Source organism: Microtus pennsylvanicus, chromosome 2, assembly GCF_037038515.1.
Source record: "Microtus pennsylvanicus isolate mMicPen1 chromosome 2, mMicPen1.hap1, whole genome shotgun sequence".
Classification (NCBI taxonomy): domain Eukaryota; kingdom Metazoa; phylum Chordata; class Mammalia; order Rodentia; family Cricetidae; genus Microtus; species Microtus pennsylvanicus.
In genome coordinates, this window is record NC_134580.1 from 93,224,610 (window position 1) to 93,296,698 (window position 72,089).

A 72,089-nucleotide genomic window follows, 5' to 3' on the forward strand; every position below is an offset into this window, starting at 1 on the left:
AGGAATTAATTCCTTTCTTTGTTTGGTGGCTTTTGCTTCTCATCTCGATGATGATTTTCAGTCTGTCTGAAGCCAAATTATAGTGATACGCATGTGCAGTTCCCATTAGTGTCAATAGGAATTACGCACAGTGACGGAAGAATAGACCCCATATGTTTATGAGCAGTGAATGATTTGAAGCAGCTGTGAGACATTCTTAGCAGCATCTCTATCACTGCATGCAATCCCAGCAAGGTTTTCTTAAAAAAAAAATTAAAGAACAAAACACAGGAATCCCTTTTGTTATATAGATTTTAAGAGCTTATTATTTCAATCAAATTATCTTAAAATATTTACATTTGAGCAGCACGTTTATAGAATACCACTCTAGCGAGAAGCAATTTTTAATTATAGCCATTCCAAGAATAATGCTTTTTAAATTTTTGAGTGTTTCAGGCATGAATACTGTATTTACATCATTGCTACCCCTCCCCTTTTCTAACTCTGTCTCCCTACTTCTCAAATTGATGTCTTCTTTAATTATTCCCTCTCTCTCTCTCTCTCTCTCTCTCTCTCTCTCTCTCTCTCTCTCTCTCTCTCTCTCCTCTACTATTCATTGTTTCCTGAATGTAAATGTCTTTAAAGCTGATCATTGGGCTATCACAAGGTATTGGGGTTTGAACCTGGAGAACACATGTTCTCCCTTTCTCTGCAGCCACTGGCCACCTATAGCTCAGGCACAGCACAGGCCATGCATTTCTTCTAATGTGTGTCAACTTGAGACAAGAGCTGAATTTGTGTGCTTTCACAGAAGTGATTATTTTGACACTTATTGTTTGAAGACTTTGTATACTAATATAATGTGGAATAATACATAAAGATGCTTGCTGCCAAACCTGGCCATGTGAGTTTGATCCTGAAGGCCCACATGGTGGAAGGCGATAACCAACTCGTGTGAGTTTTTCTTTGAACTATATACATACATAATGGCAATGCAGCCACACCAAATGCATCCTTTCTTCATACATAAATAAATGTTCTATAAAATCTGAGTTTAAACGAAATTGGGCTAGTTTGTTCAATGCATAATGCTCACACATATTTTTAAATTATAGCTTTTATCACCTATAATTTTTTTAGCATCACCCCAGCAAAATATAAACGGTGACCTATTAACATTTTCTAGAACTATTCCAAAGTACCTAAAGGTGAGAAACACAACCGAGACCACATACATTGTCTAATTATCTAATGTCCCTTTCCCAAAGTACGTGAACTTTTTGTGAAGAAATAGCCCAGTCATTGCCATTGACATTGGGAAAGGCAGTTTAATCAAGCAGCAGCATTGAGAAAATGAGATGAATATCTTTAAAAGTTCATTCCTCACTACTTTTCAAGAAAATTCATTTCAGATGAATCAAATATTTAAATTAAAAAGCTGAAACCATTAGACAATAATAGAGATTTTAAAAAACCCTAGTGGAGAAGTTCTTTTTCAATATAACACATAAGTTAGAAACTTAAGTTAATATCTTTGCATTAAATGTACATACAAAAGGCACTACAAACACATTTAAAAGAAAAATAACACACTGAAAATAAGCAATTTGTAAACACAAATTATATTGTAGGACAAGGGATAATATTCTGAATATATAAGGAACCCATAAAATTAATGATAAAATTACCAGAAACCTAATAGAACAATGTAAGAGAAATATGAACAGACAGTTTATTGAAAAGAACCTTAAATGGTTCCTTAAAAGATTTTTATAAAGCTTAATCTCATTCATAATAATAGAAATACTATTAAACTTGTAATGGGAGACTATATATAATGTTTCATGCAGCCCAATATTGTTGAAAATACGGAGAAATAAATAGTAAAATACATCATTTTTACATGAGTCTAAATTTCTACAGTTTCTTGTGTAGGAATTTAGCAATGTTTTATGAGTTTTAAATGCACGTGTTTTGACCTTGTAGTCCTGCTTCTAAAAGTCTCTTCTACAAATATATTCATACAAGTAGGGATGCATGCTCAAGAATATTTGCTATATTATTTATCATAAATTATTGGAATCAACATGTATATCCATTATTTAGATAAACTGTTAAACAATAGTAAAGTCACAGAATGGAAAATCATGCAGCCTTAAAAGGCACATTATGATATGACATGATAATTTGGACCATGTTAGGGAATGAAATAATGATCCATAAAATAGTATGCAGTGTTATTTTGTGGAAACTTTCTTGTATTATATGTGTATTGCAAAAAATCTAAATCTACTTTAAAGAATATGTAAGAAACTGATGAAGTTAATTGTCTCCCCAAGTAACTGTGCAGCTGAGAAATACAGGTAGAAGTGCATATTCATTTTCCAGCAGATACTTGAAATAAAAATTCCCTCCTATTATTGGAGGTAGTAATTCAAGATGAAGATGCTTCCGTGTCCTACTTCTGATCTTTTTCCTTGTACTGGGCATGGTTGACTTCGTACTGTGTGCTCACGTGCTCTTGTCTCAGTGTTCAGGGCCCTGGTATCTCTTGTGTGTTCGGATTTCCCTTCTCTTTTGTTTTTAAAATCTCTATATAAGGATACAGTGAGATCAGATTATTTTCTGCCCTAAAAGCCCCATCTCAACTTAATCACCCTCTTTAGGGCTCTAATTCCACATAGAGTTGTACTCTAAGATGCTGGAGGCTTGGGTGCTTCAACATAGGAATTCAGGGAAGATGCAATTCAGTAAATAGCAAAGGCTGACTCACTTCTGGGTTCATTGTTACTGACCTTTGAACTTCATAATATATGCTATCTTTGCTTAAAAAAATCACAAAATCAATGAATAATACAAAAGTTAGGTGACTGTGTTTTGTCCCAGTAGACAAGGGAACAATATAATTTGATTGCTGGAATCTAGAATTTAAAATACAGTGTCAGTAGAAGAGGGTGCCTGTGTCTGTAATATATTCTTGGATATAGGGAATGTATTTGCTTTATTCAAATATCCACTGTGTGATTCTTTAAAATAGAAACCTTTCAAGTTGATTGACTTCAAAGGCAGGTTTAGTATTTTGCCGGTTAAAAAGAGTTACATCTGACCACTTTTATTAATTTAGCAGTTTAATACTGCCAAAGTAATAGAACAAGATTTTCATGTACAATAATTTCATTCCTTGACATTCTATTCTCCTTTGAGTTACATCAGTTATGGATGTGCTTAACAGAGAACTCACACTTACATTTGAATAGGATTTAAAATAGAATGAACAGAAATATTCTTAATGCAATAGCCATAAAAAGACAGTTGTATATATTAGTCATAGATAGATACTATGTAGTTACCATGATAATCTAACTGCTCTATGCTTCCTCTGAGGTTTCAAAAAAAAGTTGAATAGCTATCTTTCTGGGTTGCACATTTTCTTGTCCCTAGACTGGGGGAATGCCTGGTACTTCAAGATCCCATCCTGTCTTGTGTTTATGATAGTCATAACTTCTACAAAGGACTCAAAGCTCAGTAGTCTTTGAGGCATGCTATGTAAAATTAAATGTTTATAAACATGCACGCCAATTCAGTTATTCCAGTGATGTGCTTTTAAAGATAAATACAACACTATGATATTAATGAGAAAATGTCACATCAGAACATGATTAATTTCTGACTTCCCAGAATACTTTATTAAAGTCTAAAGTATACAATGACAGGGAAGCTACAACCATGATAGCTCACTGATATACCTGCTATCCAAGACCCAATCGTTGGCAATATCATTACACATGGTAATGCAGAAGTTAAGAAATCTTACAGCATTCAAACCCCCAACTCCAGACAAAGAACTGGAAACAACTAATAATCATTAGTCTTTTCCAGGAATGAGATACCTAATTGGTTATCCAGGAAAAATTGTTCAGTCATGAAACCACATAAGCAAAAGCCACCTTAAACAGACTTAACAGGTTTTATTTATGTATTTATGCACACATATGTGCTTGGATGTACATGCATGTGCACATGCACAGTACACAAAGTGGTGTGAGGAAAAAGAGAGTAATCTCCCCAGCCCATACCACATATTTCTTAACATAGAAATGCATATTGCATATTAAAATAATTATTATTTCTCCACTTCTGTTTCTTTCCAACAAAACTTCCCCCCAACTCCTTCCATGGTATCCACTAATTCCAACTCAAATTAGTAGCCTTTAGATTTTTACTACTCTCCAGAAGGAATTATGGGCCTAAGTGTCCCCCTATTGTAGTGGTATAAAAAGATATGCCCCCCCACAGCCTTATGGGGAGTATGTATAGTTATTAGGAGGTGTGGCCTCATTAGAGTAGGTGTGCTATATTTGGAGGAAGTGTGTCACTGGGGTTGTGTTTGGAGTTCTCAGATTCTATTGCCAGGCCCAGTGTGGCACTCTTTCACCGCTGTCTGCCCATCTGGATGTAGAATTCACGGTTGCCTCTCCAATACTCTGTTTGCCTGCATGCGGCCACACTTCCCACCATGATGACCATGGACTAAGCCTCTGAAACTGAAAGCCAGCCCCAATTAAATGCTTTCCTTTGTAAGACTTGCCATGTTCACGGTGTCTCTTCACAGCAATCGAGACCCTAAGACACCACAAGCGGAAAAGCTGCCGTCACAGGTACGAGTTTTTCTGGCCTTCATGACTGTTCAGAGATGTATGCTTTTCCCTCCACTCTGCAATAAGGAAACTGACGTTTATGGCATTTATGTGACATACCCAAAGGCATTGTTACTTTGTCACTTCTAGGGATTTCAACCCCATTTAGGAGTTCCATATGCACACTCACACACACATTAGAGCTGTTTCTGAGGGCAAAAGAAAAAAAAAGAGCACAAAATTGGCAGACAGTAAAACTGATTTTATGGCACTGGGAAGTACCTAGCATATAAGCAACTTACAAAAACTACAGAAAATTTACTTTTGGAGTAAGAGCTTCTTATGATGGACCTATGCAAAGGCTATTTGATTATATATTTAATCTACTATCTGAGAAGGTATGCATTATGTCTTTCTGCATCTTGAGAACACAGGTTATTCTACAAATCCAATTCTTTTTTTTTTTTTTTTTGGATTTTCGAGATACAAATCCAATTCTTGCATCAAATCCTTGGCAAGGAGGTGTACTCAACCGCTCACTACCACCCAAAGAGTAGCAATTACAATAAAGTCCCTGAACATCTCAGTTCTACTGTGTGAATCCCAGCCTGTTCATGCTGGGAAGCTAAACTGGCTCGCTTTTAAGACAGAGTGTGGAAATGAACTCACTGAGATGGGGTGGTCTGGGCTTATATCAATCTCAATGAAGTTGACTTCTTAGCCATGCAAATTCATCTTGAAGAAAAATATTTCATTTGGGCCAGGTTAATTTTATTCCAGAATTTTGTAAAGAATGATGATAAGGATTTGGAGAGTTGGCTCGGTGAACAAAAACACTTGCTGCTCTTACAGAGGACCCAGGCTTGATTCCCAGCATCCACATAGCATCTCACAACTAACGGTAATTCCAGTTGCAACTTTCATTAAACCTCTGCGAGTACCAGGCATGCACATGGTACACACACTTACACACAGATAAAAATTCATACATAGAAAATATTAACATAAATCAATTATAAAATAAATATTGTGAGCTTCGCCTTTTTTTTCTGTCACTTAAACCGTTGTCTATTTGAAGTAGATTCAAATGTCATTTGCAAGGAGATTTCAGAGAGCAGATCTCATCACCATGCTGGGGTCCTCGTTCGGCATTTTTAGAGCAGTCAGGGGTGAGGCCCTCCTGCTCCCATAGTCCCGTTAACAAGCAGAGATTCTGCAGCCACCAGCCCCAGCTCCCAGGACAGTCACCCATCCCAGCGCAGTAGTAAATCAGCCCCGTGTGTTTTCCTAATTGTAGGTTTGGTCTGACTTAACCCATCTAATAGGAAAAACATCTGGTCTACTTTTTCTTTTAATCTGTTCTTTGCATCAGGAACCTTGTTGCCCTGGGACTAGGTAGTAACAAGAAGTTGGTTCTTGTACCTGGCTGCCTAGGACCATGTGTTGTCTGATACTTAATCACAGCTTGCTTTCTATTTCTGCCTTCCCTTTCTTTCAAGCTCTGATTTACAATAAGGCTTTGACATCACAATCAGTTTGGGGCTGTAAATTCCCCGATTAGTAAAAATCCTGAGTTGTGGTACATTCTGGGTAAAGAGGAGGTTTAAAGTTATTTTTTAGTATTAAATTTAAGGGCCATTCTGCTCACCTGAGCTGTTGTTACCTTTGTATTATTGCACTAAAATACATATGTGTGTGTGTTATGTCTGTATATATGTATATAGATATAGATATATTTTGTTATATACATATATATAAAACAAATATATAAAGGTATATATATAACAAAATCTAGATGGAAACAGTTTGAAGAAACACTATCCTAGGAGTCAGTTTAGTTTCTGTTCATAAGGCAATCATTATAACACAGATTGAGTCATCTTGTTCGTTTATTTGTTTGTTGTTTCTGAGACAGAGTGTCTCCATGTAACTCTGGCTGTCCTGGAACTTGCTGTGTTGATCAGACAGTCCTGCCTCTGCCTCTTCAGTGCTGAGATTTAAAGTAGTTAAGCCACCATCACCTGTCCTGAATCATCATTTGAAAGGTCCAGAGCATGACTTTATATACATAATTGCAAGTTGTCTGAGCTACAGAAACCTTCAAAATGAAAAGGGACTAAGGTCATTTGCTTTTGAAAATAAGGTTTTTCCTTTTTAAAATTTTTGTTTTTTGACATTCATCCTTGACAATTTTTCCATTTCTAACTCTCCCCACCACAGTGCCTTTCCTTCTAGAACCTTCTCTCTCTGTCTTTTCTTTTCCTAGGGTATTTTTGGTATAGTGAAAAGACAGATTTTTCTGACTGAGGACAGATTTTTCTGACTGAGTTCAGATCACTTACTACAAAGATGTCTAGCTCTCCACTTGACTTTCTACTCCTCTAGTATGGTCAGAAAATCACAGACAACACAAGATAACAGGGGACCAGATAGGAATTAACTTCAAATAGCCCCAGGCCTAAAAGCTCTTCCCCAATCTACAGTATGTTAGGGGACTTTAGCTCCCCAAAGTAACATAGCTGTTTACACACTCCTGCTTCTGAGTTCCTTTTAACTGGGGCCTGAGGAGAAGTGCATGGGCAACAGCCCATCGGCAAGCAGAAATTAATTATTGAAATCAATTATTGTGTATTTCCAATGGCTGCAGACAGTCCTCAGTGGGTTGACATAAAAACATGTGTCTCAATGGCTGTCTCTGAGAAAAGAGATTGAAGTAAATAAGAAAGAGAAGGAACAAATTCTCTGGTCTTATTCCATCTTGTAGGATTTCATCAAACCTTTGCTTTTTGGAAGTTGATAAAAGGAAAAGATTTTAACTCTTTTAATTTATGGATTGTAAGTGGTGGCCTTTTTCATAGCCCAAAGGATCTCATTCATAATATATGGTTATTTTTTTATTTCTGACACAGAATACTAAAACAATTTTAAAGTAAGTCTTCTAGTCTTTCTAATGAAGACTGAACCAGTGTCTCCTGACCTCTTCTATTCTCAGTGTTTGGTCTGGAAACACTGGGGTTTTACTTGCAAGAATTCTCAGGTGACTTTAGAAAGTTGGATAAACAAATACAGCAGAAGCAAAGTTCTCACAGTAAAGAACTGATATGAGGGAGAGATCAAAAAGAATAGTTTAAAGATCTCTTTGGGTAAAGAGGGTCACCTCATGAACAGGAATCTCCAAATGAGAATGCATTTCATAAATTTCTATTTGGGCTACTTCTACTAGATGGTTAGTCAGTTTTTTATGAAGATTTTTAAGTCATACGATTTACCATTTATGAGAAATATTGATTTGTAAGAGGTATGCTAAGAGGTTTACTAATTGAGGGCATTATATGTCTTAGTCCATTTGGGTTTTCATTCTAAAAATGCCTTAAACTGGGTGGCTTTTCCTTATGATCTTAGTGGTTGAAATCACAAGAACAGGACAGAGTCAGGGTCCAGGAAGGGGCAGTACTTCACACTGCGTCCTCACATGGTACAAAACAGCAAGCATGTTCTGGAATCATTTTATGAGGATACTAAGTCTTCATGCTGGTTTTACTTCATGAACTAATCATTCAGCAAAAACCTCACTTCCTAATTCTTTCATTTACTTCATGGTTTAAGATTTTAACTTGAGTCTGGGTGGAACAAATGTCCATTCCATATGATTCTTAGAAAGAAAAAAAAAAGAAGTGAGAAAAAAAACAAGGAAAAGAATATATGCTGTCACCCTCAGGAATTGCATCAATGGATAAAAGCCGAGGTTCCCAATAAATATAAGGCCCCGTGGACTCCTGAATGTGGTATTTTCAAGGCAAACATTAAAGGAAAAGAATTAAAGAAGGAATTTCCTAACAACTAGTAAAGATATCCTAGGTTAAAAAAAAGAAGAGACATACAAAGTCATGATGAGTGTAAAAGGGATAATACACCCAAAAAAGAGTCTAACAGCTAGTTTAAAAAGAGGACACCACCTAACTATTCACCAAGGCTGACCTACAGATATGTCCAGGCAAGGCCCAGGGCTACAGGAAGCCTGTCGAACAGAATGGAGGTAACTCAGACCCACACTAACTAGAGACCTCACAACATATATAAATAGCAATATATAAACACTACGCCATTCGGAAAAGAAGCAAGAGAATTATTCTAAAACAAGACACATAGTCACTGATAAGTCAAATAGAGGATGTTTCGTGTACATAACTTTAGCATATGGAAAAGTCCAATTGTATAGATTTTTTTACTGTGAATTTTCTATCTACGGTTTTACCTTTTAAAATTCTGCTTTTTCATTCATATCCTCTCATTGTTCCCAATCTTTGCATTCTGGACAGATCTGCCTTGGAATTTTCTGCTATCTCCAGTAATACTTTCTTTTGGGGGTTCCCAACTGACAGAGGTTATGGCACCTGAAAATTATTGCTGTGTGATCTGGATTCTTAATAGAAAATCCAGGAGGCCCAATTCTGGCCAGCACATGTGAATTGAAAGGAAATAAATATTCTTTTTGAAGGGTAAAAAGAAGTCATGGGTAATTTCATGCTGACCTCCCCTCCCCTCTTTTATTCTTCCTAGATTTGATGACAGTGATTAGGGATGAGTCTGTCTCTTGCCTTATAGGTCATATGAGAATGGCCCAGTCTCCATTCTATTCTTTCAAGACTGTATTTACTGAACGGCCAATTCTTAGCTTGTCTCAGATGTCAATTTTTAAATCTATTTGATACAGTGTGCAAATTAATAAGTTTTTCTTTGTTTTCTTCACTACTGTTTGAAGCCTTTTCCCAGAAGTTATGGTATAATAATAGAAAAAAGCGAATAGAAAGGGAGAGGGGCTGAGCACAGAGGGAAGATGAGTGGTCTGTATTAAGTGAGTTTGTAAATAACCCTGAATAGGGCTCAAACATGGGCATGAGGGGATAGTAAAAGGCCGCATATCAAGGTAAGGAGCCAGAGCATGATGAAATTTTTAGCAAAGGAAATGTGAATGTATGAAATTATTAAATTGCTTGCTATATTTCATTTATTTGAAGCTACTTATTGAAACAAAACTATTATAAAAGAGTTGTATGGTCAAACTTTGGTGAGTAAAAAAGAGTATTGGCAATAACCTGTTAAGACTTCGGGGGTCTATGGTACTGGGGTTATTTGCTGATATCTGATATCTAGTTGCTATACTGTATGGTATATAATTAGAACTCTTCTGATATATGCATACATACATATTTTAGGAATCTTCTACAATATTAGCTTTACATGTAATCTTTTCAAAAAGCCTTTGATATTATTAACTCCTCCTCATATTCCTTCCTCTAGTCTGTCCTCCCATTTCCCATCTCAATTTAGCGCTTCCTCATCCATGATTCTCCCTTTAACCCATGTACCTCTGTGTTTTGTCCTTTCTCCCGCTAAAGCCCCTGTTCCCCATGGCCCCACACTAATTTCCTGAGCTCTGTGGGTATTTCAAATGCAGCACATAAATCTGAAGATTCAAAGCTACATCCACAAATGAGAGAAAATATAGGATGTATGCCTTTTTGTGTCAATGTTAACTCACTCAGCATGATTGTTTCCCTCTTCATGAGATGGAATCTATTCCTGACAGTTATTGAGGACTAGATTATCTACTAAATAGATCACTGGATTATCTACTAAATAGAGAACCTAATGCTACTGTATTAAGTTTTAAGATGACCCCTAATGATTTATTGCTATCCCCATAGATCTGTTCATCTTCCAGCCCTCATCAGAGAAGTTTCTTCTTTCAGTAGATGAGAACATAAAGACACATAGCAAGTCAACATGCAGAGACAGAGACTATGGAGTTCTCATCCTTAAATAAAATGTTCATATCACAACTTGCAAGGCTCAGGAAATTTCAGGGAAAAAAGGACAGAAAGATGGTAAAAGCTGGAGGCAGAGGATGACTTCAAGAAAGAAACAAACAAAAAACTCAGAGTCCAGTGATCAGAGAGATGAGAGTGGAGAGGGTAAATACAGAAGGAATACAATCAAAATGCATTCTATGAAGCTCTCAAAGAATTAATAAAATATTTAAAACTTTTGAAGCATGTTAGAAGTATTTGTTTACTTTGGGAATGTAACTTACTTTGAATTCTTGCTTACCTTGCACAGCTTGATTCCCAGAGTGGATATTGTGTGCACACCTATAATCCTAGCACCTGAGAATGGAAGATTTAAGAAGTTAAAAGTCATTCTTAATTCTTGACTTCATAATGAATTCAAGGGCATCCTAGCACTTATAAAATGAGAGAGAGAGAGAGTAGGAGGAGGAGGAGGAGGACAAGGAGGAGGAGGAGGACAAGGAGAAGCAGAAGGAGGAGGAGGAGGAGGAGGAGGAGGAGGAGGAGGAGGAGGAGGAGGAGGAGGAGGAGGAGGAGGAGAAGAATCAGAAGAAGAAGAAGAAGAAGAACAACAACAACAAGAACAAGAAGAACAAGAACAAGAAGAAGAAGAACAAGAAGAAGAAGCACTTACTTGATGTATTGCTCATGTTGTTTAAAGGCAGAGTGTGAATAAAGAGTTTGGAAGCATGTTGTTAAATGAAATGTAAGGAGGAGGCGGGATATGCTAGGGAAAGAATCTAAACAAGGATGTGGTTGAGAGTCTCATTCCACAAGGAATTATGCAGTACAAATGCCCTATGGTCTCTTACAATTCAGTCAAAAGATGACCTATTGTACCTCCATGCAAATCAGTTATTGGATATGGGTTTTCCATTCTATGTATAGTGTGTGTGTGTGTGTGTGTGTGTGCACAAGTGCATGAGTACTTGTCTTTCTGTGTGTGTGTGCCTGTGCATCTATGGATGATATTCTCCTGTGCATCTATGGATGATATTCTCCTGGTGAGTTAGCTGTCATGGTTAGTCTCTCACGTCGCACAGCAGGCTCACATGACCTAATAAAACAGTGTGCTGAAGGGACCATACTAACAGTAATTATTTTGAAATTTTCCATGCTGAATATCTTTAGTATATTTTTGAAAGAAGATTTGAAATGTTTAGCTTAGCACCAATCTTTTAACACCTTTACAATTTTACCATTAAATGACTGTCTTAATACCTTCAGTAATAGAAACACCATTTAACACTCATCTATGAGATACACATTTCATACACTACCATTTGGTTAGCTAAGCTTTTTTAAGTTTTCAACAGATTACTCTTTTTATGCTTCTGATATTTGAAGTATTTCTAAGCAGTAAGAATATGTATAATTTATAGTATTGAGTTAGCTTATCTTGTCACAAAAGATGTTATAAATAAAGAATATGTATATATTTGTAAATTTCTCTCATTGTCTGTTCACCCTGAACACCTTAATATATTATGTGTATTGAAGATATAGCCCTTGAATTTACCCAAACATTTCCAAAGAGTGAAGTATTAATTTTAATGATCTGGTGATAGGAGAGATAAGAAAGAAAAAGTAACTTGGCATTTAGAAAGTGACAGAGCAGTGGGTATACTGTAAACACACAATTTTTGGCTGCCTTTTGCATCTGGGCATTAATGCTAATGATATTATGAATTGTTTTAAAATTTCAGTGTCCTATGAAGGTGATCACTAAATGCTAAACAATAGGAATAAAGAGTGTGCATGGTACTGAACTTAGTGTGTGTTTTTTTCTTGTGTTTTTTTTTTCTTATAAGGACAAGTAAGAAAATTCAATTCAATATATCATTCAGTATTAAAAAGAAAGGACAGGTAATTTGGTTTATAAGAAATCATAAGTATAAATCAGTAAAAGACCCGACTTTCTTTTCTAATCTTCCATCTTAATGGACCACTTGTATTTATATAATAAGGCATAACCTTCTCTATGTAAAAATGTATCATTTTCCCCCTTCTCCAATGACAAGGTATACCAGCTGTCTTTGTCTATCAAAGGCTGTCTGTCAGTAAAGGTTTGAATCTTGTATATTGCAGAAGGATTTATCCCTCGTTGCGATGGGTAATGCATCTTTTCTGGCTCACTAGAAACCATTTGAAGAGCCTGAAACTTGTTATTTTCACATTGGTTCTGTACATATGTCTCCAGAGTGTGGGAGCTTCATAAACAACACATTTTGGTCTGAGCAGATGTCCTGCATCTCTAGAGGTTGGGAAGTTCATTATTACAGACAGCCCACCTAACATCCATTTGGTGAGACTCCTTTAGGTATATTAAAATACAATCTAAGATGTCTAAATGAAAAGTTTGTTTGGTGAGCTGTAGGATATTCATATTTCCTCTAGACTAGGAAAAGTTTCATTTCAATAGCAGCAACCACATTTAAGTGATATATATTTGTAATATTGACTACTACTACATGGGCTCAACTGTCAGTTTTTACTGTTTCCTAAATTAATGTCTGCAAGCAGCACACAATAGACATGATCTTAACCATATTTCTGTTCCAGGGAGGGACCGTTATTGTCCTATAGGATAGGAAGAAAAGATGAAAGCAGGCATGGGCGGAGTAGTAACATTCCTAAATGTGTTTGATTTGTGTTACACCTCACAGTCACTCTGCACTGGCCAAAATGATTCTTCTCTTCCAAAGGAAAAAACAACTACATTAGAATTAGCAGCTACACAGCAGACAGCATTCCTAAAGCAGGGATCTTAAAGAGGAAATTATGAAATATATTCATTTTTTTCTCAAATGAAATATGACTCCTAAGATGGCAATCAATTTTTAGGTGAGAGGTGGTGAATGGAGGTTAAATCATGAATTCACACTTTCCCTTTGATCATCAAATCAGCACTCTTAAATTATCTTCTTCAAAGGCTCAAAGTCACTTGTTGTTTTATGCTTCTCCCACGTCCCTGGTGCTAGCATATTAATGGTCTTTGCCATTTGTTGAGTAGCAAGCGGCCAGATCAATAAGCATGCTTAGCTGCTTGCCATTAAAATTGATCTGTACTATCTTTCCGATTGACGTCATATCCAGCTGTAAATATCATCAAGTAAGCTGTCAACTTATTTTCATTATGAGTGTTTTTCATCTCAAAAGACGGACTTCATGTTAGGTTGGACAGCATGTTAGGTTCTGTCTTCATTGTTTCTGACATTTCCTCAATAGTGTCAAGAACATATTTAAAGGAAAAATGAGGGTAGGTCGACAACTTTTATGATGAAGGCCATGGACAACAAAAGCAACAAACAAAGGAATGACAGCAGAAGAGAAACACCGTCACCACACAGAATGTCAAAATCAACAAGAATTGTCCAAGTGGCCATTGCATGTTCTTTGACATGTCACTCAAGCCCCAAGAGGCCTCCATGAACATTTGTATTTGTGTAAAGAAATATCAACGCCATACTCTTGAAGGGACACCTTTGTAGAAGGGTTTCCCATTGAGGCTTCAGATCGTACATGATTTTCATTAAAAATTTCCTCTGAGAAAAGTCCTGATGCCAGTTGCCAGTTGCTGCAATTTCCTACCCAGTGGTGGACAGAATCCCTATCTGGTGAAAAACTTGAAAAGGCCACATTTCCCCCCTGATAGATTGTCACAGCACATTAGTTTTCTTTCTAAAGAATACAAAATACAATTTCCTTGGTCTTTATCTTTTATCTAGCTCCTGTTAAAGATCTGGAATAAAAGTAATGCTATCAAAAGTAACTATTTTTATTAAGTAAACCTATTCATTCTTCTAGTAATTCTCATTGATATAAATATAAAACTATATGGGTATGTTAATTCATTTTTATAATTTGAAAGCAAGCAACCAAACACATGTTGAGGTGATAAGATATACAGAATAATTGAAAATTTTCAGATTATCAGAGAAAGTGGTCATTGCATATTTGGATGCTGTTGTTCTCATTTGAAAAAGAATCTCCATCACTCAACTTTTCCCAGTAGGACTAGGTTCTCTTTCCTTGAAAGATATCACAAGAACCATGCACATGACTTCTGCAATAGAATTTGCTGCAGAAATACTGGGAGTGCAATCGGCTTCGCTTCAAGAGCCCCATGGAGCCTCTAGTAGGAAGCATCTTTTATGGTTGCATATTTAGTAAATTTGATTTTTTTTTTTAGGAGCAACAAGAAACTGCTTTGTTGATAGCGAGAATTGTTGCCTAACTACGTTTCCTTCATGGTTTTGGCTGTTTGCAGACTCTGAATTGAATTTAAATCTCCCAACAGAAATCTCATAAATTGCAACAAGCATAAGTATTCTGCATATGTGCATTTTGATTACTGCTTTCTTCATCATTATTGCCACTAAGTGTAATCTTTTAATTTTCTCAAACCCTTCATGGAAAGGAACAGAATGCAGCTAATTATAAACAAAACATTATTTGAGTCTTTTTTTTTTCCGAGACAGAATTTCTCTGTGGCTTTGGAGCCTGTCCTGGAACTAGCTCTGTAAACCAGGCTGGTCTTGAACTCACAGAGATCCGCCTGCCTCTGCCTTCCGAGTGCTGGGATTAAAGGTGTGCGCCACCATCGCCCGGCCCATTATTTGAGTCTTAAGTATTGTTTGATATCTTTTAAAGACATGTCTATGTGGTAATATTTTGTTTTGTGCTCTAACAAATAAAGATTGCCTAGAGATCAGAGTGCAGAGATAGCCGCTAGTTAACCACAGAGGCCAGGCAATGGTGGCACACACCTTTTATCCCAGCACTTGGGATCTCATGCCTTCGATCCCAGTACTCAGAGGCACATGCCTTTAATCCCAGCACTAGGAGGGACGAAACAGGAAGTGATATGGCTGGACAGAGAGAAGAGACAGGAGCTACTCCCCTTTCCGGCAGAGGAGTTGGCAAGGTAAGGAGTGGCTGTGGCTTGCTCCTTTGCCTCTCTCATCTTTCAGCATTTACTCCTATATCTGACTCCAGGTTTTTATTATTAAGACCAATTAGAATTCATGCTACATCTCAACCTCCAATAAAAGTGAAAGCCATGAACTATTTCCTCCAAGAACCTCAATCCTCTTTCCCAGTAACAGTAACACCGATCCTTTGTAGATGTCTACCAAATTACAGACTAGAGCAGTTCCCATGTGACTTTTTTTTTATCCACACCACCGCTTTGCCCCAAGAGAGGATACATCCCATTTTTAAAGAGCAGGCTTTTGTAATTGACTTAAGGTCGCTTGTCTGGCAAGTGGTAGAGCCACTGATGGGACTGTCACATGGAACAGAGAAATAAGCTCTGTGTAGAGTACTTTAAAGTTCTTCTTTTCATATTCTTGGGTGCTAGTGCCTGTTTAAGAGTAAATGCTAAGGATCCTATATTTGATACATGATTAAAAGAAAAAATCAATAAAATTGTCATGAAACATAATCCTATTTTCATATTTCTATGAAACATAATGGTACTCATTAATGGCAGAATGCATATCTAGCATTGTGAATAATTATATAATGTGCATAATAAATAGTGGAATAATTATATAATGAAGTTATTTAGGTTCATGGTAATATTCATATTGTTTACATTACATTCTATGATTTCAGTGATGAATATCTGTTACTTCACAAGCTTTTCACATATGATTACACATAAATTATTTCACTGAGAATTTTATACATCTATAAGTTTTAAATCTCAGAAACCAGACACAGAGGGATCACTCCTTAACCAGCTGAAGGTACTGGGGATGGAGTTGGGAGATGAATCCCTGTCTGATGCTAGAATCCATTACCATATTAAACAATGCTGGCAAGTATCTATTATTTGGTTCCTGATGAAAATTTTGAGTGAATCCTATATTTTATAACTTCACTCCACCAACTCCCAGCATGTCAACATGACTGATCACTTCTTCCTTGAAATATTTTCCCCAGTTAGCTTTCAAGATGTTACCTTCTCTTCAGATTTTTCAACCTGTCTGTCCAGACCCTCTGTCTGTCTGCTAATTGTTCCTTTGTTCTTCAGATTAAATGCTGGTATGCCCAATGTTTCTTCCTTAGTACTCCTTCACTATCAGACAAAACTCACACCCTGTACATAGAGAACAACAACAACAAAACATTTATATCTCTAACCTTGACCCTTTTCCTTCTGATCACAAATCCAGCTATGCTTGCTAAGCATCTCAAATGAAACAGACACAAATCTGAGCATTATCTTTTCCCTCCTGAACTTATTCTATGTCTGTCTTCCTATGTCAGTTGAAAACAGTGATATCTTCCCAAGGGCTCATGTTAAAAACCCTTGCTACAGTTCTGTATTCCTCCTGTTCTCTTTCGCATACTCAATTGTCATTGTATTAGCAAACTCTTTAGTCATTGCCATCTTAAGAACTGAACTGACCATGGGATGAGCCTCCATTGTATCCTTTCTGAAATGCCACAGCGACCTCTTGATTCATCTCAGTTCTACTCCTATTGCTTATAATCAGCACAGAGACCACTGTGATTTTTCTACGTCACAGCTGATATCATATCATTTCACTACTCAAAACCCATATGATGCTTCTGAATTTCACTCAAGGGAAAGTAAGTCTTGAAAATGGTCGTCAAGGCTCTACAGAGCCTTTTAACGCAGTCCTAACTAATGGAAGATAACTAACTCACAGTCCTTCACTGGCTGTTAGGAAACTTTCTAATTACTTTCCCTTTTTCATTCAGATACAGAAATGTCAAACACTTTCAATGAAACATTATTCTATACCAGACACATTTTTATATTTAAAAATTATCAGCCCTTTCCACCTATTTGTGTATTTTAATATACAATTTTGAGTTCGCAACATGTATTCCATTTTAGTGTGTTCTTCTCTAAATGTATTAGGCAATCATCCCTCCTGCTTAGTGTTAAAAGGGTGTGATTAATTAACAGTAGATCCCAGTATGGAGGAGAAATTATTTTATAAAGTTGACCAAACTTTTCATGCTGGAACTTTTCTTGACTCAGTGCCTTCATTTCTTCCCAAGCATCGAGTTTCTTTCTTAACCATCTACAGATAATAAAACTATATGAATTTATGATGAACATTAATCATTCCTAACTTCAAATTACTTTTCTATGTTTAAATCAAAATTTTTTTTGAACTTTCCGTCCTGTTTTTAAGGAAACCCTGCATTTAATCTATTCATTTTATTATTTTATCCTGTTTTATCAAGAAGACAACAGGTAATCTTTAAATGAGCGACTTAATTTTCTCCAGCAGTGATTAGCAATTTAGATCGCCTTGGGTTTTCAATCTGTTTTTGCGAGTCTAATCCTCCTGTCCCAAGTCTGTATTCATTTTCCTGGGATGATTTGATTCATTCCCAATTAATTAATTTACAATTAATTAATTAATCCCCCCTTGACAACCTCCTTAGCGGCACCACAACTCATATTAATGGTGTAGTGCCGGTTGTAATTAAAATCAATATGCAGTTCTTAATGACACATTCTTATCTTCTAGAGATAGCGAAGCACTTGATAGAATTTACTCTATTTTTAGATCAGATCCATAAGAGCTAATACAATTTCAAAGTATAAATTTAATAGCTATCATTTTGTATCTTAAAATATAATACGCCTAATATAATTTACATGCTTGCAGGGCCTAGTAATCTGCACATTGGCCAGGGGTGAAAGTAAACTAACACTGTTTATTTTACTCAGATAGCCATTCCCTTTACTAGACATCACCTGCTTCAAGTTTCAGAATGTGTAACACATCCATTCAAGGGCAATCTAATTTGCTAGATTTTACCATGATGGAAATTTCAGATTTGTTTCAATTATTCAAATCATGTAGAGAAAGAGCTTCATTTTTTTTTTCAGCTTCATTGGTGAGTCTGACACTGACCTGAAATAACATTAGGAGGAGAAGACATCATTTCTGTGATCCGAGACTGGAGTGGTCCTGATAAAATTTTATGGTGGGCTGACATGTGGAATGCATTCTAGTGCTCTCCCAGTTAAAGAACTGCTTTGTGATCATCATATCTTATGGCGGGGAAAGCAGAGGCAGCTCATCTGACATCAGCTGAAATTTGGCATGCAATTTTATATGGTGTAGGCATTGTCCAATTAATGATACTTTATGTAATTTTAAAATGATGTTGAAGAAGCGCATGCCGACAGCTGAGGAGAAAGTATGCCTCCTTGGAACAAGGGAAAGGCCTAGGATATACTCCCAACAGACTTGCTATCTGTATAAAAGTATGTTACTCTCTGTGTTTTTCTCTGACCAGCTTATCTTGCCCAGTGTTATGATGTCTGCATTTCTATCTTTCTTCATCATATTAAAATCAATATCTAGGCATACTATCACATTCTATATAAGTTCAAACAATTCATATTCCAGGGGCTTATCCCTGTATGGAGAAGGGTTCACAATACTTGAAGAGGTTCCTACTCAAGGAACCTGGGAGTTATTTTATTTTTGTCTTATTCTCAGTATCTCTTTCACAGTTCTATGGTGAAAATGTTTTAATGGCTCTTTTATTTTCCTTTTTAACCCCTCTGCTTTCTTTATTTTTATTTCGTTTATACCTACTCATTTTGTCTTCCTTTTGATTTTTTAAACTATTATCTCTTAACACTAAACCTTGCTCCTGAATTCAGATGAAGGTACTTTATTTCATGTTACTGTTCGTTGTTGTTCTTTCCTTCCTTCCTTCCTTCCTTCCTTCCTTCCTTCCTTCCTTCCTTCCTTCCTTCTTTCCTTCCTCCCTCCCTCCCTTCCTTCCCTCATTTCTTATGGTTCTGAGAATCAGTACAAGTTTTTTTCCACTTGCCACTCAAGTGTTCTTGAACCACTGAACTACAGCCTTTGTTCCCAGATGTTTTCTGGTGATGCTGTTTTCTTCTGAAGTTTAAGTTCATGCTCTATTCTTTTTAATGAACTATTGGGAAACACAACTATCTCATATGTAAAATTGTGAAATTACACCCGTGTGTAATAGTGAAAACTGTAATCCTGTACAAAAACAAAAGAAGCACGCTAATTGCATGATTCTTTTGTGTGATGTGATTCTAATTATTTCCCCCTTGATAATGGTTGACGATACAATACAGAGAAAAGTAGCTTTCGCAGGAATAAACAAACACAGGCATTTATCCTTAATGCCACCATTAATCTCTATGGATGCCCACATGAGGGGGTATTTCCTAGTAAATCTGGTGACCTGGGTAGCTTATACAATCAGCGCTACGATGCTAAGGTATGTGCTAAGACAGGTGCTAAGATAACAAATCAACATTTTAAGTTTAGAAGACTCTTGAGCTTTGTCTTTTAATCAGATTATCGATTTCTTACCCAATTCTGCTACCACCAATCACGGACGCACAGCTCGGGATGACATCAGCGTTGACTTTGAGCATGGATAGGGTGGATAACACTGGGACCTATCTTAAAGTACTATGTGTGACCACTGAGATCACCAGTCTGGCATTGTCCTTTGTTCTATATATAATGACAAAATGACAGCAGCAAACCTCTCTTCAGTGTGGTCGTCCAAATAAAAATGCTTTAAATTGTATAGACTTGCAATAGATCTAAACAGTTAATAATTGAAGTTATTTAAGTATTATGTTTTAACTAAGGTATTTTTCCACTTTGCTTTTTTTAATTACCCTTAGCATTGTGGTTTCTCATGTATCCACCCCTATTCTTTGTATAGACTTTTATAGATCTCTATCTATTGTTCCTTTAGAAACACAAATATTAATTTTGCACATTGTTACTAAGTAAAACTAACACAGCGAAAACAATCTTTTGGAAGAGTACCCACAAATTACATAGGCACTTCTTGAGGAAGTAGGACGTCACTTCCACTGGCTCTGTGTGGCTGTTCAGGAGGACTCTTTTTTAATAACGAGTACAAAATGGAAAAATATTTAACTTACAATATGATATTCAATTTGACATTTCTTGTATTTACTTTGTTCTATTTTTTTCTTTAAGGTATAAAACATCATTCTTGAGAATACATAAAACAATGAAAAATAGCAAAATATCTATCCACTTGCTTATGACTATTGTATGTATCATACAGTAACCTTATATGAGAACACTATCAAGTACTATATCAAGCAGGTATTGAAGATAGGTGCGAAGATTTTGAAGATAGGTGTAGGTATTGAAGATAGGTTCATTGGTCATTAGCTGTTAGGGGATATCATTGATAGGACATTTTCTTGATATCATCTGATACCAATGGCAATTTATGTCTATAGTCTTCTTCCCTACAACTAACCAACCTCTGTTAGGGGAAACACGAGGCAAACCCAAATTACAGAACATTGTAGGATTCCCGATTCAGTCGAAGGCAGCAAGAATAAGGGAGCCTCATAGTCTCCAGGCAGGACGGACTTTTGCTAACTAATGTTTCTATGTGAGTATGAGTTACAATACATTTACTACAGTGATGAGGGTAAGTGATGCATTGGAGCACGGGACCCCTGTAGTTTTCATAGCTTCTCCGTGGTTTTGACATTACTCTAAATGCAAGACTTGCTTATTGCTTTCTAGAACACATCACTTGCATGTGACTACTTACATTATAACTTACTGCTATAAAAATTTGCACATTTCAGGTAATGATTTTGCTGTAAGCATTAAATTATAATTTTAAGTAAAATGCATGAAACATTCAAGAGTACTTTGTAGACTTATTTTTAATATCTCAATTTTGTAAGAAATATGATTAAGAAAATGTTGGAGACTGCCCAATCTGTAACAGAAGTATCAGAAAATAACACGTGACTAATACCCACAGCTATGACTATCTCTATTTATGGCATTTTTAGGTTGTTTTCTGTTTAACAGTTTTAACAGTGTCAAAGCTTATTTCATGCAATTCTTCTATGGTGAACTTAACTCATTTGGATTCTATGCTTGGATAATAGTTTAAGGCTAAAAAATTATATATGTATATATATGACATATATATACATTTTATTCGATGTGTGTGTGTGTGTGAGTGTGTGTGTGTGTGTGTGGTACCTGTGGGATCCAGTTAACTGCGTGAGCAAAGGTGTTCATAGAATGGATAGGAATGTCAACCACTGGACCACTTGCTAGGAGTACCTGCTGTCATATGTTTGTGTCCTTAAAGTGTTAACTCCTTAACCTGGAACTGTTTCACTAATTTCCTTTTGTTCTTATAATTCAATTCTGGCATCCCATTTTGGAGGACTGGTCTGTACTTGAATAAAAGTTAGGCATCCTTGCAACATGGCTCCTAAGTCCTCAGGCTTCTTATTACAGAAATGCACTCACTGACATGACCCATATTTGCTTATCTGTTTGACTTTTTGTAATGGTCTGTAGGTTCATTCACGTTGTAGATTTTGTTGGTTTGTTGTTATTGTTTTAATTGTCTGTTTGCATCTCCATAAGTCCCATAGCCAGTGCAATGTGGAGTCATAGCCTTCACCTATGCTTGCTGAACAGAAAGTGTGGAAAAATGAGATTGGGTGCCCATCTTGAAGCCACTCAAGTGTTTGACAGGTTATCAAGAGTAACAGACCTCAACTCTAACATTTTGTGATTCAGTGCAGACACTATGAACCATGCTACAATCCTTGATTGATACCTTGCATTATCAGCATCCTAACTTTTGACCTACACACCCATCAGGAAACATGCAGCCCAAAGCAGACCTTAGGGAACTGAAGGGAAATAGTGACGCAAAGAGGACAAATTTTAGGGAAATAAAACTTCAGAAGAAAATTTAAGGGAATTGTTGTTTTGTTTCCTTGGAGGCCTAGAAGAGAAGGCAATTTAAAAAAAATAAATTAAAAACTATGCAAGAAATTTCTGTATGCACTGCCCAGAAGGAGAAGTGAACCCAAACTTGAGCATAAGAAAAAATTACCTATCAGCTACAAGTGTTTATCTTGAAAATGCATTTAGTGAGTGTTCATCCAACTATATTCAGAATAATTTTTATTCACTGGATTTGCTCTATGCCTAATCCTGTATGAAGTTGAGTCAGGGAGCTAATGGCTGCTACAAAATGCTTTGCTCATTATTAAGATTCAATCATTCTTCTGCCAAGAATATATTTCTGCTGACTACATTCATCCCAGGGATGCATGAGTCCCAAAGTAAACTTTAAGATAAGACACTATAATTTGGATATTCTCAAATGATCTTTCTAAGTTGGTCTACCCAGTTGAGCCTCTGACGATCATGAATCACTGCTCATCTCTCAAAACAATAACAAACTTCTCCAGATAACATGACTTTCTTTCAGGATACAGTGAGGAGAAGACTGCATTTCTTTTGTGATTGTCCTGAAGATAAATGTGGACGTTTACTTGAGCCAGAAGATGTTATGATTATTCAGGGTCAATGTATGGCTCATTCCCAAACAACCTGTCCTCTATAAAAGTGGCGAGTCCCAGCAGAATCTATCAGGCTGATGCCTTGGCAACTGTGCTTTCAATATTTGTATTTTTATTTACTCATATTTGCTCATTACCAAACTCAACAAAACCCATCTCCTTTGACTATAGTGGAAAGAAAACTCTGAAAATACGATACGTAGTAAATGGGAGGCTATTTATTTGGGGTATGACTTAGCTGGCTGTAGAAGCATTTGGGGATTCACAGCAGCAGAATCACTTCCATTAGTACACCATTTCAAGAACTCAAGTCTGTTCTGAACGACAGCTGAAGGGGTGCTTTTCTTTTTCCTGTTTAATTCTGTATTAAGATCTCTGAAAGAAAAAAAACAAAAACACATCTATATAATATAAAACAGGAGTTAAGAATAGCATAGTTAAGTTATCTTTGACCTTGTAGTTCTGGTGCACCCATAGCAAATATTCACTTGAAGAATGAATCCTCACAATGCACACCCACCCCTGAAAGATAGAGAAAGAAAAGCCTGAGGCAAACATCATCAGCTATTCCGAAAAAAAAAAAAAAGAGTAAAATATGTATGCAGCCACAGGGAATTCCATTATTTTAGTGGAAATCCACACTTCCAAACTGCAAGCTGTTGTTAGGGTTACAGTGCTCTGACCACTTAGGTTGAAAGTGAAAGAGGCATTAATTAAGTAATAACGATCAAGGTATGGGGCATTTCCTGGGGATTAATGACCAGCTGGGGGAGTTGATAGCCCTCAGTGCAGCCAAGGGCCATTAACCCCAGCTGGTCATCAATTCCTGGGCCCTGTGTTATAGTCATTATTGCTATCATAAGCCAAAAATGAAAAGCAAATGGGTCTATGGATTACTTTTATGGATGATGCAGTTTCAATTGGTATCTACAGGGCATTCCTGGAGAATGAATGCCCTGCCCATGAGCCAATCAGGTGCTCTGACATTCCATTCTACTTAGGATGCTGCCTGGGAGGAACGGAGGGCGAATGAGGTAGGCAGCCAACGGTTGAAAAGTTTCAGGTCTCTGTTGACACTTGAGAGCTATTGAAACCATAAAGATCACATAGAGGAAAGTTCTGGGAAGGAAAGAAAATGTGCTGTTATAGTTTGGTGACGGGGGGGGGGTGTGTTTTGTGAAGGGTGTCCCAGTTTAGTGCCTTTATTGTAGAGTGGAGGAAAAATCATTGGATAGTAATGAGACTCCTTTAAGACAGAAAGTGTCAGTTTGCAGCAGAGAATGAAAGATATGAAAGGATAATGTACTCTACCAGAAAAAAAATACATTAAAAATAAATACGGCAGGACTGTCAGCCTGTGGTGATCATGCTGGACAGCTGGAGAATAATTATATTTGGTTTAAGAAGTGGGTTCTGCATCCTTGGTCAATTTTGAGAGCCACGATAAAGAACAACTCGAACTGGCTTTCCAATTACCGTGGGTGATAGCAAGGGGTAGTGAAACAAAACTCATCTTCGGTGGGTAAATACATTCAATGCTGACGGACAACATTTTCCAGATGCAAAAGTTTAGGCCCTAGCCACATCGTTTGGAATTTGATTCAGAGGAGAGTTGACCTCTCTTCAAGGAGAACAACGCCCATGTGTGCCCTCCCTTAGCAAATGATCTCAGATACAAGCACAGTGGAACAGTGGCGCTTGCACATCTGGAAGGATATGGAGAATAAGGAAGAGCTTCATTGAAGTTATTTTTTATGATATTGTTTTTAATTTTAATTGTTAACTTTTCAAAAGTCATATCCAAATCTGCTTTCATCTACTACTTTCTAATGATTATAGTTAAGTTTCACGCACGTGTGTTTGTGTCTGTACGTGTGTGCATGTGTTTATGTGTGTGCAAGTTGTGTGTGTGTGTGTGTGTGTGTGTGCAAGTTTATGAGAGGCACAAGTGCACATGTTTGCAGGTTGATGTCAATCTTGAGTATCGTTCCTCAGGTGCCACCTACTGTTTATTGAGACGTAGTCTCTAACAGGTTGGGAGCTTCACAAGTACTCCAGGTTGGCTGGCTGAGCATCAGGAGTCCAGCTGTTTCTGTCTCTCCAGGGATTAGATTAAAAGTGTGTGCCACCATGACTAGCTTTTTTTCATGTGTGTTCTGGGGATCAAAATCAGGTTAAGCATTTTCCCAACTGAGTTATTTCCCTGACCTCTTGAGATAACTTAAAAATTAGGAATTTATAAAAGATGAGAAAATAAGTGTCTGAGAAGTTAACTGGTATTATAAAGAAACCCTTAAAATCATGGCTTTTTAGAGGAAAGAAAGTGTTTTTAAAAGGAAACACAGATTGAGGCCATAGTGTGCTGTCTGTTCTCATACCTTCCTTTCACCTGATCAGAGGAAAAGGTGACAGCTAAGTTCAAGAGTGACTAACAAACATGAATGACAAGATAGTAGGAGAGCCTCAGTAACTCAAACAATAATAACACATTTAAAACAATGGCATCATTCTTCTAGACTGTTTGTATCAGTGCCATTGCTTTTTGCCTATGTTGGCAAAATAGTCAAAGGACAGGAGATTCATATTTTCGACGGCCTTGGTGTCAGATTCAGAGCCTGCACTGTAGTCCGGCTCCGGTTACGTTTATGCAGCTCTCCATTCCGAGAAAAGACTCAACCTCTGCAAATCCCCAACTTGTTTGAAATTCTACTCAATCCAACTCACATTCTTCTTTCCACATTCCTGGGTCATTAGGATGGATAAGAGAAAGTGATGAAGTGATCTGTTTGCGCTACCCCCGCCTACCTTCAGTAATATCAGAGATGTGAGGAAAATAAGCACGGCTGAGTTCATGGTTTCTTTCTTTTCAACTGACAACATTCCTAAAGCACTGCTCACTCTCTGCGTTTCAGAGTCACCCCCAGGTGGGCGACTTCCACATCTCCATTCTCAGCCCTCGTGTCTCTCTTATGCTCTAGTCTTCAAGTTGAAGCAATCTTTGAGTCCTTTCTATTTTGTGGTCCTACCCATCAGAGCTACCTTTCTGCATTTTTCTCATAGAAAAAGAAACATTTTTCATTAGCATCACTGTTTCCCCCCCCGGTGATTTGTATACAAAACTTTAATGATCTCCCCTAGTAAGCTGTTGGAGAAAAAGCATTTACTGCATTTTTTTTTTTGAAGAACCTGGAGTCCCCGTCACTGAGGAAAACTGTTGTGGATATCTATACACCGTGTGAAAATGTATTGCTATGATTGGTGTAATAAAAAACTAAATGGCCAATAGCTAGGAATAGGTTAGACAGTACTTTCGGGGACAGAGAGTACTCTGGGAAAAAGGAAGGCAGAGCTGCCAACCAGACATGGGATAGAAACAGGAAGTACAAGGTGGAAGAGAGGTAACACCACATGGCAGAATGTAAATTAATGTAAGAGGGTCATTTTAAGTTCTAAGAGCTAGTTGAGACAAGTCTAAGCCAAGATTTCATAATTCATAGTAAGTTTCTGGGTCTTTATTTGTTAGCTGGCAGCCGATGAAGTAAACTTGCTACATTTGGTGCCCAATGTGGGGCATTTAAATCAATATAGGGCCAGAGAGAGCTGAAAGAAAAAAAAGTTTCTGGGTAGGCTCAGTGTTTGCAGCATGCAGAGGCACTGTTCTTTCAAGAGGGTGGTGTTTCTTCTGAGCAGCAGGCATTGTTCCACTGGGTGGAAGAGACTAGGTGGACACACCTACTGGAGCTGGGGCAGATAGACAGGCTCCAGGCCACAGGCATGAGGCTCTTCTCTCACCATCTGAAAGGGGTGGAGCCAGACGCCAGCTCACCATAGACAAGCAGAAGAGCCCCACTGAGGAGGGCTTAGCTGCCATGTAGCAGTTTAAGTTTTAGCTCACAAAGTCTGAGAAGAATGCAAACCCTCAAAAAGTCAGATTCAGACAAAAAAACCCTGTAAGCAGATTAAAATATGTTTGAATATTCACAGATGCTGAAGAAAGAAAAGAAAATGAGATATAGTTATAGAAAAAGCAAACAGCTTAAAATAATAAAGTCTTTAAAGAGATAAAGATGGGAAATATGCAGGAAGTCTGGTCCTGTATGGTGCTTTGTTGATTTTGAATTCTTTAAATGATAATGTACAAAAAGAAGCAATAGCTTTTGAGAGACACCAGATTATAGAAACTGCTAAGTTAAACCAACCTATATATTTTAAGAATTTCATAACTTCAAAATGGAAGTCAAAGTATGTTGTGTTGGGAGAAAGGTTATGCCTTTGTTTCCATGAGAAACAAAAAGTTATGGTTCTCTTCAAAAAGTAAGAGAGATCAGATTTTATTGGGGGAGACTGCCTGAAAAGCATGGAGAAGGACATTAAAAAATAAAAACAACCCCTCCAAATCCAAGAAAACTATACTAAAGGTCAAGCTTTTATAATCAATAATAAGTTTCTATGCCATTATTTATGATCTAGAGGCTGATGAAAAAGCTTGCTACAGAAAATAGTAAAAGCTAAACATCTCACACTACAAAAAAATGAATGAGGAAATTAATGCCTTGTCTTATTACCCTAACTCTGCAGCTCTAAGATCTTCATGCCTGTGGGCCTCAGTTTTTTTTTCTTAATTTTTTAAATTAATTATTTATTAAAGATTTCTGCTTCCTTCCCGCCACCGCCTCCCATTTCCCTCCCCCATCCCTGGTCAAATCCCCCTCCCTCGTCAGCCCAAAGAGCAATCAGGGTTCCCTGCCCTGTGGGAAGTCCAAGGACCACCCACCTCCATCCAGGTCTAGTAAGGTGAGGATCCAAACTGCCTAGGCTCCCACAAAGCCAGTACGTGCAGTAGGATCAAAAACCCATTACCATGCCCTATCATACAACAAAAGTATTTGCTCAACTATGTTCATAGCAGCATTGTTTGTAATAGCCAGAACCTGGAAACAACCTAGATGCCCTTCAATGAAGAATGGATGAAGAAAGTATGGAATATATACATATTAGAGTACTACTCAGCAGTAAAAAACAATGACTTCTTGAATTTTGCATACAAATGGACGGAAATAGAAAACACTATCCTGAGTGAGGTAAGCCAGACCCAAAAAGAGGAACATGGGATGTACTCACTCATATTTGGTTTCTAGCCATAAATAAAGGACATTGAGCCTATAATTCTGATCCTAGAGAAGCTAAATAAGAAGGTGAACCCAAAGAAAACCATATGGGCCTCAGTTTCTTAGCAGCAATGTGTTGGGGGGGATTCTCAAGAAGTAATAAGCTTAAAGCTCAAATCAGGGGTAGAAATGGATTATGTGAATAGAATATGAGAATCTATGCATATGTTCAAATATATATAGTTTATCATTGATCTTGCAGGATGGCATTGCTATCGCTACATTCCACATGAGTGAGAGAGAGTGTACATCTACATAAGAATCAATTAATGGCAGGGATGTCTTCTCTGCATTGTTAGTTCCCATTTGCTGTGACCCAGAACTGCCTCTCTGGTGTCTTCTACTTGAATAAGCTAACACACTTCGTAATTATCTTCTTCCATGTTGTTTATATTTAAAATATTAATATCCTAATCATTGCAAGTTATACTTGAGCACAAGGGTCTGGCAGTCTAACTCACACAAAGGTGAGAGGTTCATATGATACATTCCTCTTCAGCAGACTTAGGGAAAGTGTTATACATTGGGTGGGGATATATTTTTTGACACGAAGTCTTTTTCCCAGCACCCCTCATACCATATCACAGAGACATCTGTTCAGTTTACATATACCCATAGGCCAACTCGGGCTACTTGGGAGGGTGAGGATTACACACGTGTTGGGGATTTGTGTCAGGTATCATGAAGGAAGGCTGACAGGGAGGTCTGTGGCTAGCTGTCCCACATACATCTGGAGTATCCTATGAAATATCTAGAAGTCTATAAATCTGCTTGGATTTCCAAGAGATGAACTAGATAACTTAGTAGGTATTTTTGTCTGTCTTTATTTCCTGAGATCTTTCCTACCAAAAATTTTCATTTTTGGGTCTCACATGTTGGAACAATTATCCAAGAATATTTCATCCCTGAGAAAAATATAACCCTTGGGGTGCTGCCAAAGTCAGTGAGATCTATGGCAGCTTGCCTTCTGCATACAGACCTTGCACATTAACACTTTAGGGCTCTAGCAGAAAGAAAGGTTTCCTTTTTTTCCCTGCTACTTACTTGTGAATGAGGGACACTGACTGGGGCCTCAAGGAAGCTTCTCCAGGGCACCGAACGGCATTTCTATTATAAGGTATGTGCTAAATGAGATCATTCTATGTTTAAGGTTGTCAGTCACATGTTAAAAAACACCACTTAAAAAAACATAGCTGATAGCATGAATAAAATATTTGAAGCCACTTTTCAAAGACAAGAATATTTTGACACAGAACCCTGGTTAATCACTTTCCTATTTTCTCTACTTCCTGGACACTAAATGTAAATAAGTACTGTGCCCCTGCCTCTGCTGCACTTAGGATTCCAGTCACTGGGATGTGATCAGAAATAATATAACCAACTTCCAGGCCTCATCTATAAAAGCTTCCTTGCTTATGACCCTTCATGATCGGCAAATCTTTCCAGCATCTGGAATGTTGTTAACCCCCAGTGTGACATTGGTAGCCACATAGTGAAGATGGCAGAAACTTATTCATCAATTCAAGTTCTATTCATCTAGTAAGTCTCTCATCCAACTGTCACAAAGAGGAAGAAGCAACTCTTCACTCTGTAAAGTCACTGAAACAGAGACATCTATCCATCAGCTTTCTTGAAGGCATTGCGTACTTTGGTTTTCTATTAGCATAACAAGCTCTTTTTCTACATTTAAATGATGTCTGATGGGAAACTACACAATTATATTGTGAGATATTCCCCACTTTCACACCTGGCCCATAATATTTATCAGTTTCTGCCTCTGCCTAACCTCACTGAAGTTCCCAGCAATGATTTCTTGTCTTCTCCTGTTCCTCCATCTTATTTCTCCTCCACACTTTCATCTCCCTTTTCTTATTAGGCATATTTGTTATTCTGTAATTCAAGTAGTATTCATAACGCCCCACTGTGTGTCAAGCATCTGCCAGGGGTTTGGTTGAGAATGATGAGTATGACAGAACTGCCTCAGCTCTTCTTTGGTGATAGCATTTAGGAGATAGATATTGAACAATAAACAAACATGCAAATTTATAGTATAAAAATATGAGGTCTGCTACAAAGGAAATAAATACGGCCCAGGACAATGACAATGATGATAGGGGTGTAGAAAACCCTGACTGGAAAATTATCCCAAAAGGTTGAGGGGCACAACATTTCAGTTGTTATCTTAGAACAGAGAGGAATGGTTTTGAATGTTCAGAGAATGAGAAGACCAATGTGGCTGCAGTTCTGGGAATGATGGGAGAATTATAAAGAAGACATGAAATCAAAAGTTTAGGCGCAGTGCCCTGGGATTCAAATGTCTCAAGAAGGAGCTCAGACTTTAATGAGAAATGCTATGAAAACATATCACAAAGCTTCCACAAAGAAAGTGATGTTATTCAGTTAATGGTTTGTCTGAATTTTTGTTTGGAAAGCAGAAGGCCCAAAGCTTGGGGTTGTGACATTGGTTTTCTAGAAGGAAGCTTTCATATGTGTTCAGGAAAACATGATGTTCACTTGGATTTGAGAGGAAGAAGTGATTCAAAGATAGGAATATATTTGTAGCAGGATTTCAGATGCATGGATGATATAGAAATTGAGATTCTAAACAGTTAGATACAGGAGCCTGAAGCTAAGAGAAGGGGTCTATACTTTGATATTAATGTAAGAGTTATGTGACTCAAGATACTATAACCACGGAAAGGAATAAAATACCCCAGGCTTTATTTAGGTTCACTGTGTGCTTCTTGGATCTATAAATTTCTTTATAAGGTTAAATAAAATCTTATGGAAAAAAACAGAACACTTGAATACCACTCAAACATGGTTATAAAGTAGATAATTACTCAACAACACACAACAATGGAGATGTATGTCCAGGTTTTTCTCAGGCAAGGTGATGGGCTACACCAAGCCAGTTGCTTTCCCTTTCAGGTTTTATAACTAAGAATGAAAAACCTTTAGAAAAAGTTGACGTTCCAGTTTGTAAACTTTCTTGATAGTAGATTATCTGGTTTCTCTTCTTGCATCCCCTGAGTTCACCTAAATAAGAACTGGGTTTCAGAGGATTTTAAGGATCATTTTATGATTATCATTTTTGTTTATCTTAATACCTCTGCTCCTCAATAACTGGCTACTGAGAGACTTATTCGTATTTTTATTTTTGAAGTCCTAATTCAAAGTATGAATATAAACACACAAATGTATGTATCTCACAAGTCCAAGATCAAGGAACTTTGACCAAATCCGCATGTCCATTGTAACTAGCCATGCTACACATAATGAATCCATACTAGACTTAATCCGATTGTTCAGTTATCCCCCAGTGTTGTGGTATTTTGTTTGTGATCTAACAAATAAAGCTTGCTATAGAAGCCAGACAGTGGTGGTACACACCTTTAATCCCAGCACTTGGGAGGGAGAGGAAGAAGAATTTCTGTCAGTTCAAGGCCACCCTGGGCTATAGGAGATTGATACAGCCTAAAAGAGAAACAGACTCAGGTGGTGGTGGCTCACATCTTTAATCCCACTACTTGGGAGTCACACGCCTTTAATCACAGCACTAGAAAGGGATATATATGGCTGGGCAGAGAGAGGAATATAAGGCAGGAGGAAACAGGAGCAGAGCACATTCAGTCTGGACATTCAATCTGAGGATTCCTAGAAAAAGTATCCCCAATTAGGTCTGAGGATTTGCTACAGGTAAGAACTGGTGGCTGGCTGCTCTGCTTCTCTGATCTTTCAGCATTTACTCCTATATCTGACTTGGGGTTTTTTATTATTAAGACCAAGTAGAATTCATGCCACATCCCAGCTTTTCCAAGATGGGAATATCCATGTGACCCTTCAGATTCTCAGATGGAGAATTTCCTGCTTCTAGAAGTCCAGATGAATGGACTGTTAAGCACAAAGCTCCATAGCTCCCAGGTCCTATCATACATACAGCTCAGTCTTCTAGTGTCTACTGCAAGAATGAGCAGGGGTCTTCTTTAGCCGCTCCTAGTATTTAATCAACTACTGTTCTACGTCAACCAGAGAGAAAGAATCCTGAATTTAGGAGTCAACTTGACCCTTGAGAACCATTTCCTCCTTTCCTTAAATGACTGGAGTACCTTTGACTTGACCCCATGGCATCCCTTTGTGCGGTTTTGTTGTTGTTGTTTTCTTTGTTTGTTGTCCCCCCCCCCCCCTCCCGCGACCTTAGTGCTATCCTGGGCAAACTGACGAGAGCGTCACTGATCTAACTCCCACGATATCTAATCTCAATACTTGTAGAACTCCCCCCTGTAGGGAGGAGTGAGACTCACTTGTCTCTTAACCCACAATGTTAGTCATTGTTTCTTGTGACCTAAGTAATTCAGCTCAGTATCTGATGATCAACGCACTGTGGCTAGGGTACATGTCTGTGGTCCTAGCCCTTGGGAGGCCCAGCAGAGGGGCTGTAGTGGATGCGAGGTCACGCTGAGCTGTATAAGCTGGATCCTGTCTGAAAACCAAGAGTAAACAAGTTACCTTAAAGTGACTGGTTTACACAACTAAACTTTCAGCTTCCACTCTGCCTTCTTCTATCTAAGGACAGTCATAATGAACGCGGGGACAGGGTTGGATGGGAAAGACAACAGGGATGACCCGGAAGCTGCTGGTTTAACTCTGACGGCCACCACTCCGAACTGAGATTTACAAGCCCCACATCCGGCAGAAGTTAACTCAGCCGCGTCCCTACAACAGTCAAGAGTACTTTGAGGAGACCCTGGCTGGGTAACAAACATTTCACTGTAGTGCTCTTTCAGGAAGGTGTTGCCTGTACCAACGGGAGCTAGCTCGGCATCACCGTCGCACATAGTCACCCAGTGAAGGAGTTGGCCTGGCTGAAATGTGAGCCCAGCTCTCTTTCCTTCTTCAGACAATTAAAGAGCCTGGATGCACACTTTGAGCCAGTGTTCACACAGGCAATTCTTGCGCTATTAGAGGAGCAGATTGACTCCAGTTTGATCATCCTGCCCTCGTCTGCTTGGCAAGCGCAGTGTGATGTCCATATGCTCTATTGTTCCCGTCAGCAGGGCGCTAACGGTTCTTTTTGCTGCTGCTCTCACGTCTGTGGGGGATGTTTTTTTAGCCCCCTTTTCAATGTTGCCAACACATACATATATATTTTTAAAACATAGCACTTATTCTGGAGCCGCAGAAGGTGTGAGAGCTGTGTCCTCTAGCCACGCTCCTGCATTTACATTCAGACTCTGCTTCCTGCCTTTAAATGCAGCGTGGATTGGTTTTCCAAAGAGGTACAGATCACCAGCAAGTGGCAGTAGCCTGGCTCGAAGACAGGCTGCACTTACACTTCAGAGGCGACGGCCTGGAACTGGGAAAGGTTTGCAGCCAAGCGGAATTTATTAGCGGGATCTATAGATGTGTTAGTAGAGCCGGAGTGGTGTGAGCCGGCAGGCACACAGGTTGGCCCACCATCACACGAAGTCAAACAGGCCAACTGCTCAGGGAATTCAGACTGGCGTGCCCTGTCAGCCTTTCTTTATTTCTTCCAGGAGAGAAACACAAATGGAACAAATTTTCAATCCGGGGGACGGAGGCCTCTGGTGCGCCCCTCCCCCTCCCTTGGAGCTTCCTTCCATGTTCTCGGCCTCCAAGCTGCTCCAGCCTTTCTTCCCCCAGATGGTGTTAAGGAAGCAATTGCTTCTTTAGTGCTTCCAGCTGATTCTCTTCTTGCCAGTACCTGGATTTCCTGTGGTGCTGGGTTTTTTAGCTGGGGAGAATTTTCTCAGTTCTTCACGGAAGGATTTGAAACCTCATCTTCAAGGAGAGGGTTGTGGAATTTGGCTTCTTGACAAAAACTCATCACTGTAAAGTGTGGGCTCCACCACACCTGATCCTGAGAAATCCCCACAAGAAGAGAAGAGAGTGTTTATCCTTCTTGGAGGCAGGAACACTCAAAATCCGTGTCAGCATGTTGATTTAAGTTTTTTAAGATGGTGTCTTAGAGGCAAAGTTAGCTTGATAGAGATCAGACACCCAAATACCATGGGGACAGTACAATATGGCAGAGGGTGGCTTTTGCTGACATGGCCACATGTGCCCAGGCACTAGGCACATTTTCCCTGGCTTTTGTGGTCTTCTGAATCCAGCCTCAGTTGCTCTCTAAGCAAGTGGAGGTAGAGACCCAAAGATTGGCTGGGACATTTGGGAGGATAAGAAAATAACCTGGCCTTGAGGTGATGAGTCTTCCCCTGGGATGACATTTATATTTCTTATTTTAATTTCTGTCACAAATTGCAATTTTGACAATTTCAGGACAAATAGACTTACAACTTATTTCCATACAGGCATTTTCCCATCGATCACATTTTTGACATCTAGCCGTCAGAACTCTATTCTAAGTTCTTAATTTGGGGGGGTTGATACATAAGCTCTACTCTGTATGTACTTATGATGGAGGAAGCACCTCTGCCTCCCCTCTCCTCCAGTATTCAACGCAGGATCAAATGAGGTAATGTTTTAAAACACCTGGGAATCAATTTGAATGACTGAGTGGTTAAATGATTGGACTGACTTCTTATTATTTCAATTTTCATCCACATTCAATCTTATTTTCCAATATTGAGCTCTCAAAAGTAACATAAACCTTCTCATTCCTACAACAGGGAGGCTGCAATTATCTTCACTTATTTTGAAACTGCTGCTGCTATTGTTGACAGACCCTCCACTTAATTGTCATGAGATTTTTCTTTCTCCTCCTTTTTGTATTTTTTTGGAACGTATCTGTGTGTAGTGTGTAGTGAGTTAAAGCACAAACCCAGGGATGACTGGCTCCTCTTCGGTAGATGGATCTCTGCAGCATGAATATTCAGGGAAACCTGGAAGAGTCCATTAAAAACAAAGTAGAGTTCTACCTGTTTATAGATTACTTCTCTTTGTAATTACACTATGTTTCAGCAACTAATAGGGAGGAAACTTCTTTAACAAAAACAACTGACTTTCCATAACATGAATTAGAGGAGAAATTAAGGTCAATTCTGTTTCAAATAACTGTCTCAAAAGGAAAAAAAAAATCTCTTCATTAATCAAACGCATCCCAATCTACTTCTCCCTATTAATCCAGGTATATAGAGGCTCACAACACTTGTAACCAATCTCTGTCTGCTCTAATGGATATTGGGAACCTTTATTGATTTGGGTAAATTTGCTTCTTCTGAGGTCAATAATGATAAATGAGCCATGTTCTGCATGAAGTGACTTGGTACTTCAAATTAAATGATTGTAATTATCTGTAGTTACTCTGTAACTGCTGCTGTTACGGCTGCCGACAGAACATCCATGTCGTTGAAATGGGACTCTTTCTATGCTGTTTAATTTGGGTGAATTTCATCTGCATGTGGGCGAGGTGGTGGCTGTGGCTTAGCAGGCAGCCACTGCAGTGTCCTCCACCTTCTTTTGTGCCTCTGTCCTCACACACTGCACCCAGGCCTTTCCACACTGTATTGCTGTTGCTCCCAGTTGATCAGGCAAATGTGATACTTGGGTAGTGGGAGGAGGAGCTAAACTACAGGGCAAGACTTAGGTCTTTTTGGGTTGTGTTTGGTGGCATTAAATCAGGCTGAGACATGTTAATCCCTCAGAGTGTTTGCTTGACCACCCCATCAGGGTATCTGTTTATAAGTGATGGTCTACCCTGCGGGGTTAGACGGTCACCAGTGGTGAGAAAGCTGCATCTGCCTATAGGCTCTTGCTGTGCTTCCATCTGCAGCTACATATTGAACAGTTATCTACATACAAAGCCCCGGGCTCTGTCTCCACATTTAGTACTTCTGAGTGGAAGGCAATTGCGGATGGATGTGAACTCTCAGCTGCACTCTGGAACCCATGCTTTTGATGACAAGCAGAGCTTCAGCTTCAGGTGAGATTCATCTACTGCAGTGGATCCCTGCCTTCTTGATGCTGCCTAACCCTAGAATACAGTTAGGTCCTCGTGCTGTGGTGATCCCCAACCATAAAATGATTTCCATTGCTACTTCATAACTGTAATATTTCTGCTGTTGTGAATCATAATGTAAACGCCCATGTTTTTCAATTGTCTTGGGTGACCCCTGGAAAAGGGTCGCTTGACCCCCAAAGGAGACAAGATACACAGGTTGAGTAACCCTGATCTAGAAACTGCCCTGCATAGTGTTGAAGGGAGGAAGGACTACTTCACTATATCCCAGTGATTAATATATACCTTTTAGTCCCATGTGTCCACATGACACAGCTCATTGTTCACATGTTGCCAAGATAGCCACGAATGTATTTAAACAGACATTTTTGTTTAAGATTTTTCTTTTCTTACTACTCAGTTGTGTGGTTCTTGAGTGGGAAATTTATGGATGAAGTTATTTCAAAATGTCAAAAGTTTAGATTTACTTGTAAGAGTCTAGAATGTTGTAGCTTTATACATATAGGGAAAATCGTATCTTTAAAAGGATATAAGAAGCCAGAGCAGTACGTTGGGGAAAGTGTTTCAAACTGTGTGAGTCTTACACTTCACAGCAAGAGAAAGTGGGAAAAATATCTTAATACCCCCAGGCACTCTAGCTTTCAATGAGAGCATCTTAGAAAGGTCCTCATGGGGAGCTGGAGAGATGGCTCAGAGGTTAAGAACATTGCCTGCTCTTCCAAAGGTCCTGAGTTCAATTCCCAGCAACCACATGGTGGCTCACAACCATCTGTAACGGGGTCTGGTGCCCTCTTCTAGCCCGCAGTCATACACACAGACAGAATATTGTATACAAAATAAATAAATATTTAAAAAAAAGAAAGGTCCTCATGGACAACCATATTGAACAACAACCAGGAATGACGAAGGCAGCTATTGGTTGGTTACTTGAAGACTCAGAAAATTAGACTAGATTAACTCAAACCTTAAAGTAATGAATAAGTAACTCAACATCTTGCTGGAAATGAAAGGAGAGAGAATGAAGAGCTCTTTGGGTATGACCTGATATATACCAGGCGATGTGAGACAGGGTATCACTTCATCAGTAGACTTCCGGAATGAGCAGGATGTACCTTATACTTCCAGAAAACAAAAGAGTGTGGAAAAGAGCTTGACTTTAAATGATGAAGGAAAGAAAATAAGAGAGGGGTAAGTGGACAGGCAGCCAGAAGTCATAGATGAGAGCGCTTGTTGGTAAAGATCTGAGAAGCAGAGGGCTCAGAAATTTAATTCAGGTTGATAGAGGAATAGGCCGTGGATGCCTCCTGCTAAGACAGTCTTTCCCCACTATACCAACTTTGAGGTTTGTCCTGTTTTGTGGGTAACTGTGGCCAGAAACAGGCCACTTTGGATAGGGTATCACCCTCTCTTCGGAGTCTTTCACAATAAAGAAGAAAAGTGAAAGATTAGGATGACCTGGCAAGATATCCTCTTAATGTCTGCCACATATACCCTCCCCCTCGTACTTTTCCTAACCTCTTTAAATTAGCGGCATCCACTTGAGATCCATTCCCATTTGTTTCTATGGATCTTAAGACTTTTTTTTTATCTGTTTCTTACTTCTCACATTCGTCTGGGGATTTTTATCTCTCCCAGATTAGGAATTAGGATCAAGTTACTCATTATCCCCTGCCTACATGTTCTGATGAAATAAAATAAGACTAGAAGAGATTTGAAGTCATTCTTGTTGCCCCTGGCTCCCTCTGGTGAGTAAGAGAATGGTGGACATCTCCATTGACTCCATTCCTATAGGCGTGCACGAAACAGAAGCCTGATAGGGTCTGTGCTTATCCAATCACAGCAGAGATATAGTAGGGCTGTGGAATGGAAACAGTCACTGAGCGAGAAAACAACACTCCATGACAGGACCATTGCCCCCCTCTTTCATCTCTCACCGAATGAACTGTTGAGCTGTCAGACACTGCCTTAAAGCCAGCAAAGCTGGTGGACTCACAGCAGGTGTTTATTAGCTGCTGCACTAATGACTGGTATTGTCAGCCACAGCAAGTGCAGGGGATGATTGCTGCATCTTCAGGCTCACCTTCTCAGGGATGTTGCTATGGGTACCATCTCAGAGGTGTCATAGAAAAAAGGAGCAGGAGGTAGACTGATGAACAACACAAGGAAGTAAAGGATGCGCATCGGCATAACACTATGAAGACATCAGACCCCTACAAACGAGTGAGTTGCATACTTCGGTGGGGACCCATTAAATATGGAGGACGGCAGGCAGGAGAATTGGTTGAATTGTCAACAAATGACAAATAAAAGGAGCTTTGGAACTATTTGATGGCCCCAATTACCCATAAAGATAATCAGAGTCCTGGACCTTTGTCACTTGGGTATAATCTTTTGTCACTAAATTAATTTATGAGCCTCTGGAAACTGTGCATGTGCGGTGTATGGGTGCTTTTGTCATATGGCAAGGCGAGGGAAAGCTGTTCATTATTTTAAAGGCAGTCAGTTGAGTTTTTCTCTTCCCGCTTTTTTTTTTCAAATTCCTGCTCCCCTCTATGATGAGAGAGTCTGTGAACTTGCCAGCTCTCTAGCCCGTTGCCTTTGAAGTTAAACGTCACAGTTACCTTCCTCTCTTAACACATTGGTCATCATCAGCCTCATTCTCTGTCTCACTCCATCTAGCTTTGGAATAAAAGTCAGGAAAAATTCTTATGAGCACTTTTACAAATTGCTGTGTTTCGGTGATTGGGTAACAGTTGTCAGATTCCTTCCAGGCAGTGTGGGGAAAGTGACATTTTCTGAGTCTCCCAAGTTGACGCAACTTATTAAAGTAGCATAAACAATGCCGTGGTGAAAAGCAGGTCTCACTACCAAACTTCATTACTGTCTCATAAGCACAGAGTGCAGCCGTGTGCGTGCGTGCGTCCATATGTGTGTGTGTGCGCATGTGTGCGTGCGTGTTTTATATTTATAGTAAGAATTGTTAAATGTACTCTGCTGGAAACCCAACTGCACCCTCACAGTTTGGTGGGAAACTTGGGGGTTCACAATTTAGGGGCCATATAGTATTCAAACTTTCCACAATCACTTCAGTTATTTTTGTATATATATATATATATATATATATATGTATGTATGTATGTATACACATTCTCTCTCTATATATATAGAATACACACACACATACATATATATATATATAACTAGAAGATATTTTTGTTTTCTTCCCCTTCTTATAGGTATTTTCTTCTTTTTCCTTTTCCCCTTACACTTTAAAATCATGGTTCTTGCTAGGAATGTCAAGCAGAATAGCATTCATAACTTGAGACTGCTGCCCGTTACTTTTCACACATATATCATGTAACAGTCATTGGAAACCAAATTCTGTGGTGATTTGAACAAACTCTTGGGAGACCATTGCAGACACTGCTATAAAGAAATGTTTTTACTAAAATCAATGGAAAGACCCTTGGCCCTGACTGACTATGAGTTTATTTTTTGTAGGCATCAGTTTTCTCAGGCAAGGAAACAAGAGATGCTCTCAGAGAGGAGAGAGGTCCTGACTCTCAGACACTCCTCTCTTTGTGGCTCTAACTTCGAGTCTACATCATTGTTGGAACCAGAAGGAGATATTTATGGGGAAATGAAATTCTATTTGACTAAGCAGTAAGAACAAGACAAATCTGAAGACACAAAGAAAACCTAGTCTTTATTCTTTAATTTTTTTTCATGAATTCTGTACTTATGGAACAGCCCTCATTTGTCAGGTGTTGTACTGAAAATTGGGGGAAAGAAGGTAAATAATACAGAGGCCTTTCCCCTTAGATCTTGTGGCCAAGAAGGCTTATTCTTTAAACAGGTTATGATAAAATGCTACATAATAGTGTGATCAGAGACACCTTGATGCCAGGCATGAAACTGACTAAGGGAATTTCAGGATATCACCTGGAAGGAGGGTTTGAATGTTCCCGGGCTCTTTAAGTGTGAAAAACAAATTGAAGTCTCTAAAATAGGCGATCTAATACATTGAACATGGCACTAAAGCTGGTTGAAGTTGGCTAAAAGACCCCAACTTTAGGGGCTTTGTCCCAATATGTTAGTGTATACACGGGGGAAAGCAAATGTCTATTGCTAAATGCCCAATCTTGAATTTCCTGTGGATTGTTTCCCTATGGTATATAAGGGTTTAAATAAGCTTATAGTCATTCAAAGTTATGATTATATAATATGGACATTTCTTATACTAGAGTTTCTTAAAGTCAAGTACTGCCTTTTATTATCAGTTTCAAAATAATGTCTTTCTAGCTCTATCCTATCAAAGTGCACCGCGTTAGATACTAGGGTAGCGTAGGAAAGCGTTTTCAGCCACAACGCTCAGTTGTTATTTACTTTAGGTCCATTATTAAATTAGACTTTTCTGTTTCGAATTTGTTTTGTTTTCTCAGATTTGAAAGTTGCCTGGAGAATCTAGAAATATCTGGAGTAACATAAGCAGTTCATAAAGTGACTAGCTCATCACTGCTATTTACTAGGCAATTAATCTACCAGCTATTATTAGTGATTATAATCACGGTACATACTAAATCTTGCAGGGTAGCCAGTGACCATCAAGCCATTCTTAATCGTACAAATGTCAGAAATTTTATAAAATTCCCAGCTGATGTAAAACTTGAATGTAACATACAACTTACAATTTACAACCCGCACATATATTACAACACGATTATAAATTGTGTCGGAATTTTTTTTTCATACCCGTAAAAGGTCAGTTTTTACTACAATGCAAATTTAGAGCCTTTCTTGAAATATGCCTTCTTGAAAGCTGCTGAGAATTTTTATGCATCCATTAACTGTCTAAACACTTGTAAAGGACAGCGTATCTCTAGAAACACACTCCTGTGTGTATGTGTATATTTGTCTGTATTTATAGCCTCATGTGTGAATATACATTGTCGTATTTATCTGTACATATGTCTTCCCTACATCTGGAAGAATATATTTGTGTTTGTAGAAAGTTGGTCCAGTGTGCATATACAAATGCAAATTTTGACTCTTCGAAGCATGCTCTCATATTTGTATGCCTTTTTCTCGGCGATCTTGCCAGTTGGTATATTTCCTTGCTTATTTCCACGTTTGTCTTCCCCTGCAGTATCCCCCATGAAGTGGCGCTGAAAGATCACGTTAGCACAGTGGTATAAAGTGAAATACCACAAGTCTGTAATTTTTTGGTCTGGAGAGCATTGCTGGGCTAAGTGGATGGAAATCTTTCAGTAATTATACCAGTTTGTATTCGTCTCACATTTGGGACCAAATACAAATCCAATCCTCTCTTTCTTCCTGTGAATATTCATAAAAAACAAAGTGCCAATTCTGGTCTAATCATGTATGGAACCAAATATGTTGATGAGGCCTAAGTATATACTGTATGTATGTATACATATGAATGTATATATTTATACACACTAATTTTGCTTGTGTCCTCTGCTGTGCAATTTGTTTGTTTAGTATAAGGCTTGCTGTTATAATGTGTTAATAAGCTGCTGAAAACTTGGCACCTATTACTTGAAATGACAGCTATGTTAGAAGCCTATTAACACAGCTCCGCAGCTACTAGAAATGAATTTCAAAGATGGTAAATGAACAAAAGCGATTCATATCTCTAAGGAAAGCAAACACGGTGCTCAGAAGCATATACATGTTGAAAAGGTACAGTATATAAAACCTCTTTAACTCTCCCACTTAAAGAAACAGCGGAAGGGAATGTTTGGAGAAAGGAAAACTGCCTCTAAGATTTCCAAACAACCTTGAAGACAGAAATGTAAAGGATACCACGCACAACTTCCTCTCTTTGTTTCTATTGTGTTCTGATGAGAACTGTGTTAAACATCGGAATAGAATGGTGCAGGTAGAGGAAGTTCTCTTTTCTCTCCGTGAAAAAAAAATATATCATCTGGATTTAGCTCACACTTTTTCTGTGTCTTTGAGTTTAAAAGGCCAGCGTCTGCCATTGTTCTTAAGGCCAGGCTCTTTATGAGTTGCTGGACAGTGTCTTTGAACTGCTTTTCTTTCCTTTAACCGTCATTGAAAGTTCACAAGATGGCTCATAGGCCTGAGTAAAGTTCAGCTGTGATTATGGAAAAAAAATGTGCTTAACTTAGCTAAGAATAGCCTTTTATTTTCTTCCACTTTCTACAGTGCAGTGTAAGGGAGAAGGTTCCCAGGAGAGGAGTGGGTCATAGGCTGATATTTGGGAGATATGGTTCTACCCTTTTAAGTTAAATTACTAATTTTTAAGATTCTTGCTTTTGAAATTAAACAAAGGCTTAACATTTGACTTAAATATGTAAATTGGAAATCTTAAGTTTTAGATGGACTGAACTATCTATTATTCAAAGGCTGTAATAGGCAGCTTTATTCACTTATAATTCTTTGGTGAAGATTCTGTAATATCCTTACAAATGCTATCTTAATTCATAGATCCACATATGTAATACATGTATTATAATATCTTGTATGTATTATGCAATTTACTATCATCCTTCAAGCCTATGTCAGGCTACAATACCATCTAAAAAGGAAAGATTGAAAACTCTTTGAGAAAGACGGAGAATAAGCACAGACTCTAACAATTTGAAAACTGATAAACCTAAAGCCACTGTGTGTGTGTGTGTGTGTGTGTGTGTGTGTGTGTGTGTGTGTGAAAGAGAGGAGAGAGAGAGAGAGAGAGAGAGAGAGAGAGAGAGAGAGAGAGAGAGAGAGATCACTGTTGGATGTCTACACTAAGAAACCTTCACAATCAGTTTGTGAAACATTATTGTCATGTTAGCAAAAAAATGGTGAGACAAAATGCCAGCCTTTACCATGAGCCTCAGTAAAAATGAATTTGGTATTTTGTCTAAATAAAACTCAAAGCTTTTCCCAGGTAAGGTGACATTGAAATTGTTACCAAGGATTTTAACTGTATATGATCTTATTTGAAATTCTGTCACATAAAACTTCTGATTCCATGATCCTTCCTACACCAGTGGTACTGTAACAAATGACAGTCACTAAGATCTTTAAAGTGGCCAAGCGAGGCCGTTTAGCTGTTTTCAACCTTATTGGCTATCGTACTAAGTATCACTTTTTATCAAATGATTGAAAGTTAATATAACATCTTATATTTATATAATATATATTATATAGATAATAACAGCCGTTCATATATTTGAAGACCACAAATACCCCCATTCCATGTCAAATAGGGAACAGGGAAAAATCTAAACTATTAAGCACATAGTAGAAGTTTTTGAAGTATTGTATTTACAAATGTCAATTATTATTATTATTGGGTGTAGTAGCTCATGCTTGTAATACAGGTACTTAGGTACTCCTGAGCCAGGAGGTCTGCCACGAGTCCCAGGCCAACCACAGCTGCATTGTGAGTTCCTCATCAACCTTAGTTACAGAATGAAAGTTTCTCTAAAAAAAAGGCAATAAACTTTTTCAAATGAACTACAAAATGTTATAGTACTGCCCTTTTGTCAATTAAAATCTGTTCATTCATAAGATAAAACAATAACCAATAAGGAATATACTATTAATATTCACAAGGTACCAAGACTTAATACTTTTTTATGTTTTAAGATATTTATCTTATTCTTAATATTTAACTAAAAAAATTGTAAAAAAAAAAAAGAGATGCTTAAAGTTGAGCATTAAAGACACACCCAGGTGGCATGTGGCCATCATAGAAGTCAAGAAGTATAATTGTCAACACCTTAGATAATTATGTCCATCACTGTGTTATCCTCCCTACACCCTACCCAAAGTAGCCAGCAGCTATGCTCTCCTGAAGTTATCTATAGTTTTGCAAACTTAAGATAAATGGCGTGGCAGGCCAATTTAACTTTCATAGATAGAATCATGTTCTTTTGCATATGCTATCTGAACATCACTATCATTAGTTACATTTACTAGATAAAAGTAGTTATCAAGCTATCTTACATGTACCAAATGCATTCATTAAAGTGACTGTCTGGGAACCAGGGAGGTGGCTCCATGGTAGATAGCATGTACTACTTCCAGAGAACCAAAATTCCATTCTCAGAACCCAGGTAGGTTGCTCACAACTGTCTGTAACTAAAGCTTCAGGGAACTAGTACCCTCTACTAGCTTCCACAGACACTGCATGAGTGTGCACAGTTACTTGCCCATCCAAACTTTTTGAGATATAGGTCCCATCTCTTGGAGTAGGGCCTTAAGCAAAATCAGTTATTGGTTGGTTACTCCCACAAGACTTGTACCACCACTGCAATAGCGTGCCTTGAGGTTTCTGGTTGGGTTGTTGTTTACATTTCTCCCTTTGTGCCATGCACCTTCCTGTACCATAGACACTGGCGTGAAAGCTACTGTTCTTTGGCTCATTTTGGAACTGTAGAAATGGATCAAATTGTTAAGAGCATGTGTTTCTCTTAGAGAAGTTCTGAGTTTGGTTCCCATCATCCATATCAGGTGACTCACACCTGCCAGTCAATCCAGTTCCAGAGCATTTGAAGATCTCATCTGGCCTCCTCGGGTACCCCTACACACATACACAGCACAACATAAAATAAAACAAAACAAATTGTTTTCTTATTACTGAGATTTAAAGCTCTGTATATTTCTTTCTTTCTTTTTTTTATGATTTTCGAGACGGGGTTTCTCTGTAGCTATATATATATATATATATATATATATATATATATATATATATATATATATATATATACTCTTTATCAAATCTCTTCTGTTGGTAGTCTCTCCCAGTCTGTGGTTTTGCCTTTCATTTTCTCAGCCGCATCTTTTAAGAATCAGAAGTATTTAATTTGAATGAGGTCCTGCTTCGCCAGTGTTTCATTCATGAACTATGCCTTTGACATTATATCTGAGAAGTTATCCTCAAACTTGAGATCATCCAGATTTTCCTCAAGAACTTTGATGATTTTGCTATATATTTAGACCTACTATCACGTAATATTAATTTTGATGAATTGTGAGTCTAGATCCTTTCTTTACTTTGCTACTAGTTATCATTGTTGTAGGTCAGTGTTTAAAGCTTTCCTCTGCTCTACTATCACTGGTTCTGATTCTTGATCAAGCATCAGTGATTTCTCATTATGGAATTGCTTTCATTTGTCTTTATTACTAATGAAGTTAAATTCTTTTATAAGTGGCAATCACTTCCTTCTTAATTTCTCCTGTAAGTGTCATAGATGAGGCCTATAAAAGTTGTATGTGTCTCGTTGTGTTACTTTCCTATTGTCTTTTGATGACTAATCCATTATCCAAATTTTACTTTAGATCAATTTTAGGTTATATTTATCTATAAACTCTTCCAATTATTCTGGTTCTAAAAGCAAAATATTGATGTTATTAATAGACACAAGATCTGTAGTGATTTCTCTATTCATATTAATATTATTCTTGGCTATTTTAATTTATCATTATCACCAAGTATAATTAATCCATTACAAAAATGAAATTTATTTTGTTGGTGTTGTATAGAATATTTTAGCATATACTTTTATTCTTTTACCTGCCTCCACCTATTTTCTTTGTATCTAATTTCTATTTTAGAAGCTGTATTGTTAACTGAATTTCAGTTTTCTGATATATTATTTCTCTTATATTCATTTAAAAATATAAATTTCATTTAAAAGTAATCTTAGCAGCATTTCACAAGCTTTCATAGGGAATACTGTCCTTAGATGAAAATGTTATTTGAATTTAACATTTCTTTGGTCTGTGAATTGTTTAGAATTGCATTGCTTAGTTATTAACATGTGGTGATTTGGAAGTTACCATTTTATTAACTTCTAGCCTATATTCATTAGGATCACAGAAAATATTCTATATGACTTCATTCTTTTGATATTTTAAGAAAGTGCTTTCTTGGCCAGTAGATGGCCAACATTGGAATATTCTTAAAAGAAACTCTTATTCTTAAATGATTGCCCCCATGCTTAATATTTATTATGCTTCACTTTGATCACATTAAATATTTAATTATAATTCTTAATTCGGTTGGGCCATGATGGCCCATACCTATAAAACCAACATTCTGGAAGTTGAGGAGGAAGAACATGAATCCAAAACTATCCTGAACTAACTAGCTAGTCCTTGTCTCAAAACAAATACTAATTTTAGCTGGTACATCAATTACTAAAGATGTATTTAAAACATTAATTAGGATTGTTTGTTTAGTTATATCAATTATTAATTTATACCTGAGGGCACATTAAGAACACACATTTAAAATTGTGTACCTTCATGGTGAACATCTTACTATTAAGTCTTCTTTTACCTACAGCAATACTTAAAATTTACTTTAGCAATGTTGATATGTGAAGACCATTGTTTACTTAACATTTCTATCACAATATATTGTAGCATTATCTTAAGAACAGTGTACTTGCATATCATTTGCAATTATCTGGCAGTCATTTTATCTTTAATTAAAACATTCCCTTTAGTTATCCTTAACAGATTTATTAAGATATCTTGCTTAAATATAATTTTTCAGGCCATTTCTATTTTTGCCTCTGGCTCTCTTTATTTCCTCTTGCATCCTACCTATGATTTCTCCTTTTTCTTTTAAACTTTTTCATTTATTTCACATGCCAACCACAGTTTCCCTTCCCTTCTCTCCTCCTGGTTCCCCCCACTTCTCCCCATCCACTACACCCTCCTCAGAAAGTATAAGACCTCTTAGCGGGAGTCACCAAAGTCTGGCACATTAAGTTGAGGCAGTACCAAGCCCCTCCCCACTTCATCAAGGCTGAGCAAGGCATCCCACCATAGGGAATGGGCTCCAAAAGCCAGTTTATGCAGCAGGAATAGATGGTCCCACTGCCAGGGGCTCCACAAACAGACCAAGCCAGACAACTGATGAGGGATTCCTCTGTGTATGCTGTGAAAATGTTTTATTACTACTGGCTAATAAAGAAGCTGCTTTAGGGCAGACTAGAGCTAGGTGGAAAAACTAACCTGAATGCATGGAGAAAGAAGGCAGAGTCAGGCAGATGCCATAAGCCAACCAAGAAGAGGTAACAAACCATAAGCCTTGTGGTAAAATATAAAATAATACAAATGGGTTAATTTAAGATGTAAGAGTTAGTTAATAAGAAGCCTAAGATACTAGGTCAAACAGTACTGTCATTAATATACTTTTGTGTGATTATTCAGGCTTGGGTGATCAGGAAACTAAAATGCAGTCTCCTTTTGCACACAACCGTCACCCAAATGCAGAGAGCCTAGTTTGGTCCCATGCGGGCTCCTCAGCTGTCTGTCTAGAGTCAAGTCTGTGAGCTTCCATGAGCCCGGGTCACCTGTCTCTGTGGATTTCCCTGTTGTAATCTTCACACACACACACACACACACACACACACACACACACACACACACACACACACACAGCTCATATAATCCCTCCTTCTGCTCTTTGACTGTATTTCTGGAGCTCAGCCTGGTACTTGACTGTGGATCTCTGCATCTGCTTCTAACAGTTAAAAGATGAAGGTTTTTATGATAAAAATTAGTGTAGTGGTTTTTATCCATAATTAGTTTTTATATTTCCATTTCTGCTAGTGGAGAAACACATACACACAAACTCACACAAATATATTATGTCTTTGATGACTAGAGACTGAAACATGAATTCTTGACTCATAAAGTTTAACGTGACTTGACAGTCTTATTCCCCTTGTAAGTATTGAAAAATTCTTTTCAAAAGCTCCATGCCCACTATCTTATTAGAACATATACTCAAGCCTCACCAAAATTTAGTTATTGTTTTCATGTGGTTAATATTGATTAATATTTACCCTAATCTTGAGGGATAAGGAGATGCCTTTATCCGCAGAACACACTTGTAAAAGTGTGAGAACTGAACTTTGAAGGCTGAACTTTTACACAAAAATCTTGGCACTGTGCCTCACATCTATAGCCCATTGTTTAAGAGAAAGAGATGGGCAGATCTCTGATACTCATTGGTCAGCAAGTCTAGATTACTCACTAAGCTCCGGGTTCAGTGTAAGACCCCTTCTCTAAATCTAAGGTGGGCAGAGATCAAGGAGGATGGATACCCAATAATGACCTCTGGCTTCTACACATAGGAGTCTGACAATTGAACTAATTATTTAGGAAATTATTTCATTTGTGTGAAATAAACTGAGACTAAAAAGCACTATTTTTATATGTGGATGCCTGAGTGTGTGTATGGCACCATGTGTGTGCAAGAGTCTCCACACGTACGTTAGAAGGGGGCATATGATCCCCTGGATACACAGGTGTTATGAGGCCTCAGAACTAAACCTGGATCCTCTCCAAGAGCAGGAAGTGTTCTTAACCACTTAGCCATGCCCATACTCCTGAACGAATGTTTTTGATTTTGTTAGCTCTGATTTATATTCTAGGATCCTAAGTATATGAAAGAAAGTTAAAATTGTGTGACAATTAATGTCTGAAGTAGCCATATTTCCCAAGAAATTTCCTGGGAAATTAATGAGACAATGAACAAATTGCCACATTCTTTGGCCAAGAACTATAGTGAATTAGAACAGCACTAGAAGGTATTAGAAGGACCTACTGTAGCAATCAAAAGATGATACCATCTATTCATAGTTTCAGTTAATTTGAAAAAAAACAAGTCAGACAATAAATAAAGTTATTTAAAATAATATAAATTGTAGACATTAGTGATGCATGTCTTTCTAAAATTTTTGTCTACATCGCACTTTCAAATACATCATCTAGGGCCAGAAAAGTTAAACATAAGCAATTTGTTTCTAATAGATGTAGCAAATTTTAGCACAAAGTAAGTCCACTGAATCTTATTTATACATTATTTCTATATTCCTCATGGAGTTTATGTAGTTCTTTTATAGCAAGAAAGTCATATGGTCCTCACGTAACAAAGTCTCACAGTAGAAAAGGAAGGACAGGTGGTTGTGAAGGTTTGATCCCATATGAAAGCTTCATATACCAACTTCAAGGTCTATTTACTGTTTTCTGATCCTTCTAAGTATGAAATATTCCCATCCCACCAATCAAAGGCCACATTTTTCTTTAGCTGCTACGTCAAGTTTGATGGTCTTCTAACAAGTGTAGGACAATTTGTAGAGTAACCTGCCTTCTTGGTTGTCACTTCCAGAGCATGCTTGTTTTGAATTAATGTGTGTATCCTCCACAGCCAGCTCAACTCCAATAATTTCCTCAATTTGGGAACTAAACCTCAGATGCATCTTAGCAGACTCCTTTTTTCCTCAGCTCCGTGCCTTCTTCCTTGGGCCAGGAGCCTCCTGGATATCAAAGGCAACTTCTTGTAGTGAAGGGAGTCAGGCAGGGGCAGAGGAGCCCAGGACCTGACCCCATGTTACGGCTGCTGCTTGAGAAAGTAGAGAAGTTAAAAACACTCACTAAATAATTCTCTTTAAATCAGAAGAAAAGTGATTTTTTACAGTTAACAGTTAGATGCATGATGATTAATGTTTTCAACCTTGAGGGCAAACTCTGCCTGTTTAGTATGAATTTTTTATTCCTGTGTTTCAAGTGAAAAATATCCTGGGGTCCTTTTGAATTTCAAACAATTAGTCCAAATTCAAAATGTATTAGGTTAATTGCGTATTTTTAATCTAATTTTAATATACTTTGACTCTGAAATTGATAAGATAGCATTTATTTGCTCTTAAAATCTTTCAAAGTTTATAACAATCTTTTATGCCTTTTAAAAGGCATTAAAGCTTAATGATAAAAACCTGGCCTAAGGAGGAGATAATGTTTAAGAACTATATAAACCCATGGGGCTGGGGTGTAAATCATCTCTCTGGTCTTTTTCAGAGTACATATTCTATTTTATGAAATTTAGCGGGGGGTTTCCTCCTCTGGGGACAGTTGACTTAGATATAAGTGATAGACGAGGCACACATGAATTCCACCATTAGTTGTACCACTGGATTTCATCAAAAGACAAAGACACTGGCTGATATGGTCTTTGTCTGAGGCAGCGAAGGATAAACTGCCCTTTTTTCTTTTCTCTTATTATAAACAAAAGAAACAGACTTCAGTGAAGATCTTTGCCCATCCTTGTCACCCTGAACAAGCATAAGTTTCCTCAGGTGCTAAACATACCAATTTTAAGAAATGTGTACATAAAGAAAAATATTAGCATTTTTGTTAATGATAAAATTTCATCAGTGGTTATTTTTAGGGAGGTACAAACATTTATAGATAATTTAAAGTATATTTTGTGGATTTATTTTACTTGTTATTTTAATACTGTATTAGTAAACCTTGTTCCCTTTTTTATAGTCCACAATTATTTTTGCATTTTAATTTAAATGTGAGTCAACTTTAACCTTGCCGAATCAGTTGGTAATGCTTCCCTTGTTCTGATACAAGCATCTAAGAAGGGGAAGGGTTTCCACAGGCTACTGGTTTCAGTCTTGTTCCTGAAAGGCCCCAGAGGAAGCATTTCAGCTTCTACCATGCAGCCAGGAGCAGTAACAGAGAAGGCCCATCTCTGCTTTCAGAATTTTTTTAATTTTAATTTTATTTTTTTTAAAGAAAACAAACTATCTTTTTTCATTATACATATCAATCCAAGTTCCCATCCCTCCCCTCCCCCATTTCCTCCATATACCCTCCCATCCCACCCCTATCCAATCCTCAGAGAGGGTAAGGCACATTGCTTTGGGAAAGGTCCAAGGCCTCTCTCCTATATCTAGACTGAGCAAGATATCCATTCAAAGAGAATAGATTCTCCAAAAGCCAGTACATGCAGTAAGGAATAAATCCTGGTGCCACTGCCAGTCTGCCCCAGCCATGCAGCTGCCAATCACAATCAGAGGGACTAGTTTGTACCTATGCTTCTCCCTTCCTAGTCTGGGTGGAGCTGGTGAGCTCCCGTTAATTAGCTCAGGTAGACTGTTTCAGGGTGTGTATCCATCATAGTTTTGACTTCTTTGCTCATATTCTCACTCCTCCCACTCTTCAACTGGACTTTGGGAATTAAGTCCAGTGCTCCGATGTGGGTCTGTCTCTGTTTCCATCAGTTGCTGGATGAAAGGTCTATGGTAATATTTAAGTTATTCATCAATCTGACTATAGGGCAAGTCAAGATCGGGCCCCCTCTCCTCTATTGCTTAGGGTGTTAGCTGGGGTCATCCATGTGGATTCCTGGGAATTTCTCTAAAGCCATCACCTCTCCTTTCAAAACTTTTTTTATAAGTAGCTGTCACAAGTGTTATGAAATAAAAAGTTATTTCCAAAATTTTCTCAATCATACTACAAAGGCATTTGTTCAGTTATGCTCATAGCAGCATTATTTGTAATAGCCAGAACCGGGAAACAGCCTAGATGCCCCTCAACAGAAGAATGTATAAAAAAATATGGCACATTTACACATTAGAATACTACTCAGTGGTTAAAAAAAAACAACAATGACATCTTGAATTTTGCATGCAAATGTATGGAATTAGAAAATACTATCCTTAGTGAGGTAACCCAGACCCAAAAAGATGAATACGGTATATACTCACTCACAAGTGGATGCTAGCTATAAACAAAGGATATTGAGCCTGCTTTCAAATCTGAAGAAAACACTTCAGCCTCCTTTTGAGAATAATTTCACATGAAGCTTCAGGGCATAAGCAGGTGTATATGGAGCTGTTTTGGCAAAGCTGAGAGGACAACTCAGAGCCCCAGACTCTTATCCTTTCCCTCTTTTCTGAGGTGGCTCCTCACATTTCCATGATGACCTGCCTCTAGGAAATAAGTCTTTGAAAACCACTTCAATGAAAGTTCATAGAGACCATCATTGGTAAGGGTAACCAAGGTGAGATGGTCACACAGAAGTTACGTCAACAACAGTTGTTACGAATGTTATTGCACCAGTTGCTTTCAAGGTTCATTCTGAGAGCAGACAGGATTATTTCTCTGAGCAAAAACGACAACATTTTCTTTTGAGAGAGCACATGCAGATGAAGTCTCTATCAGGCAAATGCCTATTTTGTTTCCACCTTGCTGTTCTGGTCTTTCTGTTTTGAGCATGAACTATCTAGTGGGATTGGTGCCTAAGGATTACATGCTATCATTTTTCTAACCCAAAACATATAGACGAAAGTGCTGTATTGGTGGGCATGGTGTAGTCGTCCCAGATTTTCTCCTGCCTGCCCATTTGTTTGTGCTGATTGCCTTCCCCTAGGAAAGCTTAGCTTTGCCTAAACTTGCAGGATTATATATCTAACTTTAGCAGAAGGAATGAGAGGCCTTAGGCACCTTACCCAGTATCTGACAATACTGTATTGACAATCTACTGAGTTTATATTTTTTTTCAGTTCTGAAAAACAGGCTCCATGTTTGTTGAGACTAACTTATCCTGGCTTACAGCAGACAGTCTGCTAATGCTATTGGACTTTTGCAAATGAGTTGTTGTCACAAGACAGCTTAAAATTAGTCTGGCTAGGAGCATTTACCTTAGAAAACCTTTAGAACTTAAAAATCAAGTCTTCTGGTGATGTGGGATTCCCCTCTGTATGCTGTGAATACCATTGTTTAATAAAGAAATTGTCTTAGGCCTGTGCCAGGCAGAACTTAGGTAGGTGGGGGAAAGTAAACTGAATGCTGGGGGAAAGAAGGCAGAGTCAGGAGAAGCCATGTAGCCCCACTGGAGATAGAAGCTGGAACTTTACCTAGTAAACCACAGCCTCATGGCAATACACAGATTAATAGAAATGGGTTAAATTAATATGTAAGAGCTAGCCAATAAGAAACTAGAGCTATTAGGCCAAGCAGTGATTTAATTAGTACAGTTTTGGTGTGGTTATTTTGGGTCTGAACAGCCAGAATGAGCAAGTAGCTTTCTACAACAAATTGCCATGCCAAAATAGTTGACTAAATTTCACTTAAAACTTGAGAGAGTTTGGGAAGGAATTCTAGGCAAAAAACAAACAAATGAATAAACAGAGTTAAGCATGGCTTAACGCTGATGCTTTTTTGAGAGAGTTTTAACAGTGATTTCTGTTCTGCCCCATCCTGCAGCCATTCAGTCCCAGAGAAATATACAGAGTTCTGCTACATTAATTATAAACTGCTTGGCCTATTTGCTCAGGCTTCTTATAACTTTTATGACTTATATTATCCCATAATTCTTTTCTGTGTTAGCCCATGTGGCTTAAGAACCTTTCATCAGCAAGGCATTCTCATCTTGCTTCCTCTGTGTCTGGGTGATGAGAGCAGACTGACTCTTTCCTCTTCCCCAAATTCTGTTCTGATTGCCCCACCTGCCTGGTCACCCCACCTACACTTTATGTGTGGCTACTGACCAATCAGCATTTTATTAAAAATAATACAAGTGACAGGATAAAAGACCATTGTCCCACAGCAAGAGAGGTTTTCCTGATTCAACAGGGATAGAAAAAAAGCCACACGGTTTTGAAATGGATGCTTTCTGGGCTGTATTGCCAGTGCAACAAACTCTGGCTCTTTTAGGATCTCAAGTATTTAAATGGGGTTTGTGGGCAGTGTATCACAAGTGACTTGGTGGCAGCATGGGGCAAGTGGATACCAGAGTTGAGGTGGTGAGGACGACTCCCACCTGGCAATCTCAGGCACTAACGAGTTCTGCCATGTTGGGTTGGGTGGAACAAACAGACAGGGCTGTATTACTCCTAGCAATGACACCACTTAGGTTTTTAAGAAGTGCTTAGCATTTTAAGAAACAGTCCTGGTCAGAAAACGGTTACAGATACACAATAAAAACAAATTCAAATGGAAAAGTGCTCTGAATGGGTCATGGTGTTGGATAAATGTACATAGGCTTGGGAGAGAGAATAAAAAGAGGATAGAGAGGTATAAAAAGAAGTAAATAGTTTTAAAAAATGAAACAAAGTCTTTAAAGAGACAAAGTACAGACAGTCATAGATTAAAAGGTGTAAAGAAAAATAAGCCACATAAAGATGAAATGTACAGAGAGTCTGGATTGTATATATTATTGTGTTTTCTTTGAATTTTTTGACTGTGAAAGAACTAAATAACCAACATATATATCTTAAAGGCATCTTGACCTCAAAATATGGGTCTAAGGATATGTTACTTTGGAAAAGAGGTTCTTCTTTTGTTTCCACAGAGGATGAAAACCTGTAGAATCCTTCCAGACTAATGTGGTTTGATGAGCAAGATCCCCCCCGCAAAAGGTTACTGTGAATACTCTCAAAAATTAATCTGCCCAATAAACAGCAGGAAGTAGTTTGGAGATAATTATGCCCATATTCCCAAATATTGTCTATAAATGTTTGTTTACATTCAAGGGGGGATATACTATAGAGATTTGCATGAGTATGGATCTTGGTCTCTTGATACAAATTTAAGATCAATTTTGTTATATATGTATTTCTGATCTTGATTAAGGTATTGTGTTTGTCCAGCTCATTTAAAAATGTAATGTATAATTAAGATATATAGGTTAATAGATAATCATCTATAATAGTCAAGCTTGTAGTCATGTTAGTTAGATTTTCTAGATGTACAGAGATATATTTCAGATATATAGGCATTCTTTATATCTTTCAAAAGCCTTCAGAATATGGCATTTAAGATGTTTAAGGACTTGGAACTTTTCATGACATCGAGACACATCTGCTCCTGGAAGCACCAATTACTTCAAGTGGAAGATGGGCATCACAGAGACTCCTTATGGAGTTTGTTAGCCATTTGGGCAAGAAACTGCTTTTGCCTGGACTGCTTGATGCTATGCTGTATGATCTAGACATGCAGTTCCCACATAGAAATGACTGCTGAAGTTGCCTAAAGAAGGTGAGAAAGTCATTTGAGGTTCCTGCTTCATGAAGCAAGTGTCTGCCAGACATTCTGCAGAACACAGAAGAAAGTGACCGACAAACAGCCAATATCGGTGGAACTACTTTGAAATTTCCTACTTCATGGAAAAGTCTGCTGGATTCTATGGACCTGTAGGATGAATATGGATGCCCCAATGGTACAGAAAAACTTTGGATGTCTGTCCAGGCAGCAAATGTCTCTGTCGATTCTAGAGTTTTGGAAGTTGCTTATAATGCACTTACTGTTTACTTAGGTAATATTATATTCTTCTTGAGTCTTTGATGGAGTTGAAGAATATATAGTTATAGTTTTCCTTAGTTATGATAGAAGATAAAATAGATATAAACATTGTAACTGTAATTCTTGCTTGATTGCTGTTTTATGTAATTTTACCATGCTAAAGTTAAAACTTTCTTTTTATTTAAACAGAAAAGGGAAGGTGATGTGGGGTTTTCCTCTATATGCTTTGAATACCATTGTTTAATAAAGAAATTGTCTGTGCAAGGCAGAACTTAGGTAGGTAGGGGAAAGTAAACTGAATACTAGGGGAAAGAAGGCAGAGTCAGGAGAAGCTATGTAGCCACACTGGAGATAGAAGCTGGAACTTTTCCTGGTAAACCACAGCCTCGTGGCAAAACACAGATTAATAGAAATGAGTTAAATTAATATGTAAGAGCTAACCAATAAGAAACTAGAGCTAATACACCAAGCAGTGATTTAATTAATGCAGTTTCTGTGTGGTTATATTGGTTCTGAGCGGCTGGAATGAGCAAGTGGCTTTCCACAACATTCTGGAGCATAGCACTGCTTGGGAACTTGCTTCCAACTCAATGAACTCAGTAGCTAGGATCTCCATCTTCCCTGGACCTAATTTTGCACTTGGTCTCATAAACAATGCAAAATGCATGGACTTGACATTCTTGTTAGACTTTTCTTGTAGTCTTTCTGGATTTGTGCTTACAGAGTTCTCCTGAAGTCTGATCACCCAAGGTCATGAATGTGTTATTGATTCTTAGATTTTCCTAGTCTCATCACTACTTAGTCTTGAACCACTTACTTGAACCACCTGCAGTCTGTTCTGTAACGTGCATCCAACAATGCTTTCCCCAATGTCTGTCTGTAAACATCTGCTTTAGCTGACATGTTTTGTAGACAAAGTTGGGCTTCTTCAGATTTGTGGTCCTGGATCTCTTCTACCCAAACCCCTCCCAATCTACTCTGTCCCAGTTAACTGAAATAACGCAATACTCTTTCTGTAGAATTAAAAAAATAAACATTTATTCCACCTAGAAATAGTTTGTATATTATTAGACTTTTAATTATTTAAAAGTAATTTGTTAGTGGTTTTAATTTTAAAACCCAATTTAACATTTTAATAAATATTAACATTTAATATCCATAATGAGAGTTCACTATATATTAAGTATTTAATTTCTAAACACACTATCTATATTTTCTCAAAATAATGAGCAGTAATTACCACTGTTTCTGTCCTGCACACTGATTGTATACTTTGATTGTATTCACTTAGCCCTATGTATTTGGTGGTAATCACTTAGCCATATGTATATGTATTCACTTAGTGCTGTGCACTCTCTATGAGGTATGTACTATTCTTGTCCACTTTCATCTTATGAATGAAAGAGGTAAGAAACCTAGAGATTTTGGTTTTACACACACACAGACACACACACACACACACACAAAACAGCAAAATTTTAGCTTAAACTGGGATGGTCTGGCCCTAGAACTCTCTTAACCATCTTATTGTTCTAGCCCTTGCTAAATTGAAACCTGGAGATGGGACTTAGGAGAAAATCCACATATGCCCATTTTAAATGTCAGCAGCTCAGAACATTCATCTGAGCATTGGCAGAGGAAAGCCTAAGAGATCAGTTGGAAAAATCCTTCTTTCTCATGCCCATGGGAAGTAGAGGAGGGAAGATTACGAGTGTGAGATCCACTGGACCATATTTGACTACAGGCTAAGAAATGGTGAAATCTCTTTTTCTTTCTTATACATATTTTCCTCAGTTGATCCATGTGTAGAAAACTGTGGAAGGAGGGTCTGTGTTCTTATGGGAATTGTCTAAGTATAAGCAAAACCTAACAGAATTCAGTTCCTTTTTGTCAGTTGTACAAACAGAAAAATTAATATAAATAATGTCATTTTATTATTTGCACAGAATAGAAAGTATAAGCTATATGGATCACTGGTTTATTATGGTTTTCATACTCTTTAGTGAAACTGTATTTTTACAGTCTTGCTGGGGCCAGCTTGATCATGAAAATGTTGCTATAATAACTTTTTTTTTTTTAGAAAACACCAAATATATTATCCTCCCAGATTATGACATTTGGCACTTTCAGTAAAAAGGTATGGCTGGATTGCAGCAAGACAAAGACAAAGAAGGCAATAGTCACCCATTTTCTTTTCTCTTTATCTTTTGGTGATTTGTTTGCTGTGATAAGGAGTTTCTCTGAATCTCAGACTGGGTTTGAACTAGAGATCCTCCAGTCTCAGCCTAATGGGTATTGAGATTGTAGGCATGCATCACTACATCCAGCAAAACACAGCTGTCAAGTCTAAAGATTGTCTTCTAGAAAGTTCAAAAAATAGGATAATACTGCAAGACTGCGACCCCAAAACTTTACAAATAAAAACACTTGGTTGTGGTGCCTCTACTTGCTGAATTCCAGGTGAAGTGAGAGAGAACATGATAGAAGGCAGGCATTTGTGTTATTTTATTCTGTTTTTTAAATTGAATTTTTAATTGATTTTTATTGAGCTCTACGTTTTTTTTCTCTGCTCCCCTCCCTGCCTCTCCCCTCCCCTTTAACCCTCCCTGAAGGTCCCCATGCTCCCAATTTACTCAGGAGATCTTGTCTTTTTTAACTTCCCATGTAGATTAGATCTATATAAGTCTCTTTTAGTGTCCTCATTGTCTAAGTTCTCTGGGATTGTGATTTGTAGGCTGGTTTCCTTTGCTTTATGTTTAAAAACCACTTATGAGTGAGTACATGTGATAATTGTCTTTCTGTGTATGGGTTACCTCACTCAAAATAATGTTTTCTAGCTCCATCCATTTTCCTGCAAAATTCAAGATGTCGTTATCACCATGCACAAAACTCAAGTCCAAATGTATCAAAGACTTCAACATAAAGTCAGCCACACTGAACCTTATAGAAGAGAAATTGGGAAGTACACTTGAATGCATTGGCATGGGAGACTACTTCCTAAATATAACCACAGAAGCACAGACACTCAGAGAAACAATTAATAAATGGGACCTCCTGAAAGGGAAATGCTGCTGTAAAGCAAAAGACATGGTCAACAAGACAAAATGACAGCCTACAGAATGGGGAAAGATCTTCACTAACCCTACATCAGACAGAGGTCTGATATTCAAAATATACAAAGAACTCAAGAAATTGGTCATCAAAAGAACGCATAATCCAATAAAAAAATGGAGTACAGACCTAAAAAGAGAACGCTCAACAGAGAAATATAAAATGGCTGAAAAACACTTAAGGAAATGTTCAACATCATTATCAGAAAAATGCAAATCAAAACAACTCTGAGATTCCATCTTACCCCCGTAAGATCAAGATCAAAAACGCTGATGACAATTAATGCTGGAGAGTTGTGGGGTAAATGGAACACTTCTGCATTGCTAGTGGGAATGCAAGCTGGTACAACCCCTTTGGATGTCAGTGTGGTGATTTCTCAAAAAATTAGGAAACAACCTTCCTCAGGACCCAGGAATACCACTTTTGGGTATATATCCAAAGGATGCTCAATCGTACCACAAGAACATGTGCTCAACTATGTTCACAGCAACATTGTTTGTCATAACCAGAACCTGGAAACAACCTAAATGCCCCTGCACAGAAGAATGGAAAAGAAAAATGTGGTACATGTACACAATGGAGTACTACACAGCAGAAAAAAAACTGATGACATCTTGAATTTTGTCCTTCCATTCTTGTCCTTAGTTGGTACTTCTCTCTCTTTATTGCTCTCATCCTGGAGTGCTGGACCTTCTCCCAATGCACAGGCTTCAGCTTTGGTGTTGAAGCTGCTCCAGTGTCCTCCATCACTCTCCCATCTGTGTTTTGACTTTCGCTTTCTCTCACATGATAATTCTCTAATGCATGAACCTCTAATCTCCAAATCTTAGTCTTTACTTCTCAGAAAAATCAAACCTTACTTCTATATACTTGTCTTAGTTACTGTTCTGTTGCTGTGAGAAGACACCATGACTAAGGAAAGTTATAAAATAAAGGATTTAATTGAGGGCTTCTTTATAGTTGTAGAGTGTTAGTTCACCTACATTATGGTGAAGACATGGCTGCATGCAGACACTGAGGTAGTAACTGAGAGCTTATGTCTGGATGGAGAGAGGAAGAGAGAGGAGAGAGAAAAGAGAGAGAGACAGAGAGAGAGAGAGAGAGAGAGAGAGAGAGAGAGAGAGAGAGAGAGACCTCATCCAACAAGGCTACACTTCTTAATCTTTCACAAACAGTTCTATTAACTGGGGGACCAAACATTCAAACACGAGCCTATGGTCATTATCGTTCAAACCACCAAACTAGTTAATAGAGAATCAAACAATAGCTTAATGGAATTATGCATCTCTTTCGGGAAATACATCCAGAGATAGAAGAGTAACTGGTAGGTGTCTATACCCAACTAAGAAAGCTTTATTACATTTAATTCAAATAGTCTGAAGCTTGATCCACTTATATATAAGGCTGGTCCTAAACAGTGGTATTCACTTTCATACCCTCCAGAGACACTTGAGTCACCCATACTACACCCACAGCAATTGAAATAAATGTGTACCTTGACATTTCTGCACCGTTTCCCTAGATATTCATAGTGTCTAAGATCCAGCTGATGGGGAAAGAACCGCCTGAGAATGAGACAGCTCCTGTGCGAGCTGGCTATTGGAACTGCTGTCATTTCCTGCCATAGAAGTGATGACAATGGTGACTTCATAAAGTTTTCAGGGAATTTATTTGGCAATACAATCAAAGTAGTAGCTGGTTCAGACCAGATCTAAACCACCGAAGAGGTGAAACATGAGAGAATTTGATTCTTCTTTTTGTTCCTGTCTTCCAGCTGCAAATTGCTATTTCCTTGGCATGGGGCATGAAATAATTGAAAGCAACTGCTAGCACTAATATTTCAGTATATTTTTATTATATTCCTGCACTTTTTTGATCTGCAAAATTATTCTCTCTCTCTCTCTCTCTCTCTCTCTCTCTCTCTCTCTCTCTCTCTCTCTCTCTCTCACACACACACACACACACACACACACACACACACACACACAGGTTTGAGATTATGGTGAGGCTCAGTGGGATAGTATTTTTTCCAAGGCCACCATTCTGCAAGTTGATGACAGAATAGCTAAGTTTGTAATTTAGAGTTTGCCTTCAATTTCTCTGTGTTTTAAAATAACAGCTTGGACATTTTGTTCTTGGGCTTTTTGTGATGAAGTCAAAATAAAAAGTAACCCACAGTCAACTTCTTCCTGTTTTGTTTTCTGACCTGGACTTCTTGCGAGCATTGTATCACAGAAGGGGAAAGAACTGAGAGCTTTGGAGGGAAGGAGAGGGGCTTCCCTTGAGTGGAAACAATCAAGTTTAACCAAGTTTAGGGCAGTTAGAAATGGTACTTTTATTAACCTGGAGAGTCTTGAAACTTATGCAGAACCATGGGGACAAAAGATTGAATGGCTCATTTAAGAAATACAAGCCATTACCAGCTTGTCTTATTCCACAGATATGTCTTATCCCAAAGGTAGGCAGGTTTAGACAGAGAGTAGATGACAATGATTGAGAACCAAAGTGGCTACCATAAATGCCTACTCTGCATAAAGCTTCAGATCACTGATGTCAAACTAAGCTTGAGACAGAGACCTTATAGTGACTATAATTAGGGAAGAGAGACCATATTACTATGTGTTTAATTTTATGTAGATATTTGGTTCATTAACATACTAGCCTTCTATGTTGGAAGTCTAGCAATACATATTTGATTGTCCTACATCTCCTATGACTCACAAGTTTATATTTAGATGGGAAATATTCACCAAATTCATCGCTTTGTATGCTTATAGCAAAAGACACAGCTGTTGACTCATACTAAATTGTTCTGTATTCAATTCTATAAACATGGGTCAGATAATGTTTTTCAATAGTTAGACACGTAAGCTAGTATTAGACACAGAAATGGCCATCTGGACAAGGCATAAATGGTTCTCATGAAACTTGAAATTGATGCCTTTGTGTGGTGGAAATAATGACTCATAAAACAGACTGGGCTACACTGAAAGACTTGTTTAAAACTCCGGTTGTTTATTAGTTTTCCCAACTCCTTGAACAACTCCTAACATTTTCTATACAAAAACATCCATGTACTCTCTTTGCTTTTGATGCTGAAGCCCAGCAATTTTACTATGTTGCTTTTGAGCAGAAAAAATTTTTATTAGTCTGTGTTTCAGTAGAGATCTTTGATTCCCAACTTAAATTAAGACAAAGCTAAGAAACAGCTCATACATTTATATATGGTATTTAGTCATCATTTGAAAACAAAATGCAATAAAAACGCAAAGGGGAGTGTTTGAAGAGAAACCTGTTCTCTCTAATGCCTCATCTCCTTTTTCTCTTTTTTCTTGTCTGCCTTCTTCAATACACAGAGCTCAGAGAAACACAACAGAAGCACAAATAGTATAGAGTGAAATTCCTCCTTAATAATGACATCTCTTAAGTTAGGAGAAATCTGCCAACATCTGCAAGCTCCTCTACAGAGTTGTGAGCCAAAGCTAAAACTCATGTGTGACAGGGCTGTGGAAAGTCCAATTGATTCCTGTGTGATTGTGTCAGTTCCCAACAGAAACAATATTGACGATGTTCAACAGTGATCTTATTGGGCTTGGACCCAACTGAACATTGGTCTTTGTCAACTCGTTATTCCTCTATCAGAGGGATCTTTGCAGATTGATCTTGCCAGCACCTCTTGATGCATCTCACAAATCAGTGTTCTCCTGTTGGCAGGCAGGTTTGAGCTCTGCACAGTAATTGCTGGGTTTTTTAACCTATCTCTATGCCTCATTGTCTGCCAGGAGACAGTGACTATATATTGAAAGTTATCGTTATTTGAAGAGCTAAATAAGTCCAAACAAGATTGAGTAGGTTGGTATATAGATTTTGGTCAAGCCCAGATTTGTGGCCATACCACAAGTGCTCTCAGATTGGCAAAATAGAGAATTATGTCTTTCATCTGCCTTTCACACAGTTAATTAAAAGAACCCTGAACTTTTTAGAAGTCTGCAGTATCACCGGTAGGAAAATTCAGTTCTACTGGTTTGGATGATTAGCACTTCCACTACAATTTCACAAGTTGGAAAATATGTTGTGTCAGAAGTAATGGTAGAAGGGAGGATAAGGCATTAACATTGGGTTGTATTCAACACACTGTCTTCTGTGATTTGATTTGCCCTTCTAGCCTGAATTGATGTCCTCCAGAAAAGTCTTCTGATATCAGTACTTCAGTAAACTACAAAGTGTGATTATATTTCAGGTAAAATGATCAGAATAGAGTTACATCTTTATAATAAATAGGTCCACAGTTAGTTTCCCTTATGAATGAGAGACTCTTCTAGAAAGTATGTGTCCTTATATTTGCTAAGTAGAGAGGAAGATCATGGCCCATGCAGTTTCAGGATGTATGTTTGAGTTACTCAGGATGTATGTTTGATGCCCTCAAACATAAAGATTTGTTGGTTGCTCCATTTCTAAGTAATCATTGTGGAAAAGGCAGTGACCCCTTCTCTGAAATCCTCACCATGGAGACTTGACTTTGAGGTTATCAGAAGAGACTAATGCTTTTCTTCTGACTTTTTTATTTTTAAACTTTTTTACACAGAGGAGTACTTGTTATAAAGGCAAGATGAACTGAAATAACTGAGTTTAGTAGAAGGTGTTTTCTATAGCTTCAAAGAACATGCAATAACATTTGTAACTGATGTAATGAAGTGTCTTGATAATACTTGAAGTATTTCTAGACTCTCAGATGTGATTTCTTTATTAATTCTCATTGTTTCTGGAGCTCGTAGAATGCAAGAGCTATACTTGTACAACAGTTGGGATCACAAAACAGAATGATATAGTGATGATAGCCAGGGAAAGTAAGAGTTTTCCAATTCTGCACTCCATTCTTTCACCAGGTTGTTTCCTGCTTCTGACTGCCAAAGAATACAGTAATTAATCCGTCTAAATTAAAAATTTCCCTACATTGAATTTACCTTACTATATTTATTTCTTCTGACTTTCTGGGTTAGAGAAAATTACTCAGTGCTTGCCTTTGAAAAACTTCTTTCTTGGTAGGATGAACAGTAGACAAAAATGCAAAAATAAATGGCATACAAAATAAAAGATGACTAACTGCCTGCATATGGAAATTAACTATCCCAGAAGAAGTTAAAAGCAAGATTAAAAGCAGATCAACTGTGGAATTGATGGAGGGTGGACTGTTGAGAACCATTTGACACCGGACCTTTCCTTCTCCCAGTCAGTGCTAAGAAAGGGCCATGTAACAAATAGGGTGTTGGGTAATGATCCCAAAGTTTGTTTTTGTTTTTTGTTTCAGGTAAGAATATAGGCATTTCTGAGCTGAGTCCACAAGTGATAGGGCATCTGATTATGAAATTGTATCTTTTAAAACTTATTTTATATTTTGTATAGGATTTCATAAAAACATGTTTTATGATATATACATACTTTGATCATATTTAGCTATCATAACTCCCTCTTTTCCTCTTCCCACCCTCCCCTCTCTAACTAGTATCCCTTCTTCCTCTATTCTCCCTTCTGTTTTCATGCTATAAAAATGTATTTATATTTCTCTATAAACTTTGTCATCCATAAACGAAGAGAACATGTGAAATTTGCCTTCCCGAGTCTGCCTAATTTTACTTAATATGATGATCTCAAATTGCATACATTTAAAACAATAGCCATAATTTTATTCTTATTTAGGGCTGAATAAAATTCCATTGTGTCCATGAAGCACATTTGCTGTGCCCATTCATCAGCTGATAGACACCAGCTGTTTCCAGAACATGTCTATTGTGAATAGTGCTGTAATACACAGAACAAACACTGCTGGGAGATGTGGGTGAAGAGGAAACCATACACACTGCTTATAGGAGCAGGAATTAGTCCACTCACAATGGAAATCAGCATTTAGGTTCCTCAAAAGATCCAGAAATAGAACAACTGTATTAGCAAGCTGTACCATTCTTGGCTTTATACCTGAGAGATAGAGATTCTAAGTCAATAAACCACACAGGTGCTTTTTTTTTCTTTCTAAAAATTGACAAGTTTATCCACACCCAGAAGCTTGAGCATTGTCATAGCAAAAGCCAGCATTAGTGTAAGATATTGGCTGGTGTTCAGTGCTTTGGATACTCAAAATACATCATTCTAGCACTAAACTAAGTTGGAAGGTTTAACAGAATAGCACCAGATATCCATATCTGGGAATGCTATTTCTATTTATCACTTTATTAATGTGAATGATTATTTCATTATTTTGTTGTTGATAATTCCTTATGTATCTTTCAGAAAATATACCATAAATAGATAACATATTTTACACAGAATTATTGAAAATGAGAAAATCAATTTCCAAAGGAAAGTAAGAAAATGATCTTAAATGGTCTTGTGTTATGAATAGGGTTGTTATGGAAGACATCAGGTGACATAGCATCTCCTTGGAACTTACAATGTTCTAAGAAATAAGATGTAGGAAATGGCCCCCATTTATATAAGTTAACAATGCCTTCTTTTCTGTTTTTCAGATGGTAATGTTAAGTAGACAACTAAGGGACCACAACATTTTTAGGCGTTAAAAAATACCCATTTCGAAAAGCCTTGTAATCTGGTGCTAGAACTTTCTTATGAATGAGTCCCTCATTCCCCTCATGTCAGATGAAAGATGTACTGTTAGCTGCAGGCTTCCAACAGATACCACTGCATACTTGCACCGTGGCCCACATTTTCTCTTATGGGGATCAGAACCAGTTTCATTGCCATACCACACATGGTGTGGGCTGGTACAATCTCATTGTTTCTCCTACATTCCATCCCCTTTGGGTGTACAGTAGAGATTGGTAGGGAGTAACATAGGTGAGGTGACTTTCCAATATGTTTTGTCCGGTTTTGTAAAGTTCAGAACACCCTGGTATATATAGTGCTGCTGTTACTGCACAAAGAACACGGTGCTGTTCCATCAAAATCCTTTCCCCTGCCCTTGATAAATTTTCCAATGAAGCTAGTCAACACTTCATCCTTTTATGGAATGACAACCTCGACTGACTTTAAATTATCTTAGACTTTCCCCTACCATTACAATGCTTTACAGACAAGAAAAGCAGTGTCTCTTCCCCCTTGCAAATTAGAAATCAAAATAAACCAGGAGCCTTCTAATAATATTCCTTGAATATAACTTGGAATAGCCTTGCCAGGATGAATAGCCACTCCTCACAACGAAATGCCAATTCTAATTTCAGAATCTTGTATACCATCCTGCCATTTGCAAACATTTAATGGCAATTCTTTCAACTCTGATACCGTTTGGCAACCTGACTGTCAAAATTCAATTCCTTAGGGAGCAGACTCCGAAGGGTTTTTGGTAGTTATACCCAACCGTAGATGGTACTTCTGTCCTGTGTGCAAATGAGCCGTCGCCTGGCATTCGCTCCTGGAGTTTCTATATGCAGTGGTGAATAGCAGCTCACTGCTGAGGATCCCAACAATTACTGTTCCCACTTTGCAAATATTTGCATGATTAATTTTTTCTGATGTGTGTATTCCCAACCATGAGCACAAACAGCTTTTCATTTCCGACAAGTAAAGCGGCGCCCTGAGGGGTAAAAGCAGACATTTTTATGAAGTTGCTGCTCCGGGAACTTACAATTTTTACAGAATTTTTTTTCTCTTTTTTTTTCTGGGGTAAAATGAAAATTTAATACCTGTGAAAACTACTTTTCATTTTCATAAATGAAGTGACAGCAAGAATAAAATCTATTTAGAATCATGTAATCTTGGTGGGGTGACTGTGCTCTGTTCTTCTTGCATTTACTTAGCACCTCTCCCTCCAGGAGGGGATGCTTATGATGCTGAGATGTGAACGTGCCTCTGCTCCTGCAAGAGAGAACTCTTGGACAGCTTCACGAGTTATGAACATAATAAACCAGAGATATAAAACATAGCTTATTAAACACATTGAGAAAAAAATCCCTGATGTGAGGATTCAATGCTGGGAGTGTTTGTAATAATGTCTTGAGAAACTCAAGACATTAACAACCATATTTTTTAATACAGGAAAGGAGGATGTTTTGCATTCCTAGCTCAGTGTTCCTGCAGGCATTCATGCCTACACCCTGCATTCTTGGAAAAATCCTAATTACCGAGTCCTCTTGGATTGCTATTCTTTTCTCCGTCCCAACCATTGACCTCCTTTTTCCAGCTCTTTCATTGATTTCTGCTGTGCAATAAGCTTTATGAACTTTGAAGTTACAGTCTCCCCACTGTCTAGGGTTATCTAGAAGCATTCTCAAGCCGTCCCATCGGCTTGTATCTGATGGAATGCAGAGCTCAGCTTGAAAGTCACTGGATTCAAACCCTTCCTTGACTCCATCCCTTCCTACCCCTTCATGATGTCTCTGCTTCTTCATAACAGTTGTAGCCAGTGGCAGGTTGAAAGAGTGGTTCCCGTTTGTTAGGCTATGTCATGCATACCCTTGGTCATGGGATTTGTAAACTCTTTTTCTCTGCTGCTGGGCCTGAACAAAATGGTTGACCAGTGGAAGGTTAGCAGAAGGGAAGGCCTGCACTCATTTCTGTGTTTCCGTCTCTATAGTTTCCATGAACTCACTCTGCAGGCAGACTTCATAGGGCAGGACTAAGTCACTCCCGTACCCTAGCTACAGCACCCTGGATCAGCATCAGCTAGCCCAGCTGACTTTACAAAAACGTTCAGCTGAGGTCAGGAGAGCTGGACAGCTAATTCCATGGACTCATGGAGAACATAAATGCACGTTCTCTACAGTACCACGGTGCTTTGTCAACACCATATGTGTTGTTATGGGGGGTAATGTCACATATGATCCTACACTTGTAAAATCTATGTCATGTGTTTCTGAGAAGAAAGCCTAGTGTTACAGGAACCAACAGATGCTTATCTCACATTTACTTAGTAAAATGTTGTCAGTCAAAGTGATTTTCTATGTAACGTTGCTTTAGTTAAGTAAGTATAAAGGCAACCATGTATTGGAGACAATATGGATGTAGTTATTGCAAGTGGGATTGTAAACTGTTCTGTCTGGAGGCAGTAACAATCCTAACTTTGATAAAGAAATGAATAGAATATTTTATTTGAGGTATCCATGTGTGTTTTTACTCACATAAGCTACAAAATGATAATTCAAACTTACATCATTAACATGGAACCATATATATATATATATATATATATATATATATATATATATATCCATTTGCTTCACATATCTTACAAAATCTGGCCTGTGGAATTCTTGAGATGGATGTACATCTGCATTATAACTCTCCTTTGACCAGAAGTAGTATTTTAACCACTTGGTTGAATAATGTTTATTAAACGCTTACTATATTTCTGATTTATTGCTAACCCAGAGAAGAAATTAAAGATACGTTTAACAATATTTTTAATGTATGAACTAGTTGGTACAATAATAATAATAAACTAGTACAATGCAATAAACAAAACATTGTCAACTAATGAAACAAATAATCAATGTAACAAAATGTAATGAGGCAAGTGGCAGACTCCATCGCACATGGGAAGGCAGGCCTGGATGTGTCTCGTTCATCTTTCCTCATTTGTCTTTGGTTTTCATGTCTTACTTGACTATTATTTCCCCCTTATATCAGACTCCTTTGTTGGGGGAACTTATTGATAAGCAGATATATGCATATATTATCTCTTGCTCTTAGACTGGTATCTCCTGAAACATTATGTGGTTTAGTTAACTCGGTCATCTTTGCATGGCATTTGGCAACCGGGCTCTGAAGACAAGTATTGAATTGATCAGTTCCATTTAACCTGCAAAGCATCTAATGTTGCACTATTATTCAATAGTGGTCTGCAGATTTGATTTAACTGCGTTGTCGCTTCTGATGACCAGCGATGTACCTGAAAGCAAACATTATGAATTCCATAGGTCACCCCTGGAGAAACGGGAGGTGAGCACTGCTGTATTGACACACAGGGAAGAAACCGAATTGGGGCATAGTCTCCGTTGGGGAAGATCTTTTATGTGCATCTTCAAATCTGCAGTCTAGAAAAAAAAAGAGAGTGTTCTAAAGCTTCATCCGAGATGATATATTTGAACAAATACACTCTATTTTCCCAGCATCTGTATCAAAGAATTTTTGCCACAATTTAAATCTGATTCAGGTGGTGAAACATCTGGAAATCATGATGCATTTACAGAACATCATAAAATGTTGACATATAAAGCTGAAAATTATGTAATGTACCATTTTGTGCTAAATCAGATGCCATCTCATGCTGGAGTCTCTGGAGATGAGGAATGGCAGGTGCCAAATGTTCTAGGGGAAAATGAGAGCGGCTTAAAGAAGTCTGATTTTTAAAAATTAATGAGTTTGGAAAAGTCTGCATTATTCTACTTTGGTCCTGAGATGTCTAAATATATCTATCAAAAAACATTAAATAGCCTAAATATGTTCTCAATGTTAATTTGACTTTTTAGTTAAGAGCAACTATATAATATTATATTTCATGGACTAAGAGATAGAAAGGCTTATAGTCTGGAGAAAATTACCTTCTGAACCTACAGAGGAAAAGAAAAACCATAAAATTGGTTGCAGCCTTGTTGCTGCAGTTAGAGAATTAGAAGAATTTGGGTGGGTTTGACTCTTGGTTTGCACATTTCTAACCCTTCTTGGTATTTGACAAAGAGGAGTTCTAAGCAGAACTCCCCCTGCTGCTCCCGTCAGCGGTCATCAGCATCAGACTCCACGGCAATCCAAGCAGACCTCCTTCTCCCTGCCTCAGAGAGCCGTGCTTCCGAACCAAAGGAAGAAGGTCTTGCATTGCCCATTTTGTTAAAATTATTAATCCAAAACAATGTTGTTCCACTCTGCTCTTTGCCTCGTTCCTCCCCCCCCCCCCGTCGGATGCCCCCACCTCTGCCTCTCCAGGGCCCTCCAGCAGCGCCATTGCACTTTTTCCTTCCCATACTTGCCGCTTCTCTAACCCTGCCCCTCAAACCCCATTCCAAGCCTAGCAGCCTCTGTCCCTTGGCTCTCAAGTTTGGTATCTTTGTAATTTAATGGTGAATTTTAAAACCCCTTTTCCATATCATTCACAAACATCTCTTGAGTAACTACCATTGTTAGGAACTTTTCAACATTAATTCACATTAAAAGTGAGGTTATGTTCCTAGGCTTGTGGCTCATACATTCTATCATAGGAGTTGGATTTTTAAAAAAATATTTATTATATATATACAAATATATGTATATGTATGTATGTATGTATGTATGTACATATATTGTGCCTGAGGCCAGCAGAGGATCCTCATGAGATACTCTGGACTAGAGTTACAGATATAGTGAGCCACCCTGTGTGTGCTGGAAACACACAGGCTCTACAAGTGGATGTTAACCACTGAGCCACCCAGCCAGCCTTGAGAGACATTTTAAAGGCAGATTTAAGTGTTATACAGATTGCCATGTAAGACATCCAAAGAAAAATATCAGATCCTCAGATAAGTTTGAATTTAAGAAATGCCACAAAATACTTTACTATAAATCTGTTCCATGTCATATTGAAATAAATTGAAAGAAGGCACACATTTACCTGATTTTTTTTAAAGTAGTTCTGTAGTTAGCTCCCCAGCAACAGTCCTATACCCAGTTGCCAGGATCCTATATTGACAACTTTCTTTTGTATGGTCTCTCAGTGGGTGTAGATTATGTTGACACTTAATCCCCACCTCCCTGAGATATTTTCTTGTTACAGGGCCAGGTTGTATAATTCTCTAACCTTCGACGTCACCTTTCTGGTTACTGGCCACATCATACAGTTCTAAAAGCACAAAGCAGAGTGTTGTCTACAGTCCAGAAGTCCATGCTTGCCTGCACCTTCAGTGTTCTGCTGTCCCGTTCATGACATGTCTTACTTATTAGCATCTTCAAAATCCCAGGTGGTAAGTGCAGCAATCAAGAATGAAGCCTCTGAAACACACAGTCGGTATTCCATGCCCTGACTCCTCTGCCTGCTGACAATTAGGACTTCACACAGGTCTCGGGCCGAGTCTCAGTTTCTCCATTTGTACCTACGTCTGCGAGTTTCCAAGGATACTAAATGTGGCCGCATGTGTGGAAGAGAGCACACTGGCATTCTTCCTCTGCTATGGTGGTGCCTCAAGTTTCTAGAATGACCTGGAAGGTCTAGTACCCAATAGAAAACTTCAACATTAAGTGATTATTGAAATGAATAGAGAAAGAGAAAAAAATGAATAATGGCTTCTATGGTGATGCTTAAAAAAAAACAACAGTGTATTTATCCTGTCCTTTGTTGTTGTTGTTTTACCCTGTAATGGTGAGCAGCAAAAAATAATTTGTCTTGTCTTATTTTAAGGAAAAAAATATAGACCACTTGAAGTGGGAAATGAAACACACACACACACACCACATTCCAACAAAGCTCCAAGTATAATATGTGAGTCAAGTCCTATCTGTACCTCCTCTCCTTTCCTTTTTGGAAAGTAAATTTTCAGAGGTCAGAATCAGTTCCTTCAGTAAAAGGCCACTCTCCTAACTGTGTAAGCTTTGGGTCACTGGTAAAAATATTCAGTGACAATCATGGTGATGGCCCCCTGATGATCTGTACAAGCAAAATTGGATTAAGCAGCAGGTTTCCAAACCCACCGTTCAGCAGGAAATGACTCATTTTCTATTATACTTCTGTAGCTGGTGTGTTCTGGCGTTATGCTGTTTGTCATATATACTAGCCAAGTTTGTAAATTGAACTCTACAGTGTACCTTCAAATATTCTGAGAAATAGAATCTCTGGGGCTTGGAACATACCATGTTCTTGGTCTTGCCAGAAAGCATGAGGGAAGCCTAGTATAAAATAATATAAAATAATATATTCCATCTGCCTGAGAGATTAGTGAAAATGTAAAAATCATTATTGCTATAAATCTTTAGTGTCCTTATATTATTACTGCAAGTCTACAGTATGCTTTTGGGGCCTGGGAATCATGAAAGAAATGTCTGAAATAACCACGGAAAATATAGGGTGGATGACACAGAAAGCTCCATGAGAGGGCAAGCCCCAAATTATCACGGACCCAGCTCCATCGTCTTGGAAGACGGCAGATCTTTGCAAAAAGTCAGAGTACGTTAGGATAGAAGCGACTTTGAGAGTGTGGACACAAAAAGGAGCGAATACTATGATTTGTGTCCCCACTCAAAGGTATATTTTGTTGTTTTAGCCTTCTTCGGAATATTGTGAACACTGAAAATTTCATCTGAAAACAAAACGTCTCATGGAGAGTCCTGGGAGCCCGAATGAAATGAACAAATGCAGAGCCGGTGAAGGAATGGATGAGGGCCCTGAACTTAAATGATATTGAAAAATCAGAGTTTTTTGAAGCAAAATATGTAATAAAATATAAGCTTTTAGAACTCTCAAAATCCCTGTGGGAACTTAAGCACTCTGTGTGATTAAATCTAATCTTTCAGCTTCTACAAGCTCAGTTTTACTTTCCTAAGCCCTTCCACACCGAAGACATTCTTCAATTGCTAGCAATACTACACATTTTTTTCCATTTTAAAATTTTAAACCAAAAATCATGAGATTTAGAGATAATTATCAGGAACGTTTTGTATTGTGTATTAGAGTGTGTTACATTTTTATGTGATTTTTCCAAGTCTCGCCACAGTGACTGCAAACTGTAGTAGGTGAGAGAAAGAAACCCTCAAATCTCTAAAATGCCAAGGCGTGTTCTTTGTTATTCCTTTTCTAGGTGAAGTGCTGTGTTAATATCTTGAGGGATAAACAAAACCATTGGTAACAATAGAGTTTCCAACCCCTCCCAAAAAAGCAAACACTTGGCACGCTTAGTTTTAGAACAGAATACACTTGGTTGTGTAGCAAGTAGAGTGATATCATTT